General features: G+C 32.7%; 3 protein-coding genes and 1 pseudogene across 3 annotated transcripts; all 4 read right to left on the bottom strand.

The window, feature by feature from the left end:
* Positions 1-1179: 1179 nt before the first annotated feature.
* LOC149907696 (NADH dehydrogenase [ubiquinone] iron-sulfur protein 3, mitochondrial pseudogene) lies at positions 1180-1980 on the bottom strand (annotated as a pseudogene).
* Positions 1981-24967: 22987 nt separating this feature from the next.
* Positions 24968-32372, bottom strand: LOC149907695 (monocarboxylate transporter 12-B-like). The gene is made up of 8 exons (XM_090102740.1): positions 32204-32372; positions 31025-31151; positions 30147-30417; positions 29774-29976; positions 29212-29467; positions 26258-26424; positions 25930-26095; positions 24968-25589 (listed from the first exon to the last, which is right to left on the bottom strand). Exons 2-8 carry the CDS (start codon positions 31133-31135, stop codon positions 25240-25242), a joined length of 1524 nt encoding a protein of 507 aa, XP_089958866.1. The 5' UTR covers positions 31136-31151; positions 32204-32372; the 3' UTR covers positions 24968-25239.
* Positions 32373-38563: 6191 nt separating this feature from the next.
* Positions 38564-53597, bottom strand: LOC149907694 (monocarboxylate transporter 12-B-like). Its single transcript, XM_090102739.1, has 8 exons — positions 53387-53597; positions 50748-50874; positions 49780-50050; positions 49380-49582; positions 46502-46757; positions 39897-40066; positions 39565-39730; positions 38564-39196 (listed from the first exon to the last, which is right to left on the bottom strand). The coding sequence occupies exons 2-8, from the start codon at positions 50856-50858 to the stop codon at positions 38847-38849; spliced, it is 1527 nt and encodes a 508-aa protein (XP_089958865.1). The 5' UTR covers positions 50859-50874; positions 53387-53597; the 3' UTR covers positions 38564-38846.
* Positions 53598-54089: 492 nt separating this feature from the next.
* Positions 54090-55817, bottom strand: LOC149907693 (uncharacterized). Its single transcript, XM_090102738.1, has 2 exons — positions 55535-55817; positions 54090-55197 (listed from the first exon to the last, which is right to left on the bottom strand). The coding sequence occupies exons 1-2, from the start codon at positions 55554-55556 to the stop codon at positions 54704-54706; spliced, it is 516 nt and encodes a 171-aa protein (XP_089958864.1). The 5' UTR covers positions 55557-55817; the 3' UTR covers positions 54090-54703.
* Positions 55818-61914: the final 6097 nt, after the last annotated feature.

The following is a 61914-nucleotide window of genomic DNA, read 5'->3' as shown; positions in this document are numbered from 1 at the left end:
CCATTTGACAAGGATATTGGGTAAGATACCTATTGGAATAATTTTATTATTATGTATGTACTTATTAAATCCGCGAATAAAAAAAATTTTTAGTCGTGAATATAGAAATTGGGTCGCATTTTTTTAATCCGCGAATAGTGAAAACACGAATAAAGGAAGCGCGATTAAGGAACTTTTACTGTATTAGTTTCTGTGAATGTTGTGTTTATTTGTAATTGTTGTGCATAATAATTTATAAATCCTATTGGAACAACTATTGATTAGGCTTTTTTTAATAAATAAAAATAGGTAAATAAATAAATATTACTTAATATAACCTACCGTTTTACTTTGCGTAGTCGGGTAAAAGTATAAATATTTAGGTACTACACCACGGTAATCTTTCCTAGTAGATATTGTATATACATAGTTAAAAAAATCCAGTTACATTTTTTTAACAGACTCATCGATAGTGTCACGTCTGTGCTGTTAGTCTATGAAAAATGGCGCGAAACGCAGAACGCGTGGTGATTTTTCGCAAAATGATAACAATATTAGTAAAATGCATGACTTACTCATAATAAGGAAACTTACTGGTGAAAAGTCACTCCTCGGGCTTTGTTTGTATTATGGGAACTGTTAAAACAATATCTAAGCAAACACGAAGGCATTTTGAACAGAGCAATAACACGTGTTGACGCGGCAAGCGGGGGGCACAGTCCGACACAGACTAAAGAGACTTGTGATTCTTACCTCTAGCTCGTGTTAAAGAGAGTGTAGTAGCGATCGCCTCTCTAGTACGTAGTACATTCTATCTCGATGCTTAAAACAAACTTTATTTTTGTGTTCGACCGTTTCTCCAGCACATCAACTCATCATGGCTCAATAGTCAGTAGTTATTGTACTTATAGCGAAGAAACAGATATCCCTTGGTAGAGTAGACTATCGTCTGAGAGAAGCACTAGTTGATACACGCTCGGAATAAAAATATACGCTCTCGCGGCCGACTTCGCGGCATATGTTATTGGTTAAATAAGAATATAATATGTCTATAGCAATGTAACAATTCATGTTATTTATTAAACTTAGTAAAAGATTCAAATTCCCTCGTCCTTCTTAGGAGAATGAATTAAGCATTATGTAAATAAAACACATCAAGATGTAACAAATACATGTATTAAATAACTGTAAATATTGTAGTCACTTCTTAATTGGCTTTGGATTATTATACCCTTCGTGGAAATTCTTCATATAATTCCAAGGCGATTCCAATTGATACGATCGCATCTCTTGCGCAAACTCTACCGGTTCATAAACAAGCTTTTTCAATTCATCATCGTATCGTACTTCTATATAACCCGTGAGAGGAAAGTCCTTTCTCAGTGGATGTCCTTCAAAACCATAATCCGTCAGAATTCTTCGTAGATCGGGATGATTGCGGAAAATTATACCAAACATATCATAAATTTCCCTTTCGAACCAGTTGACGCCATGCCAAAGGTCATACGCAGACTCTACAGGGGTGAGCTCGTCAGTGTAAGACTTCACCCTGACTCGTTCTCCAAACCGTAAGCTCAAAATGCAATAAATGACCTCGAATCTGAATTCGCGACTAGGCACGTCCATGGCTGTAGCAGCGGAGCATGTTTCAAAGCATGCATGTTGATGAAGTCTTAAAAACGATAGTACTGGATGGAAACCTTCTGGAGAGCACAGAATCTCAAGTTCATCTGTGTGTTGCATTTGGATTTTTTGGACAAATTTTGGCATACAAGCCGCGACATATAAACCAAATTCGTACAACCTTTGTCGATGCTCATTGTTATGTTTCTTGAACGTGCGACTCTCGTACTCGATAGGTTCTAAACAAAATGGATTACCTATTTGAACGTCACCTTGGTCACTTTCCTTACATAATCTGGTAGAAGAACGAAATCCCCGTCTAAATAACGTTGAGTATAACCGAGGCAATACTGCAGAAATTCTGTTTATTCTGAACATGATTTTCGTACAAAGTAACGCCTGACGTTAGTTGATGATGTTACTTTATGTCATTCGTTATAGTACTTTATTTTTAAAAAGTGTCTTATTAAACCTTATTTTAAAATTCATAAATAGTCCAATAAATATTGTTTGAAAACAATTTCCTACTATAAAAAGGTTGCTGGAAGTTTATTTGCTACGATGACGCAAATTTGCTCTACATTTTTTCTTAAGCAAAATCAATAGCGTCCATACTACGTTTTCATCTCATAATTAAATGCTTAATTAGTAGATATAAAAGATTATATTATTTGTGGTTATAAGTTCTATTCGGAGCAAGTGGATATATAGCACAGTCGGAACGAGCAGGTTTCATGGAACAAGGCTTTTCTCTTCGTTGGATGGAGTTTTCAAGTGGAAGTTTCGACATGTGTCCCACAAGACTAGCGCTCCGCGTGTATCTCTGAGTATACATATATATTTTGGGAATATACGAATATTTTCATACAATACGAGAGTTTGTTTCAAGATGCTTTGGTATGAATTGAGGTTAGACGCACTTGAAAAGTATATTACGTTTAATATTTTTAAAGTGAAACTTTTATTACATCGTCTCAAACTTTTTGGTCTGTGTAGCGCATGTCGCGTGTATCGCGGCTGCCGTTTAGGTATACCTACTCGGCAGCCAACCGACACGCGACATGCGCTACACAAAGCAGTGTTCGAAACCGTTCGAACAGTTTCACTTTTACCGTGGTTTCATAAAACCACACAACATTTTTTTAACTCTATAATCATTAATTTTCAGAAAGTAAAATTGAAATATATTTATTGTTTTTTTCCTTTATGCGAGTATTGTATCTTGGATACTAAGCTTAGGTATTAAAAATGAATAAATCAAAATAACTTACACGTAATATTCAATGATAAAAATAGCTGCGAGACATAAGTAGGTAAGTGTAAACTATATACTAATTACATGAAGGCTCTATGTTAAGCTAGCTTAAAACCGAACTGTGTTAGCTATTAATGTAGAAATAATAAATATATAATCTAAATAATTTTACCCTCTCTTATGTTTTCATAAATTTGTTTCAAATTTTGTGTATTTAATTAGGTACCTACATAAATGTCTATTCAGAAAAATACTATTCATGCATGGTATATGTGTTCCAATATGGTTTGATTCTTGATACAAGTATTTTAACGACATAATAACAATTTTTAATATTACTTAATACAATTGAAGACAATACAAAGAAATCAGAATTATGTTGTTATAACATATCCATTGCAGTAGCAGTACGTGAACTGCAGATGGTGTAACGATGTTATGAGCTAATATGCGTCCGCTACGACGTTCTGAACCAAAAATATTTCATCCCAGTCGTTCTGAACATTTTATATGTAATAATTCATAGCAATGTGCATTTAGCAATTCCTATTTCATCTATATATTGTATTTAGGTTTGAAAGTAGGTCAGAGAATAAGAACTTTTTTTCAATTATAATTGGAATAAGCTGTTATCTTCAGTATGGTCGTAACTCGTAACCAAAGGTAAAATAAGGTTGCTTGTTTTTTTGTGATTCGGTTTACATTTTACTTATTGATTCTCGCCATTTGGAAAATGGTAACATAGTATTTTCTGATGTTTGATTTTACGCGAGTATTATACATTTAGAAATTAAAGACTTTTTAACGGATCTTAAACGCGATTTATTCAAAATCGCGTTTAAGATCCGTTAAAAAGTCTTTAATTTCTAAATGGTAACATATTGGAATTATATATTGGAATTATATAATGTATGTAAATGGATTTTAACGGCTAATAACATCTCATTCTTCTTATCGTAGGATAAGACAACTTACTGTTTCATAATATAAATATAAATACTGGAATTTCTCATAAGCAGTATAATAAAATTACACAACTGTTCATGTCTGCTGTATGGTGTTGAGCACTAGATCATAGCGATACTATTTTTAATTTACAAGTTAATATTACAAGGATAAAAATAAAAAAATATGTTCTACCTCGTGATAATTTAATTAAATCCACTTAGTATAGTTTCTTAGTATAGATATTATAGTGTTTTTTTCTATTAGTATTATATTATTAACTAGCGGTCCGCCCCGGCTTCGCCCGTGGTACATATTTACGTTTTCTCTACATACGAACCATCCTCGTACTTTAAGGAATATAATAAAAAAAGAATTATCGAAATCGGTCAGCCGTTCTCGAGTTATGCGCTTACCAACACATTTTGCGATTCATTTTTATATATAAGATTAATTAATTTTTTTTTTCTATTATATTACATAATTATTGCGTATATTTTTTACCCACCTCCTTTTTCTATAATGTTATCTCATCTTCAGTTGGTTGCCTGAAAGAAATCACTTGTAAGTGATAAGGCCGCCATCTGTGCTGTGTCTTCTTTTAGTATAAGTTTTCTTTTTGTAATTTTCTTTGTTGGCAGTACAATAAAGTATTTAAATAAATAAATAGTGTTTTTCGTTCTTTCATAATAAAATATAAATATACAAAACAATTACCTAAAACATTTTCAAATCGTTTTCCCTACTAAATATTTAAATAACCGCCCAAAAGAGAGCAAACATTACACTCACGCATTAAGCATTACTTAGCTCTGGCAACCGCAACTGCCGCCAAAGGTTAGTATCAAATGAAAACGCGGCCATTTATCTTTCACACTCATACATAAAACAAAAGCCAGGCTGCACTTGATTCAGTGCTCCCAGTGCCTCCAGATTGCGTGGCCACCACAGCTTCCTGCTTCCGGCACCGCTGCGCTTGCGTCCAGCGAATCTGACAGTAACTTTACTAACATTTAAACTAATTTCATTTAATTTATGTGATTTATTGTGTCTAAATTGGGTTGCTTCATATGCAAGTGATAGAACTTTCTGAGTAAGCTTTTAAAAGGGTTGGTTTCTTTATTATCTTTACGTTCGAAGTATGTAAGCAATGCAAGTTTATACACCTGACTTTTAATTTAAAATAGGTATCATCCACGGGGAAAAATATAAGCATCGTTTCGTCGTTATCGCTTACCTTATCAGCTAGCCCAAAAAATTATATCTATTCTCAGGGAAACTAAGTACTATAATACCTTTGGGTCGCACCTTTAAAAATTCACGATGATATTAAAATAAACGAGAGGTCGGTACTTCAAAACTTGGATAAATCTTTCGTTCCGGCCACAAAAAGCCGGCAGAAAACCTGGCACTTAAACAACGCTGGTATAATTTACAAGTATTAATATTGCACGCGAGCAAAGGATTTGGCACGAGTTTCTCTAACAACCAAAAGGAAAAGGGTATGAGAATCTCACGTCCGCTTGTCTAGAGGGTAATGAATTCCGTTAATTTTTTTTAACTGCTTTCTATTACTTATATTAGAATTTATTTGATAATTCCGCTCATGTTTCTAAATTAAAGTTTAATTTATTAGGTATAACGTTGCTTAAAATTTCTTTTCCCTAAAATAGAACCCTAAATACCTTTAAATTCATTGATATAAAATAGATTAAGATCCCAAAATAGGAGATTAGGTCCATTTCACAAATGTTTGAAATTTTGTTAAAATGTAAGCGTGTTTTTATTGTGGTGAGATTGTACAAAAAGGCACACGCGTTCCTCCAATGTAAATTGGCCCTTTGTCCGTTCAAATAATATGATTCTCACGGGATGCGTAAACAAGGAGGCGGATAAATAAACACACATTCAGAAAAAAGTTGTAATTTATATCCTACCTGAATAGCAACAAGCAGCTTTAAACGTAAAAATAACATTTATACGTTATCACCGAGTTTATGCGTGCTAAAGGTGAAATGTTTTAATTATTATTTTATTAACTGTTCAGTGTTCACATATTGAATTTTTCAGCACGTATAATTTCATGCGGTTTAAACATTCTTTACTTTAACAGACTAAAAAGTTTCTTAGGCTCTGAAATGTTACTACATCAGTTCTATTTGATGAGTACCAACATCATAACCAAAAGAAGTAACTGTTTCTACTGAAGTATTAAATGAAAATAAATCATTAAAATATATTTTCACACATACCAACATTCGTGTCAGGCAGTTTGTTTTACCATATTCATTTCACATGTAGAGCAAACATTAGTTAGATTTTTTTACACTTATAGAAATAAAATCCTACCAAATATTTAGTTTTTTTATAGCTTAAAAATAATGCCACGAAAGCTTTAATCGGATTTACCTTCAGATAGGATTGCCAATCACATTATTTAAAAATTTACACAAACGTAACAAGAATTTTACTCCAACATATTAGTGTAACTTGATCTATATCTATAGATATATCTCAGCTATAACGTCAATTGATAAAACCGTTGATCCATTGAAATGTTACATTTTTTAGGCCTGACCTTGAGTTTTTTAGAGGACGCAATTTTATTTTTTTTATGTGTAGGGGGGGTCAGTGTGAAGCTAAAACCAAGTTTGTGGGGTCGCCACCCTTGTCCCATGGCCGCCATCTTGAAAATAGCGGTTGAAATGGTTTTAACGATATATCTCTTAAACTATTTATCTGATAATAAAACAATTTTAACATTATTCGTTGCAAATTAAATTCTCTACAACTTTGATTCAGTAACTTTTTGTCGTAGAACTATAAATAAAAAAGTTATAAGCGAAAATGTTCAGAAATTAGAGCTATTTATATTTTTCAATAAAACTTTTTTTTATCATTTTACGAAGAAATGATATCAGACCATTTTTGTAGATTGTTTTTCGAGGAACAACTTTTATATATAACATTTTTTCATAACGTCAATAGCTAAGGTTTTACAGCGCTCAGAAGTGAGTACTATTTTTCAGTAGTAACTATACATAATAAATTGGCTATTGGCTCTTTTCCCAGACTCCACAACAACGGAAGCACACTGCAGAACATTTCAGCCCTGCTTTTCGACATAAAAAAAACGCACTTCCAGACTCTACCTCCTGGGTTGTGGGGAAAAGATTCAATAATTAATTATTAATAATATTGTAAAATTAATTATTAAAAATATTATTATAACAAAAATAAAATAATTACTGGTGACAAATTATTATTAGTACACACATAATATATCGTATTCTGTATAGTAAAGAGTACTTAAAATAGTACTCACTTCGGATGGCTGTAAAACCTTAGCTATTTACTTAATGAAAAAATGTTGTAAATAAAAGTTGTTCTACGAAAAACAATCTACAAAAATGGTCTGATATAATTTCTTCGTAAACTTATAAAAAAAAGTTTTATTGAAAAATATAAACATCTCTAATTTCTGAACAGTTTCGCTTATAACTTTTTTGTTTATAGTTCTACGACAAAAAGTTACTGAACCTAAGTTGTAGAGAATTTAATTTGCAACGAATAATGTTAACATTGTTTTATTATCAGATAAATAGTTTAAGAGATATATCGTAAAAACCATTTCAACCGCTATTTTCAAGATGGCGGCCGTGGGACAAGGGTGGCGACCCCACAAACTTGGTGATAGCTTCACATTGACCCCCCTACACATCAAAAAAATAAAATTGCGTCCTCTAAAAAATGCGACCCCAAATGTAACTTTTCAATGGACCACGTAGATATTTAATTATCTAACGTTGCAGATGGAAGGCAGACATTGCAGTTGAATTACAATTTCTATACATAAATATAGTTAGATACCATGACTAATGATGTTATAATTCTGATTTGATTAATACGCTTCGAAAACAACCGTTTTTTGTCAGAATGTACCATATGAATTAATTAAATCTCTACATTGATGGGAAAAGTAAACAAGTGCTATAAAGTTATTTTTACCACTTTTGTAAATTTTGGACAATATGTTAATATTATTGGAATTAAATTTATCTATTATTTTTACAACAAATAAAATTTTGAGGAATATTATTCAATTGCATGGTGGTTGTATGCAATATGTGGATGATAGAACCCATTGTACACAAATTACGGGTATGGGTGGTTCGTGAATGTGTAGTATTTATTACAAAATACAGTATCTCTGCTGAGTGCTATGACTGTCTTGAACTAATTATTATTACATGTGATATTTATAGTAGTTCATTTTTAAGATAATATTATAAAATTAGGGTGGGAGATCATTTCATTTCATAAATCAACTTCCCAAGTGTTTTTTAATACCCTTTATGAATCATAAATAATGGAAATCTAAATTCAATGGGTAAATAACACATTAAATATTGATAAATGTCAACGAAAAGGGTAAAGAACTAGTATTAAAGTTAAATTCGATTAATAATACTTCTGTAAAGTAAAATGTCGCCATCGAATTTTAAACACTTTTTTACAGAAGTAAAAAATAATACGTTTTTATAAATGAAGCATAAAAATATCTATTATATTATACGAAAAGATACAACCTACTTCAGCTGCCTACTTGAACCTTTTTCACGGAGAAGGCACCCGTTCCTCATCTTAATGCCACCTGTTTTTCATAGATGTCACTGTTCATGAAAATAAACAATACTTATTATTTATTAAAATAAAATTATTATTATTTTCGAATGATGTATTTCAGCCTACTTATTTACAACTTAAGTATGTTCAAATTTTAATACGCGTTTAGAATTATAATAATGAAGGATGTAATTTCAGCACAAAATGCGTATTATCGATATCATAATATCAGGCTCAGCTTTTATTTGATTGGTCCGTAATAATTATTAAACGGTATCCATTAATTATTTTTTTATTACTTTACGAAATAAATTATATTTTTAATCACAAGATAACAGAATAAAAACTTTACGTAGTTAAATATATGAGAATAAACTCTTCATCGGCAAAAAATAATAATGTATTTAAACATTTTATACCAAATTCTACGCTATTATTTTAGTAAGTAATTACGTAGGGAATGAAAATAAATTATGTTATAAAATATTACTGTTCGTCCCTTTTTATTTAAAGGGCTTATTAACGCCAACCCTGTTATGCTTCCATTGTACCCTATCGAGACATAATGTGATAAGCATAAAGACCATTATATACTTACGAGATTAACTCAAAGACGTAATTTGTTAATGGAGAGGTCGCAAATCGGGTGTTATCAGATGCCACAACGTCCCGCCTTTTCGAAAACAAATAAACTCAATGTGGTTTTCCTTTTTTTTTCTAAGTAATGTTCACGGCACCGTTTATTTAGTAGCCCCGTGGCGATAAGACCTCTTAAAAAGATTTTAGACGCTTTTAAAGAAATTATCGCTAAATTTGATTTTTGCATACTGAATAAGTGTTATTTGTATGATGAAAGGGTTAATGATCTGCGATGTCTTATGGTTGTGGTTATAGTGTGCAATAAACAAGTAAATGGCGTCAGGATCACTGTATAAAATGATATTCCCTAATATCACTTTACTACACGAGCAAACTACATATTTAATTATTAACAAGGCTGTATATTTTGTGCGAAAAATTAAATAATGTAAATAGTAAGGTATCATAGCCGACTATTTAAAAGTAAAAAAATCGTATTGTTATTTTTTTTAGTTATTATATTTTAACGACTAACAGCGATTACTACAACTTTTTTTATTATTTATTTATTTAATGTAACATTAAGGTAAAAGGTAGGTGCAATTACAAAAATAAAACTACCTACTTAAGAAAAGGTTTTTATTGTAATTAAAATATCAACATCTATCTGTAATTCCAACAATTTTTCATTAAAAATCTATTTATTTATATTCTTTTTCTATTCTTCCCCTTATATCTAATTTCATATTATTATTCAATATTATAACAGCATGTAACCCATTCGGGGTTAAATTATCACACGATACTCATATCTGTCATCACATGATACACAGCATGTTCGATTCCTTTGTTTATTTACAAATATCTTCGAAAAATCCAATAATACAAACAATGCTTCCCAAGATGCAGTTGTTTATTTTAACAGTTATGGTAACGGTACCGGCAAATAAACATCTTTACATGGGAAATAATACTGACTATTTTTGTGTTAATACTTTCACAACTAGTGTGGTTTTGCTTCTTTGTCTGTGTTATATTTGTTTTTTACTTGAACATAGATAGTTTTTCCATGGTAATGATACTTTTTGATATTTTTATGTAAATAATCTTTGTAATCAACTTGTTAATTTGCGGCTTTGCCCGTGTTATTAATTTCAGTATTTGTTAGTGTATTTTGTTAACATTCTCAAGAAATAAATAAAAAAAGGTTTTAAGGTGCAACGTTTAAAGCCAGTTGGTAATATAACTGTCTTCTACTTACTAAAATAAAATAATTATTAAATTTAATATTTAAGAAAACACGTCTTGTGAAAAATAAATTTGTGACCGCACATATGTTGCAAAACGTTTTTTACTGTAAAATTTCGGTTAGGTTTTACACCTAAATAACGTAGGTCTACGCCTCCATCTGTAAATCAAATCCGCACTGAAAGTTTGGTGCCCGATATGTTTGGACTGGTTGTTTACTTTTCATCAATCTCATGTACCTATGTGTAGACGGGCAGACCACATATAAAATACATTTCAATTATTTTGTTTATTTTTATATATATTTTTCAACTATACTCGTAGTTGAAAAATTTAATTTGTTTGTGTAAATAAACATATCTGGTGGAATTATTCCTGTTACAAAAATCTATTTGAACTTTTATTTTATACTTAGATCAAAATTTATCTCAAATGTAACTAAAAGACCATGCTCAGGAAATGGATACTCAAATCCACACTCAAATCATATAAGTTTTCATGAATTTATTTTTAAACCAAAACTTACGTCTAATTTATTTAAAATTCAATCCGAAGGAGGTGAGATAAGACGTTAAATAAAATTGCTATCTCCACTCTTTGCATTTTGTAAATTGACGTGAAATGTTATATAAGTGGCCAATTTTCACCGCGAACATAGGAAACAGCTTTTGTGGAACCTTTCACGTTTTCTGGGGTGAAATAAGTAGTACTCAAACATTACTTTTAATGTAATTTCTAATATTCCCGTAGAAGTACAATCCTTTGTATTTTCTTCGTTTAAATATGACGGGATATACCGTAAATACTGACTCATAGGTCTCTTATAAACTGTATTATAAAGATAAATAAGCTGTAAAGGTATCTTCTGAAAATTGTAAATCTTCAAAGAATTAAACGCAATCAATGATTTGCATAGTTTATATTAATTATTCTTGAACATCAATCGCAACCCGTTTCTATAAATTGATATTAATTAAATACCTACAAGACGAATGTCTATAGAGCAGAGAGCTATGTATAGCTCTATCCCTGTAAAAAGGCATTTCTTTTACTTCTAGTGGGCAAAATAATGGCTTGAGCGTGGCTTGGGTCCAATGAACTCACGACCGCAGATACGTTTATATGATTTTTCTATTTTATTTTAAAGTGTTATAAAAGAAAATTTATGGCATCAATAAAGGATAGACAAGATTAGGATTTGTATAAACTGTTTGATAATACATTCTTATTTTAGTTTATCTTAGTTTTGTAACTTAGCTTGATAGATAGTAGGCAAGAAACGCATCAAAATTGTCTCTATTTCAAACCAATACTGAAAAACATATATCTAATAATATTTTCCAGTTAAAATATTCTGTATTACATTTGAAAGCTTTAACTTTTCGATCGCACCGATTCATGTGCTTCAGAATATCGTAGCTCTATAAAAGCGACGGATTATGCATTTAATTTCTACTAACTGTAATGAGAGAGAGCTGCATATTTCATAGCCGACGGCCCTCGGAGGCGTTAAGTGGGGTATTTTATTGGCTTATTATACAATATTCTAAGCTAAAAATCGTGGAAAGAGTACGTTTTTAATTGGGCAGCGCGCTCGCGTGGTGATGACGGGAGGATTATTCATGGCTGCTTCAGAGCCAACACTTCGTCGCCCTTTTGTTTCTCGTATTTTTCCCGTTTTCATTTATATGCCTTTTAAGTTTACATTGGACGCAGATGTAGCGTGTTGACTTGGAACTGGTCTCTCGTTTTTGTTGTTTCATTAGTTTTTAGTAGTGCGAGACGTAATAAGTACTGTAGTAACGTTAATCGTTCAAATCTCTTGCAAAATTTGTATAAAATAGTATGGAAAATGGAATTTATGGGATATATTTACCAGCCAGGAAATCAAACTATTTTTATTATTTTAAAAATTTGCACTTTTTCGTATAATTAATATAGGTACTACATATAGGTCAACCTACTAATAGTTATAACTGTCAACCTTAACACTAGTAATCACACTTAAAATGATAATATTTAGAATTTTAGTTGCTCAAATTTTCATATCCTACCGTCTCAAAATATAAGTTTGGTGAGAATGAACGAAACGTGGATTTAGGAACTTAATTGTCGCCATGGTTTACCTATCTGGCATCCACGTTATGCTGAGCTCGGCTTATGTATTTATTTTAAAAATTAACAAACGTTCACAATGATATCATAATATATAAAGTAAGTATATATGTTATGGACCAAGTGATAAATTGGGCAGTATACATAATGCACGGGCATTATGAAAAATGCCCAATATGAGAGTGCAATTTGATAATAATTATTCAAATAATTAAATTGACCGGGCATTATACATATTGCCCATCACCTTTTGGGCAGAGTAATACAAACATATTTAATTACTATTTTTTTATTGTTATTGTCATTTAACTTAAAATAAACTAAATATTAAACCACTTAAACAATCAGGCTCATTATTTGGATTAATTACCAAGGACTTCTACCTTAAAAATCCACTAGTTTTTGCATTTAAAACTTAAGGAAAGTCATATTAAAAATATAACATAAAATATAATTAAATTTAAAACAAAAATTTCACAACGTACCTTTGTTTTATAGAAATGACTTATTATTATGAAACATAAAATAAACTAAAGTTTAAGCAATCAGACTCATTATTTGACATAATTAGCAATTACTCTTAATAAACGAAATGTGAAGAAGTAAAATAGAACATAACTAAAATTGAAAACAATAATTATACAATATGTAGCCTGTTACTTGCTACATTTTATTTATTTATAAATAAATAAAATGTAGCAAGTAACAGGTTTATTTATTAGAACAACTGCCACTGTGATGGCATTTTGAGGTACACAACTTTTTGGCTTTGCGACAACTACATTTATCCGACTTGCAACCACCTTTACAACCACATCTATTATAACCTTGCCCTCCGCATCTAGATGACATTCTACAACACTCTCTCAGCGAAATTTGTGTCTCTGGAACATCTTCAGGCGAAACAAATCTTTCCTTGCAGACAGTAAATTGGTTTTTTTTAATATAGTTGGTTTAAAACACCTTGTTTTGTTCCCAGTTTATAAAGGTTATTGGCTGTTAATTCAATAACTGTAGCAAGCATATTTCTTCCATCGCTACGAGCGCGATCAACATCGGGAACTCGGACTCTTACAGTGTCACCAATTGCAGCCATGGGATATTTAGCGCTTGATACATCCAACATTTTATTTGCTTGTTTCTGCAAATTTTGTAAAGCTAGTTTCCTAACTGCCATAACATTTTCTTTTTTGCGCTCTAGGTTTTCGTTTTCGTTTGTGGGTATTGGGTTTGAATCATTTTGAGTGGACTCCACTTGGTCAGTTTCGATGGGCTCGAGTTGATCATTTTCGGCGGACTCTACTTGATCGTTTTCGGCGGACTCTACTTGATCATTTTCGGCGGACTCTACTTGATCATTTTCGGCGGACTCTACTTGATCATTTTTGGCGGACTCTTCTTGATCATTTTCGTTGACAACCACTTGATTCCTTTCAGTAATAGTGCTCTCAGTAGATAATAGTTTCTCTAAGTCTTCTTCAGAATTAATATCAAGCAGAGCCTCATGTGGTATAGAAGAATTTTTAAGCCCTACTTTCAACTTCGTTCCAAACATGGCTTCATATGGAGTACAGTTAATACCTGTGTGATGGGCTCTATTTTTCATTAATTGTACAAAACGTAATCCTTCCGACCATTTCTTAGTGTTGTTATCCTCCAACCACGTACTCAGCATATTCTCTATGTCCTGGTTAAATATAACTTTATTATCAAATTGCCCAATTGTCATGTAGCATTATAATAATGACCATGCAATGTGATAAATAATGAAGTTAAGATAGTAATTAATCACTTAGCCCAATAAAGCTAGACATTATTCATAATGCTCGGGCAGTATAAATAATGCCCGCATTAATCACCTGGTCCATAACATATATTATAATGATATTATCGAATGCTTATAAATATTTTGAGTAAATTGTGAAAACATTGCGCCATCATTTATAAGAAATATAGGGTGTTTACACATAAATCCGTCATTATATTTCAAGTTCTGACAAAAATATGGTCGATTTTATTATCCGGCCACATCAGCCACGTTAATATGGCAAAGCCTGTATTTCATGTTGCATTTCATCAAAATGTGGCTGCAGAAATCCACAAATTATTTTAAGTGCTTCGTTAAATTTTGTCCAATTTATTTAATTGACTTAATGCTCTTTTCATTTAAACAAAAATCGTTTGTTGAAAACTGAGTATTATAATTAATATGGTAAACTCAAACGAATGAACACACGTTGATAATATTTATTCTTTTACGCAATTGTTATGAAATAAATACCTACTTTATTAGTAGGTATTACTAAGCACATATTGGAAATACAAACGAGAAATTGAATACAAGATAAAGCGACAAAATATGACGCCGTCAACCGTGAGTAAATAGAATAAAGGGATGAAATACGACAAAGCGGATATTCATATCATTTCAAATAATATCTCAAACAACGCGATCCAGCACGGGCGGGCTAATTTAACGTTCCAAGCCAGCGGTTCGCGGCAGCCTGAAGTCGGGAATTCTTCTAGAAGAGAGGAGCCCGCCTTGAATCTATTTCACGCACATTACGCGCCTGACTTATGAGTTATTACCGCTGTAAAATACTGTACATATCACTCCATTTACTCCATTTTTAACAATTCATCGCTACGTTTTTAAGCATTATGTAATGGTATACTTTTTATGAGTTTCTTCAATCTTGTTAAAGCGGTGTGCATAGGTACCTATCATATTTTATTGATCTTTTCTGATTCACTTTACATCGAATTAAGAAACACAGAATTACACCGATCTAAGCAAAAGTAGATTTTTGTAAACATTATGTGTTTATCGATGTAGGTAGATATTATCTATTTAAAATAATTTTCATCTAAAATATCTATTGATACTTAATCATTCCGTAAATAGTATCCTAACTGTACAAGGACTCAATAATACTATTAACCTCATTTATGTATTAAATACACTACTTCTACTACTACATTACTACAATAGAAACGACTTTAAAAAAATAACCAGTTGAACGTGGAAGCAAAAATAAAAACACAGAAACTGACTTTATCATCGTTTATATGTGAAAAAGTCGCAAACACCTCTGGGAACGACAAGCATTGTGTAAAAGGTGAATGGCTCGTCTTGGAAAATACGGAAAAAACTGCATATGATGAATGAAAGAGTTTTAGACTAGACTAGTCTAAAGCAAATAGAGACTGAATTAAAGCTAAGAACGCAAGGTGAGTGTAGTTTTTCTCTGTAGCAAGTTTGATTAACGTTTACGAGATTTTAAGTAAACAATGTTAAATATTCTGTTTGGAATTTTAAAGCTTCGAAAATTACAAGGAAAAATAACTTCCTATTATTACAATAATAACATAAATAATGTTGTAAAAGATATAATTATAATGTAAATTAGAAGAGAATATTAACTGTAAAAATTATACTAATTACATTCTGATACATCCATAGAATAATTACTATCTATTCTAAATTAAACTTCATAATCCAAAAAGAGATAAAGAGCGAAACGTTCACAGCAATGAAATTGTCTAGACATATCAATATTGCCACTACAGAGGTAAGTAGAAAGTTACAAGGAAAAGTATCAAATTGAGCATATTCCTGTTCACATGAATGAATTAATACAAGTTACGACTACATCGTTACACACCCCACCGTGAGGCGAGACATGGTGGCGCCGAAGGAGCAACAACTCTGTGATGTCAATACACTTGTAATGAATCAATGTAAAATGATATTATCTATACTAATATTATAAAAAGGAAAGGTTTGTATGTATGTATGTATGTATGAATGGTTTTCACGCATAAACTACTGGACCGATTTTGATGAAATTTGGCACAAATAATCTTTAGACCCTGAGAAATAACATAGGCTACCTTTTATTGCGAAATATGTACCACGGGCGAAGCCGGGGCGGACCGCTAGTATAAAATATTTTATATTTTACGTTATTTAAAATAGTATGATTGTAATAAATCGAAATATACCTTTTGATATATATATAGAATATTTTATATTTTACGTGATTAAAAATAGCAAGAGAGAAATATAATAAAATAAATCTTTATAGCATACCATATTGAAAACAATTTAAAAATTTAGCTACCTGTTATAGAGAAGGTGACCTTTTCGCTACCAGCAATCTCTACCAAGCAAACTCAATGACAAGGAAAGTTTATTACTGAGTCAGGTAGATAGACTATACAAAATACGAAACCAGAAAACTGATAATTATCGTTGTAATTATGTTGTTTTAATGAATTTAATTTCAGAACACGATAACTTAAGAAAAGGTTTATCTAGAAAATTATTGGGGAAGGTATAAGTTTGTTGGTTTCTTTATTTCATCGAATCTCGTAACATAATAAATATTATGTTGTGTTGCTGTTCAATTGTAATTGTGGTTTTTTGCATAATGTCTGTTTAGAATAAGAAACTTTTTGGACGAGTTTAAAATGCGTCTTAATAATTAATTCTGTGCTGTATTGAGTCTTTGAAAATCTTAATTGAAATCAATGTCAGAAAATGGCGTTATTAAACAAATAAATCGTGATTTACATGTATAGTGTATACAATATACATGCGTATTTAGTAAATCTTTAGAAGTGTTGTACTTATTGTCTTTTTGTCCCGAAGAAGTAGGTATTATCACAAAGTAGTTACTAATTTCCAAATGTCTGATAGGTACTGAAGTAAAATCAATCACTAGGAAACACAGATCTAATTGGGATATCAATTCATTCGTATTAAATTAAAAAGCTCATTCACAACAAATTATTACACGAAGTGATGTTATATGCACTGAATTGTAATTTGTATGCTTTACGCTATCGCATACAACATTTACAAGTTTTGTCAAACAGTGTTGAAATGAAATGTCGCGTTGTATTCAAAATTATTTTTGCATGTTTCAATTAGTGATTTTGTGTAATATTTTGTTTCAACATTAATATTTAATAGTGTTGACATTATTTTGTATAAATAACTATGCTTTCTTTCTTTTAAGCAGTAAGATCTTACAGTTAAGTGGATTTAATAAATTAATCAACTTAAGTCGTACGTATAAGTTTTACGGGAAAAATGCAGGAAAATATTTCGCTTCGAGATACTTGTCCGATTGATATTATTGATGTTAAAGTATACCTAATATTATAGTAATATTACAGCTCTAAATATCACAGCTAGAAATTTTTAAATATGGCATGACAAATTATACACCTGTAACATGTAGGTATTATTTTTCAAGTCTGAAGTAATTAAAAGTAATTAAACTCTAACACCCCCGATGAACTTGGCAAAGGGTAAAATTTTTAATTAACAAGTACGTGGCTACGCACATTATGGTGTAAAATATTATGTAGAGGTATGCCATTTCACTTTTGTAGTGCATAGAATAAATGCAAAGATAACATTTGTTTAAATGATGATTTTTACTGTCGTCAAAAGATTAATAGGTAATTATATTGGATCATGAGATCATCTCATACACTATTGGTATTAATTTGTATTATTGCTTTGAAAAGCTGCAAATTATGCAGCTTAGTAAATACTAATTCATGCTGATTTAATAAATTACTATTATTTTAACGAGAAGAATGAAAGGACCGATCTAGTAGGTATATTCAATACTTAGAAATATCATGTAGCTAATACGTTGGAACAATAATCCGGAATAAAGGGACACGCGATATTATGCCATTGTGGCGATCTTCAATGGATATTATTCTTTGCACAAGGTTTCTCATATAATAATACTACCTACATTATAACTAGTGCCTCATATAGATGTGAGTGTTTCTACTCGATGTTCCAATAAAGTTTTGTCAAGGGATCTTTGCCGGCACATAATAAAGTATTACAAAGCCAAGACCGTCATTGTTGCCGGTACTTCAATCGGGACCCTCTGGAGTGAGCGTTTAGTACGGCGAGTGTACTTGACTGTACGGTGTACCGAACGATTGTTTAACTGAAAGTGAAATATTCAAGTGAGTTTGTATTACAAGTTCACAATTCACAAAGCTTTAACGACTTCTTTGTGTTTGTTATATTTGTAACATTTAACTAGTTTTAAAAGTCTTTGCTTGCAGGAAACGGTGGTTTGAGTGTCTTTTTGGTGCAGTTGTTTTTATTAGTTTGACCACTATTTATTGAGAGAGAGAGAGAAAATTAAATCAGTTTTTATATTATAAAGTGTACGTAGGAAATATATAGAATTTATATATTATCGAAGAAATTTATGAAAATTTCTTTCTTCTTTTGTTGGTGAAAAGTTGCCCGTCTTCCTAAAAAGCAGCGATCTAGCTAAAAGAAAACAGAAACAATTTTATCGCATAACATTTTATGGAGAAGTAGTTCAATATGTGTTTTGAACAATTATTCTTGTTGTAAGTTACCTTGGGTCATAGTAATATCATTTTATTGAAGTGAAAACTTCTTTAGCGGCGTTGAGCACTTTTTCTGTAATGGGTATAAAATCTTAAACTCGCGTCAGAACACGTGACCTGATCGAAAAAGCGTAACGGATGGATATCAAACATGCTCAACGTAATAATCAAGTTTTCACTTCTGCCGGCACTCCCGGAGTGCAACCCGTCTTTTTTTTTTAGTTTCATTTCAGATCTTAAAAATAATTTTATACAAATTCTTACTAATCTGATGGCTTATTAAATTTAGACATACTTATAACAAAGAATTATGCAAAATTTCAACATAAAATTCTCAGCGGTTTTTTATACTTACATATTGTGATTAATAAGCAAATTTTAAATTTTAAAAATCTCCAATTCAGCTCGGTCAGAGAATAAGTATGAAGTTATAAGCAAGCGATAGTAAACACGTCATAAGAGGACAGAGATAAGGTTTTATGAGTTCACAACGTCGTATCTGTACGGCGAGCGGTAAATGTGCATAAAATATCTGTAGAACTATAGATAATCAATTTTGTAATTGATGAATAAAAACATGTTTTTTTTCTAATACGTTTTAATACTGTGTATAGTTAACGGATGCAGGAGATAGTTTAAAAGTAATACTGTGTTGAATTGCTTTATTTATTCGTAATTATTTTAGAAGATAATGAGTAATTTGACCTGTAGTGTAATTAACAAACAGTGTAGAATTAAAAATAATTTTGTATTTATATTTAATACTAAAATGTTTTACTTTATTCATTATTACGATACTTTGCCATATTATGATAATATATACGTACAGTTACTTACATATTTTGTAAAATTAAAATTGTAATACTGGTTAGGGAGCCAGGTGCAAATTTGGTTAACTATTTCCTCTCAAGAGATAATTCGTCAGACGCATGAGAGTATAGTATTATAAAGCCTCGTGAACGTCAGCTGGCGCTCGGTTGGGGGGGTGAGCGGTTGTAGCCTCCCACGCACATAGGAAAAAAAATACATTCATTCATTCATTTCCTCTCAGCTAAAAATTTGTCAAATTGTAGCTAACCCAATATCTCAACGAAAAAAAATAGTCAGCTGGTTACAACATGGTGTATTATACGTCAGCTGGTGTCTTGAACATGAAAGTTAAATTTAAAGAAAAATTTATTTTCCGTTATTTCCTCTCAAACAAAAATTTACCTGATGATAGCTTATATGTAACTGTGGATAAATATATATGTCAGCTGGCTGTACCTTGGTGGAAAAACCGTCAGCTGATACGGCAGGCTACAACCGCTCTTCCCCCCAACCGAGCTCCAGCTGACGTTCACGAGGCTTCATAATACTATACTTTGATGCATTTTACTAATTACCGCTTGAGAGGAACTTGGTCATAAAATCTGCTGCTGGCTCCCGGACCATACTGAAATGATTTAAAAGAGCAACTATGGAGTTTCTTGCCGATTCTTCTCCATAGATACTGCTTTCCGAATCGGGGGTAAATTTTAAAAATATGTATCTTGACGTTTCAAAAGTGCTTCTCGAAGAAGTCTAATTGAATAAATAAATGTTTGAGTTTTGAGTTTTGAATTATTTCGTCAAACATTGCGTAGCGTAAAGTAGAGCAGGTATCAGAACGAAATTGCACAGAAAAATACAACTTTTTCTATAACCTAAACTTACATTAATTATTGAAAATTAAAATATTAACATAAGATAATAATATTGAAATTATTTCAATAGTATGTTAGTTCAATAGTATTCCAAGTAGCAGACATTATGCCTACGCAATCTACTAGGTACTAGATTACATAACCTATAATTTATAATATTCATGCGCTAAATTAAAATTTCAGTTGTTAAATAAACAGTTTCAAAGATCTGCTTTCATTTAATTATGTAATTAATTGGAACGTAACTTAGCAATCACACTAGAAAAGTTCGCAAAAAGTAATCGTAATAATTTCTTTCACAAAATAGCTTAATACTGTTAAAAGTCCGATATAAAGAAATCTTAAAATATATCATACTTTTGGCGGATAAAAGTAAAACTCCTATCACAACAAGTCATTAAAAGAAGAAAGAAGAATTATATAAAGTGAAACAAGTCTCCGAAGTTTCGTTTCGTTTAGATAGGTCTTTCTTTTACCTGCTAGCCCTAATTAAATGTTTATTTTCTTGTTTATTATAAAACAAACGATCCGCTCTCACTTTATTTGGTTTTTAGGTATAGGGAAATGTTTTAAAAAATATTTTGTTCTGAATTTGACACGCCTTTTAGATATATTAGCGCCTATATATAAATATATTTGGGAATTTAAATCCATAAGTAGAGATTAATTACATATTATTATGTAGATCTTATATATGCGTGTATAAGAAAACTAAAGAAGTATCAGATATTCAAAACTCAATTTAAACTATGTATGTGCTAACATATTCTTCTATTAGGAAGAACATCAAAGTCTTAGAAGATCAATCTCATAAAACAGCTGCTTTGAATTATGTATTTGAACGTTACCAATGACAGGCTCATGTATTTCTTGAAATGAGATTCATTTAAATCCCTTTAAAACTTCGCGAAAGTTCTATTCGCTCGCGAGTGTAACCGGTACGGGTGCAAATTTAAAGTATGTATTAGCAACGCCGCAAACCGTCAACCTAGCGAGCACGAATATTCCATTACTGCTTTAAAGTGACATTCACGTTTTCACATAGCACCCGGAGGTGTTTTTTATTTAAATAAACTAATATGATTCGTCGATGCCATTCGTTCGGTGATGTTAATGAATGATGAAACACAAATGAATGTGATGGTCACTTGCGGAACACGTAAACGGATGACTTGTGTAAAAAATTGTGTGATAGAGAGTTTTAAAAAAGTATAAAAATACACCATCAACCCCCAATAAAACAAAGGATAGGGAATAAAAAGGTGGGTCACGGGTAGACAATAAATAACATCGATGATCATAACATGAATTGATTGAGACAACTGCAAAACAAGGAGCGTCCCGGAGAGCGGCGAGTGGCGAGTGGAAAGCAACGCACGAGCATTGTTGGGGCTCGGCTCATACAGATGGGCCGAGGATTATCATCAATCACCGGCTGCAATTGCGCAAGGCCTTTCAGAATGCACACCATGCTATTTGTGTGCACCGGTCAGGATTAGGCAGTATTAGTTGAATCGAATTCCGTGCTAAGCGCTCTGCGGCGCTATGTGTTACTGTGAAATGTGCCCGGCCTTCTCTAAATACCCCGCATGGCCCACGGCCCGTTCGACACGAATTCATTTCTAAATCACTGAAAACGTGTTGAAATCGCAACTTTGTTTCAATTAACACCAATTCCTGTTTCTTGTTAAAAATAAGTTAGAGCTAGAGACGATGAATATTGTGTATCATAATGACATGAAAATATATTTTAATACATAGAGCATTAACGTTTTTAGCATTTTTTCCTAATATTGAATACGTATACTAAAAAAGGTACTAGGTTGCCAAAGTTCAAAATTTAAGTTTTTCTTGAAAACCGTAATTTTAATTTAAAAAAAATCCAATGCCGTTATGTAGAGACATTTAAAAATGTTTAGAGGTAAGGCTTGTGTTAATGAGGTCTAATTATATGGCGTCATTAATTTTTTCATGTATTATGGCCCCCGTGGGCCACACTGAAAGTTTTGCGTAACTAATAAATAAAACAATTTATTTGTCTAATATTATATTTACTACTTTTTACAGTATTCTCCGTTACATTTAAAACACTTTTTCATCCGTTCAAACCATTTCTGGAAACATGAGGTCCATTGGTCCGAGGGTATGTTTTCTGCGTGCTGTTTGAAAGCAATCACGGTCTCTTCTGGTCACGTAAATGTCGAACCACTCATTGAATCATAGATTTTTAGGAAAAGGAAGAAATCGTAAAGTGCTAGGTTAGGACTGCGTGCGGCATGAGTCACGTGCTCTATGTTTTCAGAAGCCAAAAATGACTTTGTTTTGTTCGCGGTGTGCGCCGAAGCACTGCCATGGTGCAACAAGATGCGACTTCTAGGTCGCTTTTCCCTTATTTTTTCTAAGACATTGGGCAAACAAATAGTGGTGTACCACTCAGCATTAACAGTCTTTTGTTACTCAAGTGGGATAGTGCAGACAAGATTCGTCTTAGAGAAAAATAATGCAATCATTTGTTTGCGGACCCTTCTCGCCTGCCTCAATTTGGTTGGTTTGCTGTCACTTTCAAACACCCACAAAGAATAGTGGTTTTTTATTTCTGGAATATAACCATATATTAATATTTCATATCCTGTCACGATATTATACTCGGCATTAGAATGTCCGTAATTGTTAACTTTAATAGCATTTCTTAACACCAATCTACTCGAGGTCGTTTTTGTTCTGGAGTGAGTTTTGGAGCAATTCACCGGCAACCAAGCTTCCTAACTTTGAAATGTTCATGTAAAATTTTCTGAATTTGGCTCATACTAATCCCCAAATGTCCTCGAATCTCCTAATAAGTGATATGGCAATTTTCATAAATTAGTCGTCTGACGGTAGCCATATTTTCCTCCGTGATCGCAGTTGAAGGTCGACCTTCACGAATTTCATCATGGAGAGAAACACGGCCGCGATGAAATTCAGCATATCAATGCCTTACAGTGCTCAAATGAGGTGCTTCCCTCCCAAAAGTATTTTGAAGGCGAGCAGTGCAAACTTTCGGAGAAAGCGAACTTTTAAAATCATCAAAAATCATCGCCCTAAAATTGTTTCGTGTTAGTTCCGTTTTTGCTACGGACAACGAACTTCAACTTGAGATAAAAAAAAATTGACAAGCGCTACCCGCCAAATTTTTTTTACTCAACTAATGAGACTTCATATAACGTTTAAAAAATATAACATTCGAAATTCAAACATATGGGTGGCCAGAAACGCAAAACTTTTAGTGTGCACTAGGTAGAATATTAAAAAAATGTTTTGCTCTACTGATTTGTTGTTATTGTTATGTTAGCAGTTAGGTATAAATTATTTATCTACCTACTTATAAAAATTGTTGTGAAGTAAAATAAACGATTATAATAAATATTATAATATTGCAAATTTTGTATACAAATTAATTGCGTTATATTATTGCCAATACTTTCGTAGTTCAACGGAATTGTTTATATTTGAGTTTAATTGTAATTACACTCATCACCATTATTAACTACTGATTAATCAAAATGTACGAACATACATTTATTAATATCTTTACAGGAAGTACAACAGGATGGAATTTCAAATATATATTAAAAGGAAAGTAGTATTTAGGTAAATTAATTTCAAAAACAGTTGCAGAATTTCAGTGTTATTCTTAGCGTAATTTTAAAATGATTATGATTTCTAGACAAGTTAAACTTATTTACCTACGAATGATGGGTAACAGGCTTCATTTAAATAGCAACCTATATCAATAGAATATATCTAAAATACAGTATAATAATAAATAATCTTTTTAGCGTAGTGACTATAGATATACGCATTTACATTTAACAACTAATTAGTAATCTGTGACATAGATTTTTATAAAAAGCGGACTTTATTTGCATTGTGCAACCAAGTGATGCGGTTCTTCATAATTCAATATCACACAATCATTTATGTTACCATCGACTGATTTGAAAGTATTAAAGATTATCTTATTATGTGATGTATATATTATTTCAAAATTTTCGATCCACCTACAATTAATTCAAAATTGAAAAAGATATTTATTCACAATAACCATTTTGTAACAGTGTCCACATGCAGCATGCACTAACTTCCCTCATGACACTTCATATTAGAAAAATATTTTGTCATTTATGTAATGTTTATGGTAAAGCGCTTCCATCCGTATGCAGGTGAGCGGCGCGGCGCCGACCGACGGTCAGGCGCGCTACTCGCAGCGTCTCTTGCTGAATTATACATGAGATTTCCGAACTGATCGGTTGGTTTAACTTTTGTAAACTGTGACATACTACTCTCATTTTATAGGGCTGTATACGAAATATATAAGGCTTTGCATACTTACAATTTTATGCAATTAGATGCTGTTTTCCTAGATTAATGAAAATTTGTATATATAAAAATAATAATGAATGTTTTCAGAGTTTTGGTTATAACATAATTTACTTAACTGTGTGAGGGTTTTTAAATAACTTCATACAAATTAATTTCAATAATTTATTTAGTAGACAATAGACATATTAAGACTTAGTCAATCAGCTCATATTGTACCTACTACTCTTCACACATAAATCATAATATCAGTCTCTGATTTTTAAATGCTTAGCACTGTAGGTACGCGACATTTGGAACAACACAACAAGTAGCTTCTATTATAACATTCCCTAATATGAAAAACTACATAAATAACTATAATCTTCACTAGTCTTATTATTTGGTCTGAATGATCACAGTTTGTGTGAACTCTTCCCTCTCTTACGTCAATTGTGTTTCATCTGTTCTATTTTTCTGTTTCTTTTCTTTATAGTATTGATATAACATATCCGGTATCCACATAACCAGAAATAGAACAAGTAAGGCATTTTGCGCAGTTATACAAACGATATAGCTTCCTGTATAGTCTCTTATCCAGCCTAAGAAATAGCCTGCTGGAGGTACAATTAAACCCATGCTTAACATTCCTAGACCTACAGCAGAGGCCACTTGGTCCATCCTACATTCTTCAGCAATTGCAATATTTCTAGATACGATTACCATACTCCTTCCAATTCCATAGAATAGTGATAGAACTAGTAACACGTACATGTCCGTTTGGTATGCTAGAACTGTAAAATAATCACCAATAAGATAACAAGCTCATTTTTATGCAATTTAAATGAATAACACTAAACAATTGATATAATTGTCAAGAAATAAGGTCTATTACATTTGATATTGTCTGGTCACGGTTACTGGTCAAGAAGACCACGATTTATTCATGTTTTTCTAACGCTTTAATTTCTAACTTCTAAATATTATCATAGTAGAAAGTAAATCTTGACAGTAGGATATTAATTGTGACTCTCCCTACTTATTATCTTATTATGTATTTACCAAAATTGTGTCTAATTTATTTACAGGACCTATGACATTTCTTATTTCGGTATTTTTCCTTAAAATACTTACTTTGTCGTACTACAAGACAGCAGACACTGGACAATATCACAGTCATTTTAACAGAAACATTGAATTTCGCTTGCGCCTGCGGCAAGGCCAGTCTTCCAATTATATCAGCGATGGCCACAGCTGACATGCAATTGGCGGTTTCTTGCTTATCCATATTCGCAGCTCTCTATAACAAGAATGATTTAAAACATCATCATTTTCATCCTATTTTTAATCATTCAGTATTTCATTTTTTAGCACATCATCATTCATAAAATATAACAATTGAATAGGGATTATATATATTATATAATACCTAATATATATAATATAATAGAGTATTACATACCTGTAGGAAAAGTGGATACAACATGCTAAAGTTTTGTATAGAAACAAAGGTTAAAGATGTGCCAATAATAACATTTAAAAATCTAGGACTTGATAATAATGAGATATCGAGCAAATCGTATACATTTTTTAGCATACTCATAATTCTGTTTCCATTTGTTATAGGTTCTGAAAAAGGGATAGTTACGTACATGTAAATTGGATTGTATCATCACTACATAGTATAAAACAAAGTCGCTCTCCCTGTCCCTATGTCCCTATGTCCCTTTGTACGCTTAAATCTTTGAAACTACGCAACGGATTTTGATGCGGTTTTTTTTAATAGATAGAGTGATTCAAGAGGAAGGTTTATATGTATAATAACATCCATTAAATAGTGGAGAAGTACTGTTATTTTTGAGGTTTCTAATGTGATGTCGTAAAAAATTACATTTTTTCCGCTTACATTGCAAACGCAGGCTGAACCCTACGAGTTTTATCAAAATAATGTACTAAGTATTATACACATTGAAAAGGTCGACAGAAAAGTCCGCGATGGTATATGTCTATCTCTTATGGATAACCCACAATAACTTTTTTTTGTCATTTACTTTTTACGACAAATAATGGCTAATTTTCGAAGCGATTTTAACCAATACAGCATTAATCCTTAACCAATTAAATACCTTGAATACATTGTTCATTTAATATAGATCTATATGGCCCTTTACATCGTATGATTTAAGTGAATATTTTCGAAGATATTACAGATTTAAAAATTGCGGGACGTAGCGTTTGCGGCGGTACCGGCCGGCCGCCCGGCTATCTATTTTATACCCGTGCCAAGCGTTTAGCTACTATTATTATGTATTCTGTGCCCGTGCGAAGCCGGAGCGGGCCGCTATGTTTTTAATTTTTATATACAACGTTCACAGTTTTTCTGTAGTGTATTTAGTATCAGCATTGCACCCGTGCGAAGCCGGGGCGGGTCGCTAGTAGTAAATAACTCGAACTATAATGACAGAACGATAAATTATTATAATAATACAAAAAAACCTTAACTAGAGGTTCTTTAATTTAAGCTTTCATTATTATGGGTCCTCTTAAAAATACCCACGAATTTTACACCGGAAGGAAGTTAGCGCGGAAAGTTTATTTTTTTTAATTATTAATATCTCAAAAAATTGCTCCTTAAATGCTCCATCAGAATCAGTAATTGCTCCACTTCTATAATTATTAGTTTATTTATAATAAATTTAAAAAAAAATCCAAATACTGAAAACTTGATTTCCCTATAGAATGAAAAATATTCACTTTTCATAGAAAATTTTTTTGCAAAAAAATTGCTCCCGATTTGCTCTATCAATTACAAAAAAAACTATTTAATTTTGATAATTTTTACAATAATTAACTGAAAAACTATGTTTGCATAGTAAACTACTGCGCTGTGACGTCATCAATTATTGTCGTTGCGACGCATAAGGGTCATAGGTATTTACACGTATCAGCACTGCAGCGATATCTATTAAGACCTTAATGTTTATGTTTTCTTATTTATATTATTTATACTAGATTTCCGCCCGCGGCTTCGCCCGCGCAGTCAAAGAAAAGCCCTCATAGTTCCCGTTCCCGTGGGATTTCCGGGATTGCGTCGTTTTCTCGAGATAGCCTTTGTCCTTTCTCGGGTATCAAAATATCTCCATACCAAATTTCATGAAAATTGGTTCAGTAGTTTAGGCGTGATTGAGTAACAGACAGACAGACAGAGTAACTTTCGCATTTATAATATTAGTATGGATAGTGATTGAGTCAACAATTGAATAACAAGTGTAAGTACTATTTTATTCAATAATAATGAACAATTAATAAATATTTCTACTGTCAATCATCATCAAAGTATTGAATTGGTATTAATAATTGAATTTGAATTTCTGTTTACTATAAGAAAAATTAATATGCACTTTTTATTTCAGGGTGTGAAGGGATTCAGTCAAGGAGTTTTAAATTATTGAAGAGTGGTAATTATTTAGAAGTAGGGTTCGCGAAAAAAATTGAGCCCTACTTTTATATAATCACCTGAAAATTTTTCACTAGAGTATAATTAATAATTCTTTATAATTATATAAAGAATTATTTTTGACAATAGGTTTTACATAAAAATTTTACTTATTACATAAATTAATTATTGAGTTTCATCTAGCAAAAGTTGAAAGAAACAGATATTATTATGTATTTAAAATCATTCTTATCATAGGTATGTTTATAAACATTTCCCTACCCATCCCTAAACTCGCATATTACGTTTATTCGTATTAATAAAACTTCAAGTAATTTTTAATTAATTTGTGTTTCAGTCGCTTGTTTCATCTTTCGGTGTCAAGTTGCTATCGTTTAAGGGAACTATGCGGGTTTTCCTTTGAAAACGCGGGCGAAGCGGCGGGCAGAAATCTAGTAAATAATATAAATAAGAAAACATAAACATTAAGGTCTACAGATATCGCTGCAGTGCTGATACATGTAAATATGGCCCTTATGCGTCGCAACAGCAATAATTGATGACGTCACAGCGCAGTAGTTTACTATGTAAACATAGTTTTTCAGTCAACTATTGTAAAAATTATCGAAATTAAATAATTTTTTTTGTAATTGATAGAGCAAATCGGGAGCAATTTTTTTGCAAAAAAATTTTTTATGAAAAGTGAATATTTTTCATTCTATAGGGAAATCAAGTTTTCAGTTTTGGATTTTTTTAAAAATTAATTATAAATAAACTAATAATTATAGAAGTGGAGCAATTACAGATTCTGATGGAGCATTTAAGGAGCAATTTTTTGAGATATTAATAATTAAAAAAAATAAACTTTCCGCGCTAACTTCCTTCCGGTGAATTTTACCATTAAAATTTATTAGATATTATGTCTATGTAGATATAATATAGTTGCTAGTAATATTCATTTCTAATAAAAAGTAACGTACCATTCGTGGGAACATTTGATTTGTCATTTTGCTGCAATTGTGTAAAACTTTGAGATAATAATTTATGCGAGTCAACTTTTTGCTTTCCATTCTCTTGTAAAACTGACGGGATTGTCGCTCGTCTAGTTCTTTTGTAGACTTCATCATTAGTATTGCAATTATTTTCTAGTAACGACTTTTTTTCGTCAATTACGACCTCCTCTTCCACTCTCTTCATGTGCCATTCAACGGGCTGTATGAGCAGCGTTCCAGCTATCTGAAATACAGACCGTATTTTATTTGTAACATTTGTAAACTGGGAAAATCTAAAGTCTCCTTTTTAAAGTAAAACACTGCATTGTTTTCTAGGTATATTAATTATTCATCAATCTCATGTGTTTAAACGTATTATTTCACTTTAAAGAGTTCGATTACATCACCAATTATACTGAAGTGCTATCAAATATTGGCCAATTTTATTGAGGTTAAAAGGTAACGAGTTATTTTTATACAAAATACAGCTTTGATGTGGTTAATAAAAACATTATATGAACGTAATTTATATATTTTGTAGAATATTTACCCCATGTAAACTGAGAGCGGAAAGCAGTAAGCATGCTCCTAAAAATCCATAATTATCCAAGAGATATCGCACCACATGTGGCATTACTGTCTGCCCAATGCCGGTGCCCGCCATTGCTATTCCCACAGCAATACTCTTTTTCACTTTGAAGTAACTATTAATGGCCACAAACGATGCATTTTGAATGAAACCTAATCCGATACCTATAACGAAAATCTAAAATGTAATCCGTTGATTCCTGACTCTACATAATATTATTATGTACAAAAATGATTTCATTTAGCTGTAAGATTTTGCTTCTAAAACCATGGAGAACAGGGATGTTATACAATACGTATTTAATTAAACAAAAATATAATTGCTACAAGCTTACCTATTAGAACACCATAGCTTATTATCAGGTGAACGATATTAGTAGAAAAACCGCTAACAAAAATTCCCAAACTGGATAAAAATGCTCCTGCCACAGATACAAATCTGGCTGACGTCAGTTTAACTAGAGCACCGGCGATCGGGCCACTAAAATTGCATACAAAAAGCATAGCACTGAGAACTATGGACGCTCCTTGCGTCTTGTGTCCCATTGCTTCCAGAGCATCTCCGTATAGCAAGCTGAAGAGGGACAACATAGACTGATTGAATACCTAAAATAGAATTAGGAGTCATGTTATTAAACCTGATGGATACCATATTTTATACAATTAAATTAAAGTTAAATAAATGAGATGTATGCAGTCATTAATTATGAATAATACAACATATTTTATAATTAGCTTTCAGAAAGCAAATTACATTATATTTCTTAACCAAAATATGTTTCTAATATTATACCTTAATAAAATTCCTTAGTCTTTACATTTTATTAATTACGATGTTAAAAGGTATCTAACTTGCCGTTTAAATTAAGACTGAGTGGTAATAAATCCAATTATATTATTACAGGCATTCTGTGAACATTCCTAATAATTAAAGTTTTCTTATAGCTAAACATTTCTCAACAAAAAAAAGTTTATTTGGTGATGTACTGATGTACATCGTATTGCACATATTATGATTAATATTACAGTCAATTTAAGTTACTTGTGCAATACAATTTATATAATTATATCTAACATGCTAACCAACACTGTAAACTTATGAAAAAAAAAACTTGTGACCGCTGTTACTGATGATATACATAATATAAGTACCTTGATAACACCATGAAATAAGCCTGGTTTTTAAAAGATAAATATAATATTTGTAACTTACATTGGAAACTCCTGTTCCTATTAAAATTACCCATCCCCAGTCTCCATCAGGTGGGACCAATTTTATCCTTTTCACAGTTCTTGGCAAAACTAGAACTTGTTTCTCCGACATTTTCTTTAATTATCATCTAAAAATATAAAAAATCTTTATTATTAAGTCAAAATACAAACATAATTTAATAAAAAATGCTATTGTTATTCTACATTGTATAATAGAACCTGGTTTAAAGAATGTTATTAGTAGTCAGCCTTGAACTTGATATAAACAATTTGTGAGACACGTAAGTAATTAGATTAGGTACGTTTCGATTTACACAGTTTACATATTCTGTCATTCTTTTGGCTAAATTACTATTCTTCAAGTTTGCAATTTTAAAGAAAAAATATAGAGTTGATGGATGGATGTTTGTATAATTGATAGTAATCAACGGTTGGGGTAACCTTGTTTTGTTAAAGATTATAAGTATTGTATCTATAAATAAATCACCTACACTTCATTATCTAGTTTATTGGATGGTATCTAGAGTTTATTGGATGTTAAAAAGTCAAGTAGATTAGCATGAAACACACTGTAAAATAAGTGGAATTGACGGTCATATTACATTTTGTATGAACATTAAACGTGGACTTTGAAATCATAGATTTATTCGAATTTGTCCCCACATCAAAATCTCTTTTTAATGAACAGTACCATTATATTAAGTATTTATTACGATCAAATAATTTTATTTGTAGGAATATTATGGACCGAAACAGTTTGAATTTTTTTTTAATGTCTGTATGCATAACAATTGTAGTATGGGTAATTTAAATTTTAAATTATTCAATATACACATAGACATATACGTCCTCGAAACTCACTTCTAATGATTTTTCATTTAGATCAATGAATCTTTGACATAGTAATAAAATAATTTTTCATTTCGATCAATGAATCGGATGTCATAATGGTAACAAATTACAAGACAGAGTTACATTCCATATCACGAAACGAATTTTTATACTTTTAAAGCGGCAGATATTCAAGTAAATTATTTTATAAATGTCTTATACAACTAAAGTATCTATCATGTAATGCATACGTATAACGTATTCCACCGACCTTCATTAATGATAATATAATGATACTCATCTCAACTCTAATGAATGTACAAAATCACACAACTAATTCATTCCTTACCTATTTGAAACTATTTACAAATCACATTCATAACCCACAAAATCAGTTAACAAAACACATGTTCACACTTTAAAATTCAGTAATTTTATGCCATACATCCGTCCAACGTGAAACTACGCTTGTTAGTGAGATATTTCATCATTATTTGCGATTTATCAATGCTAGTCACATTATAAGACGAATTTGGCACCCGAGCTATTACAGTAATCTTTACAGACACTGGGATAAAGTGCGACGCTATCGGAAAATCCAATTAAATACATAGGTAGATTTGATCAAGGAAATGTGAAACGTTTTTGTGTGACATCTGCTGGTTTGTCTCACGTTATCAAAGCCTTCCAAATACATTTATTGTGGGGATATTCGTCCTAAAATAAATGTTTTACAATTATACATTTTCGACCAATATCTGAAAGCTGTGTATTGTTTATGTTTATGTTAATCTTTATTATGGTCTAAAAGTATAAGTAGTAATCGCGACCTATCAACGATGAAACCGATTAAAAAAGAGTATCAGGCGTTTAAATACTGATGAATGAAAAATATTAGAGTGTTGTTTCCCTTTTAGTACATATTATGAACTACATAAATCATAGTTTTTAATTACCCACATTAAAAACTATGATTTATGTAGTTCATAATAGATATTATGGATGGACGAGCAGAGGCTCGTCTTCTTCTCGTTTCTTCTATACAACAATTCCCACTACTTAAACATAATGAACTGAATTGAAAGAATTAAACAAGAAAAATGTGTAAAATTCGGTATTATCCGTGATTCACATTTACAAACATAATAAGTATAAAAAAGATTACAATACGCCCACTATAGATAACATCCAAAGTGATGTAAGTTAATCCTTTTCACCATATTTTCAATTTTCACACAAATATGACCAAATTAAAAATAATTCTAAATATTATATTTCAGTGAAATTTAATTAGTTGTGAATTAAATTATGTTATTATCGACATACACAATATTGCCGTTAAAATGCACCGATACCTACATAAATAATATTATTAACAAATAACCTCAAATTAATTCATATATTTTGCCGTGACTATCATGGGCGAACCACAATATTATTAATATTTGAAGCATGTTAGCCGTACTGAAAATATCAATAAAATTGTGGCTAATTGCTTGGTATTCACATCTCACTAATCAAACAAAGTTCGCCATACTTGTTTGCGTACTTTTACAAAACCAATTTAACCAAAATGTTCCTGTTCATTTGCTAGAAGAACCGTTTTGTAAAAAATGTTAGTATTTAAAAGCTATTCTTCCCTTTTCTAGGAAACGTTTGCGGCTGATTGGATTTGTTTGGTTCTTTGCTTAGTTCCGTTGATATTCGTTTTCAGTACCTACTTACGCTATACAGTCGAGCATGGACTGTGAAACTTGCACAATTTGCAGCTTATTTCTTTTATTCCCGATGTTATCCATTTACTTAATTGCATTTATTTTATGAATTTCTATTTTACAACAATCCGTGAGTCTAAATCTTGTTTCGCATAAGGATAGACTTTCAATGTTGCATAAACGTTTAAGGAAATTTATCGTACGCCTACTATAAAATGTATAGCAATAATGTACGTATGACATTATAGAGATGGGTAATTGCTATATTTAGTATACTTTTGCGTAATATTATTCAATTTCGAGGATTTCTCTCATGCATACCTATTAACAAGTCATGTGGCATTTTTAGATATTCGTAAATTTACATTAATTCAACGTTTTAACCTAGTTTAGAAAATATAAAGAAGGTTAAATATAATATGCATAATCATCATTAATAAGTTATTTGGGGAGCCTTGAAAATTTTATCAAAACTCAATTAAAACGTGAAAGGCTCTGCTCAAAGGAATCCCGCTAAAACAAAGAACTTACTAAGCCATTACTCGTTATTAATCGTAGTGAAATTCTTTCAGCAATGAAGCTCTCTAGCTTAGGATTCTAATGGTCCAAGAAATAAATTATTTCTTGTTCTTAAGAAATATTAATTACGTTAGAATTATAAAGAATTTGAACCGACGCGAGGGTTCGTTTGACTAATTGTCACATCTTTATGAGTAAGTTGGTTATAATTTTTTGCACAGTAGGTATTTTGTGAATTTGTGAGTGAAATAAATAAAAACACGAAAGAAAATAAATAACTGAAGCAATTTACGTTAAAACACCACTTATTATCATAACTGTACTCTAAATGTATATTAAGATCGTCGTTTTGTTTATTTAGATTAGTCACAACATCTTGTACTTCTCGTCTCATTATGACAAATTATGGTCATCAGGTTAACTATTAATTTTAATTGAGCCAACGTTAACTTAATTTTACTATTTAAAACGATCCATGTATATCTAAGAAATATATAAATATCAATATACTAGCGGTCCGCCCCGGCTTCGCCCGTGGTACATGTTTACGTTTTCTCTACATAAGAACCATCCTCGTACTTCAAGGAATATAATAAAAAAAGAATTATCGAAATCGGTTCAGCCGTTCTCGAGTTATGCGCTTACCAACACATTTTGCGATTCATTTTTATATATAAGACAAGAATAGTTCAGGATCCATCGCCCATTTTTGCAAGTGATTACTATCAAGCTAATTTTCCGTGAGTAGCTTTATTTTGATGAGACGCCCAATAATTTCCTGTACGAAACTCTCGATTGTGGTAGCTAACAGAGGTAACAAGGATAAAATGTTTTGATTTGATGATTCAAATATTTATTTCTAACTGAATTATTTGAAAATATTTGTCCTACAAAATCTATTGTTTGATCTAAGAGTCCCCTCTTTCCAATGTATATCGATAACGAGGTCATCATAAATGATTACTAACCAGCTGATTTTTTGTTTTCACTTAGTTAATATTTATTTAATTCAACAGACATATTGTCCTACAAATTGCGTCATAAATATTTGAGAACCATCAAATCAAAACATTTTATCCTTGTTACCTCTGTTAGCTACCACAATCGAGAGTTTCGTTCAGGAAATTATTGGGCGTCTCATCAAAATAAAGCTACTCACGGAAAATTAGCTTGATAGTAATCACTTGCAAAAATGGGCGAAGGATCCTGGACTAGAAGTGTTAATGATGTTCATACATTGTAACCGCGTGATTCTTTTTAAAAGTAGGTAGTAACTAGTATTTTAATCATATATTATTTATAATATTATAAAAACTGGAATATATAAAAAATTGTGTGATGTAATGTGATAAAAAACATTAGCTCGGGTATGAATTATTATTGCGGTTACAAGATGATGATGTGTAACTTGTTCAAGCAATACATATTTCACATACTACTATGGGAATACCCTTGTACATAATACATTTACGTTGTATATTTTAGTATGCTCAGATATGGGTGAATTGTAATATTCTATATGCATTGAATCGTTATATTAATATAATATTTTTTTTTAATATAAATTGAAAATAATAAGGTAGAGCATACAATACAATAAGTGTTCGATGGCCTACGTTTGGCTACCACTATATCATAGGAACTTTTTATATTTTTGCTTCTTAATTTTGATAATAAATAATTGCGGTCTAGGCGTCTAATCTTGTTTTCTGGTGATTACCAATATATATGGCCCATAATAATTATCTTATTTATCTTTCTAGTTTTATTATCTCTAAATGAATCTCACAGATTTAGAAACAAAATGAACGGTCATTGTCCAGTCTTAACCCTTAATCGGCCATGACTTCAAACAAGTTTATTTTAATACATCAGTACGGGATTATATCGAGATTAAACAGTACCGTGAAACCTGCTTACTTTGCCACTTTTTCATGTGTCAAAAAGTTTGATTCGCTTTAAAAAAATATAATTGTATGAAAACGTAATGAGTAACCTGCACCTAGACGTAGTAAATTTCATGAAAATTTACATTACTTATTACTAAATATCTATTTCATTTTTGTAAATTATAATATTTTAAGCATAAAAACAATTATGGCAAAGTTAGCTGTCACTTCTGGTAAATTTGCCATATGAAAGAAAAAATGAAATTTTTGGAGTTTATGAGGTTAAAAAGTAATATATTTGCACTCTTCCTATATCCCGTAAAATAAAGTAAAAACTTTATATTATTTAGCACTGGTAATTTAACTCTCTAAGAAGGTGGCAAATTCACCAACCTTTCCAAAATATTTCCTATATAAGAAGAAGTTAGGGTTAGGGTTGTCAAATAAAAATGTTTTCGTAGTAGGAACAATTTAGTAAAAGTAAAAAAAAAACATAATCAATTACTTCTAGTTAGTTTCTTAACTTTGAATTGTTTTACATAATAAAACAAAAAAAAATAGTATTCGTAAAACTAACTAACTTTTTTTTAATATCACACATTACACGACATTCCTAAAAGATTTAAACAATGACAAATTCTTATTTATATGATCTTGATTGAATATAAAAACTGTTGTTATTTTAAACTTGATAGGAACCAATCCAATCAAGTTTTAAAATCCGTTTGTACACATTATTTCCTATTAGCTGTACCTACTTTATGTGTCTCTATTTCTTTTGTGTGTGCAATAAATAATTAAATAAATAAATACCTTTTGTAAAACAACCTTCATTTAAGTACATGCACTGTGTATTTCATACCTGGCTACCTAACAATTTATATTTTTTTTTCACCGGTCAGTAGGTTCTTACAATGACAATTTAATTAAAATATTCATCAGAAATTTTGTGGCAGCCCTAACCTCCAACAAAACATGGCAAAGTCACCATCACAGACGTTGTGATTGGGGTTGTTGAATTTACCAATACCAATTGCGAAGTAAAGGTAGCTTGTAGCACAGTAAATCAGCTTTTATTTAGCTAAAGAACATTATTTTAACATAATATCAAAAAAATACTTACGTAGGCAAAGCTTTTCCCGTTTGTTTTTGTAAAAGTTCCGGAGCACTAAGTTTCATACCGCCAACATTCGAAAAAAGTAACCGCCGAAAATGACATCTCAAAAACAAGCTAGGCTGCCACATCTCATTCGGTGTTGCCATTTAACTCATAAATTTTACTATACAGGCATGCATAAATGACAAAAAACTGATATTAAGATGTGACTACACTTTTTCCCTCAGAAGTTGGCTATGGCAAAGTCTGCAAGCGTTGGCAAAGCTAGCAGGTTTTACCGGTAAAATATTAAAAAGTAAAATATTGGGTAGCTTATAGGTAGGCTTATATTATTTCCCTATAACCATTAAAAGTTATGTTTTGTGGGAAATTATTTCCCTATATCCATGAACATACATGTGGGAAATAATCTCCCACTTTTGCCGCTTTTGCCCGCGCCTTTACTCGTCGATTTTAACACAGGGACAAAAAATAAAAATGCTTCATTAAATTTATTATTTATTGAATATGTATGAATTTTTAAATTACTTTTTACTTTACTCAACTTTTTACTTTTTATACCTACTTGGTATCCTTACAGGATAAAGGGAAATATATTCCCACTTGAAGATTTCATGCACGGCTACATCCACAGGGTATTAATTTCCCACCATTTTTTAAATTAGAAAAAATAACCCAAAGTAACAGCTTTCGTACGTTATTTTGTTTATATTTGATAAATAACACGTTCTTCTTTACGAATTATAAACAATTGCATATTTACAGGAATTTTTCTGGGCGTAGATCCAAAAACTATCTTGAATTTCGGGAAAAAACGGTCGTTTTAATGAACTTTTTACTACGATTGTCTACTGACATTCACAGTTGACGTTTAGAAAGAAGTGTTGCTAGAAAAAAATTAAAAGAACTATCTATCTTGGTGCGTTCCTTAAATTTTACCGTATCTTTAAAAATACAAAAAATAATAATTAATTTGTGGGCAATGCCGAGGTGGGAAAATAATATCCCCATGGCTTATTAAGGGTTGCACCATGAAACTATAGCACGAGTCTATAATTAGAGAACAACCAATGTTCAACAATACAACAACGATGACAAATAACCTTTATTATCCAAATAAGAACAAGAAGAATGACCCATTACTAGCTCTATGAATAATGGAAGTGGAATATTTATTTCCTGGAAAGGATGAATAAACACAGGTAACTACATATGATCAGTGATTGTAATGTGGATTGTAACGATCAAGCGAAACATATTTTTTATAATATTACTAAAATTGAAGTGCGAGGATGGTTCTTATGGAGAGAAAACGTAAACATACATATACCAAGGGCGAGGCCGGGGCGGACCGCTTGTTTGTATATAAAAATAATTTACATGAAATAATAATAAATTGAATGTTGTCCAAGTTTTGGATATAACATAATTTACTAATTGTGTGAGGTTGTTAAATAACTATAAACAAATTAATTTCAATAATTTATTTAGTAGACGATAGACATATTAAGACTTAGTCAATCAGCTCATATTGTACCTACTACTCTTCACACATAAATCATAATATCAGTCTCAGACTTTTAAATGCTTAGCACTGTAGGTAGGCGACATTTGGAACAACACAACAACTAGCTTCTATTATAACATTCCATAATATGGAAAACTTTTAACAAAAATAAGAATATACTCTTTACTAGTCTTATTATTTGGTCTGAATGATCTCAGTTTGTGTGAATTCATCTCTTCCCTCTCTTACGTCAATTGTGTTTCGTCTGTTCTATTTTTCTGTTTCTTTTCTTTATAGTATTGATATAACATATCCGGTATCCACATAATGAGAAACAGTACAAGTAAGGCATTTTGAGCAGAAATACAAACGATATAGCTGCCTGTATAATCTCTTATCCAGCCTAAGAAATAGCCTGCTGCAGGTATAATCAAACCCATACTTAACATTCCTAGACCTACAGCAGAGGCCACTTGGTCCATCCTACATTCTTCGGTAATTGCAATATTTCTAGATACGATCACCATACTCCTTGAAATTCCATAGAATAGTGACAGAACTAAAAAGACGTACATGTCTGTTTGGTATGCAAAAACTGTAAAATAATCACCAATAAATTAACAAGTTCAAAGCAATTTGCAAATTTAACACTTGACAATTTTTGTATCACTATCAACTTATCAAGATATTATGTAGCTTTTAACGTTTAGTTTTAGCTTGTGCGAAACATCGCAAGACAATGAATAAATTGTTGTTAAGAAAGTTTTTTTTGGCAAATCTAAGAGACTAACGTAATATTAAATTTTGATGGTTTAATAAATCGTATATCTCCTATAAGAATGCTATTTTATTATTATTAATTTATGAATTATTAACAAAAAATCTATCAGTAGGTGTGATATTTATTTCATGGAACTAAGAAATTTCAAGTTCGAAATAACGAAGTTTTTCCCAATTACTTACTTTGTCGTACAACAAGACAGCAGATACTGGACAATATCACAGTCATTTTAACAGAAACATTGAATTTCGCTTGCGCTTGCGGCAAGGCCAGTCTTCCAATTATATCAGCGATGGCCACAGCTGACATGCAATTGGCGGTTTCTTGCTTATCCATATTCGCAGCTCTCTATAACAAAAATGATATAAAACATCATCATTTTCATCCTATTTTTTATCATTCAGTATTAAATTTTTTAGCACATTCATCATTCATAAAATATAACAATTGAATAGTGATTAAATATTATCTAATACCTAATATATATTAAATAATATAATAGAGTATTACATACCTGTAGGAAAAGTGGATACAACATGCTAAAGTTTTGTATCGAAGCAAAGTTTAAAGATGTGCCAATAATAACATTTAAAAATCTAGGACTTGATAATAATGAGATATCGAGCAAATCGTATACATTTTTTAGCATACTCATAATTTTGTTTCCATTTGTAGTTATATGTTCTGAAAAAGGGATTTTTATGTACATGTTAATTGTATGTCTACTTATTAACTCGAACTATAAGGACAGAACGATATATTATTACAATAATTCAAGAAAACCTTTTACTAAAGGTTCGTTAATTTAAGCTTTCATTTTTTATGGGTCCACTTAAAATCACCCACGAATTTTACCATTTAAGTTTATTGTCTACTAGGATTCCGCCTGCGGCTTCGTCCGCGCAGTCAAAGAAAAACCCGCATAGTTCCCGTTCCCGTTGGATTTCCGGGATTGCGTCATTTTCCCGGGATAAAAAGTAGCCTATGTCCTTTCTCGGGTATCAAAATATCTCCATACCAAATTTCATGCAAATTGGTTCAGTAGTTTAGGCGTGATTGAGTAACAGACAGACAGACAGAGTTACTTTCGCATTTATAATATTAGTATGGATTTATGTAGACATCCATTATCTATATACCTATATAATAAAACTAAGTCGATAAAATGTGCGTGCCGATAAAACTTAAAAAGGAGTCCCGACACGATAAAGGGACTTATGTGGTGTGATAGCCCTTTATCCCCCCTCGAACAAGAAAGTTCCCGTTTTAATCTAAAGGGCATGTTTTTAAAGATATAAGGGACTTTCCGACCCTTCAACTTGGAAATTAAGTGCAGTGGCGCCATCTGTTATCGAATATTTGAACTTCGGAGACTATATTACACTCCAATAGACATAGTGTGTAGTCTCCATAGTTGTGAGCCATTGCAGCATGTGTAGTAGTGGCGCGAAATTTAAAATTCCAATTTCAATAAAATCTTAAATTTAAATTTTGTGTATTTATACGTCATTATTTAACGTATATTTTGGAGTTAAAGCGACATAATTTTAGTTATCCAAATTAATTCTCAAAATATTAAAAAATTTAGGTTTTTAAATTTCGCGCCTTTACTACATACGCTACCGCTACAGAAGCTAGAAAGTTCCCGTTTTAATCTAAGGGCGTGTTTCTAAAGATATAAGGAACTTTCCAACCCTACATAGTGGCGCCATCTGTTATCGAATATTTGAACTTCATTCAGGACAACGATTGTTTGGGTTGCATTTCCAAAAGCGTTGCGAGCAAATTTCAATAAAGTCTTAAATTTAATTTGATGCTATAATAAAGTTATTAAATTTTGTGTATTTGTACGTCATTAGCTAACTTATATTTTGGAGTTAAAGCGACATAATTTTAGTTATCCAAATTAGTTCTCAAAACCTTAAAAATTTAGGTTTTAAAATTTCGCGCTTTTAGTACAAATGCTACCGCTATAGAACCTTTTATTATGGCGGACGATAGTGACCAGAATACTCTAGAAGGTGTGAGAGAGAAAATATTTTCAAATTTTCTCGAATATTCTAGAGCCTAGCTCTCTGAATATATAAGAGCCCGGTGTCGCTCACCAGAGTTAGTTTAATTTGAACAGCGAAACGAGCGATTTCAAAACGAAAATAAGAGAAGTTATCTGTGAGCCTTTATTTAGAAGTATCACGTGTGAGTATTTTTAATAGTGTGTCTAATTAACTCTCGATTTTGAAACGAAATAGAAATAAGTTATTTGTGGGTTTTTTTCGTGAAATTTCCCTATAATATTAACAACATGTAACCCATCAAACCCAAAACAGCTATGGGACTCTTTCAAAAGGAGTATGAGTGATGATATATTGTACCAAGTCCGACAAGCTAATCCTGAACTGACTATAGAATTCAATGACGAGATCTTCAATGAAACACTCATTCGCTTAGAAGATAAATGTTTAGCAATAAATAATCAAGCCTAAGTAGAACTTGGAATGCCAGCACCACAAAGAAATGCTTTTAGTGTGCTAAACTACGAAATTATGAAGGAAAAAAGTTACAACATCAATCAACTACTTGAATACAATGCTCACAACTCTCAATGACAATAAAAAAAAAGTTTACGACGTTATAATGAGCCGGATAAATAACGATATTGGTGGAATTATTTACTTGGACGCACCAGGAGGCACCGGTAAAACGTTTCTCATAAATCTAATACTGGCGGAAATACGTGCTAAAAAACTCATCGCACTGGCACTAGCATCATCTGGCATTGCAGCCACACTTATGGAAGGAGGACGATCTGCCCATTCTGCCTTACAACTACCATTGAATATAGCCGAACAACAATTCCCGGTATGTAAAATTTCAGGAAAATCTGGACGTGGTAAATTCTAAACCAAGCTAAAATTTTCATCTGGGATGAATGCACCATGGCCCATAAAAAATTTATAGAAGCCATGGACAGAACATTACAAGAATTGCGAAAAAACTCTGAAATAATGGGAGGAGCTCTACTCATACTCTCAGGAGATTTTCGACAAACACTTCCAGTTATTCCCAAGACAACATCAGAAGACGATATCAATGCATGCTTGAAAAAATCACATCTCTGGCTACAAGTCCAAATACTGCAATTAACAAAAAACATGAGAGTTGAATTATCAAGAGATGAAACAACAGCACAATTTGCTAAAATACTTTTACAAATCGGCGAAGGTACATATCCTACTGACCAAACGACCGGCCTCATTGAACTTAACAGTGATTTCTGTAATATAGCCACTACTGAAGACGAACTAATCGACAAAATTTATCCAAATATTATTCAGAACTATACTAATGCAGAGTGGTTATTTCAAAGAGCAATTTTGGCCACTAAAAATAATATTGTTGACGATATCAATTTTAATATTCTGAAGAAAATACCTGATGAAGAGAAAATATATAAATCGATCGACACGATGGTATCTATTGAAGAAAGTGTCAACTTCCTCACTGAATTTCTAAACTCTTTACAAGTACCAGGAATGCCATTACACTGCCTTCGTCTGAAAATTGGAACTCCAATCATACTACTCAGAAATCTCAACTCCCCAAAATTATGTAATGGAACTAGAATGATCGTAAAACAGCTATCGAATAATATCATTGAAGCTGAACTTATTTCTGGAAAGACCAAAGGACAGACAGTATTTATACCTAGAATACCACTGATCTCTTCGGAATTGCCATTTCAATTTAAAAGACTGTAGTTTCCAATAAAATTAACCTTTAGTTTTACAATTAACAAAGCGCAAGGACAATCTTTAAAATATTGTGGCATTAACCTCAAAGAATCCTGCTTCTCTCACGGTCAGCTATATGTAGCTTGCTTCAAGAGTAGGAAATCCGAAAAATTTATGTATATAATAATCTGCCCTGATAACAAAGAATGCAGTAATCGACATTTTTGGGATTTTTACTTTTTGCAAGAAATGGGATCCCAAGGGGTTTATTAACATGAAAAAAAATTAATTTCATAAAAAAGTTACCCGGAAGTATGTTTTTTAGCTAACGTTTTTTGCAGTACTTACATGAAAACTATATCAATGATAAGAAAAAGCGCCGTATTAAACATGTGCTAAAAAAGAATGCAGTTCTTGTTAAGATACCCTAAAATAAAGTGCAGTAATAGCCATTACTGTAACATTTTATTCCAATGTCTGTAGATCAATTGCTACGTCAAAACGCAGTTCTCCACATTACTGCATTTGTGTGTAGTAAAAGTTCGCGAGATCGTAACCGTACGATACAGTGCTGCGTTTTGTTGAAGCAAATCAGTGCGTCGTCGTCATATTAGTGGAGTGCCTGGAGCATTCAAAACCGTATAACCTCGGATTAGAGTAATTATAGTGAATGAATTAATATGATCGATGTGGGATATTGTTTTTTAAACTATAAATTACAATGTTTACCCAAATTTTTTTTGTGCACTCCATTGTTTCGTTGTTTAAAAAAAATATTATGAAAAATTAACGTTTGACCATATATTTTCACTTTAAACAGTAATTCTTTTTTTTTTATTCGAGTAGACATATAGGAATATTTTTCAAAGATATCTGTGTATAAAAATAGCAGTAGGGATCTCGAACAGATAGAAAAAACGTGGAGGGGAGTGAGCCACAACTGCTATGTACAATAGAATTTCTCGGCCGGTTTAATTATAAATTAAACGTACTCTATTGAGTACATTTAAAAAAATAAGGTAATGAATTACGACTAATGAAAAGAAAAAAAAAATTAGTACCAAATCTGTTTATTTAAATATATTACAATTACCAACATTGTTGCCTACATCAAATATTGAGTTGAAATGATAATATCATCGTGAAAGCGTTCTATTAGTCGTTTTTTAATAGTTTTGTAGTTATGTCGTTTTTCAACTTTTGTATGGTAAATTGGCAATCATCATTCTCTTCTATGTGGGTACTTGTATATTTGCTCCATTGCTGCATCTACTTAGATTAATTTTCTTTTCAACATTATTGAGGTGAATTGAATTTTTCAGCAAATTATAATAATCCGAATGATATTTTGCTGCAAGTGTCTCTAAGTTGGTTATACCAGAAATCCTTTTCTGGATATCTCGATAATAATCGGTTTTCTGGACGGCTATAAAATTCGTGATGGAATCATTCAAAGTTGAAGTGTTGATGTATGAAATCTGACTACGCCGGCATTTTTTTGTATGGAGATACTAAAAAGACCTCGTCTACTCGAGAGAATGCCACAATTTGGACGAATTAACCTGGAAATTGAGAGTAGCAGAAGAAACCATTAAAATAATAAAAGGGTATTCAGACGTTTAAAAGACAACTTTTTCCGGTGATGTTGCACTTGTAGTGAGCAACAGAGGGGGTCATTTTGAAAATTTATTGTAATTAAACACCTTGTAATTGGTTTTATTTTGTTTGCATTAAAATTTTGCACTTACCACTTTTAGATTTCAATTTTTCGATTGAAGTCTTATGAATAATAAAATGAAATTTTCAGGGTAGCTACCTCATAGATAGAGTAAGTTTTTAAAAAGCCAAACGGATATTTTTTATGTGATTTTATTTTTTACGGGCCCTTGAAGTTATGAACATACTGGGTAATTTTGTCTTTTTGGCATTAAATTCTTTTTTTTATTCCATTCGAAGATCTAACCATAGTAAATGTTACTATACTGAATTAGCCTATCTTTCAGCTTAGCACACAAAAAAAATCAAGCATTTACCACCATAATTCACGTCACCATAAATCAAAATCTCTACGTACTCGGCGATAGGTGAAAATTTGAAAAAACATCATAACTCCGAAAATACGAAAAATCGCATAATATACATGGGGATGATTCGGATAGCCCTTCATGTCCTCTACCTCCCAGCTTCAGTATATCACTACTTCTTGGGACACCCTCTATGGTCAAACATGAATTTTTCACAATAATTTGTTTAAACAATGAAACAATGGAGTGCACAAAAAAATTGGGTAAACATTGCAATTTATAGTTTAAAAAACAATATCCCACATCGATCATAATAATTCATTCACTATAACTCTAATCCGAGGTGAAGACCCCCAGGCACTATATTATTATTATATGTATAGTAATTTGGATATTTCTCGTTTTATTTTAAAAAATTTAAAATTTATTATGGCCATTTTACTCATTAGGTTAAGTACTTTCAATATCAGTTAATAGTTTTTTGATATCTGTAATAGTTACGGAATAATCGCCTGTGCACACTTAACGATTACACCCCTCAGAGTTACACCCTGTATATATGTCAGTTTAACTGACGTTAAAATAAATGTTTTCTTAATAAGACTTAATTTTCTTCTACAAATTGTTTAATTTTGATATCCCCGCAGTAGGTTTCAACCGTAGAGCATTTTTTTTTAAATCTGTGTAAAAGTGAGAAGATATTATGTGTACATCTACTTAGCCCCGGACATTAAAAACCTGTATTAAATACTAAACAATAACGCAGTAATCAACATGCGCTAGAACATAATGCAGTAATGAGCGCAAGTACTGTATTTAGACTTAGTATCATGTGATTTTCACATGGCCTGATGCTAAACCTAAACGCAATAATACGCATTATTAATGGATATACTAATTTATGAAATATAAGATAATTATCTTTGTAAAGCTTGTATTTTTTCCAATTTTATTGATAGATTTCAAGGGCTATAAAATATAAACATCCTCCTCAAATATGTAAAAATGTCTTTCCCGCGTTTATCTCAAAACCGCCATTTTGCGATTACTGCATTCTTAGTTATCACGGCAGATATACTCCGGACAATAAAATGAAAAATGTTGTTTATAAACAAGTATTGTAAATAATGAGAAAACGTTTTCAATAAATTTTTTTTTACTTTTTACGTCATAGTTTATTTTTTTATTTCGACTCTACCACGTCATCTCATATCAACTCCCGGGCGAAGCCGGGTTTTTTAGCTAGTTATATTATAAATGCGAAGATGATATTATAAATGTACCACGGGCGAAGCCGGGGCGGACCGCTAGTACCTATATAATATTATGCTAGCAATATTCACTTCTAATAAAAAGTAACGTACCATTCGTGGGAACATTTGATTTGTCATTTTGCTGCAATTGTGTAAAACTTTGAGATAATAATTTATGCGAGTCAACTTTTTGCTTTCCATTCTCTTGTAAAACTGACGGGATTGTCGCTCGTCTAGTTCTTTTGTAGACTTCATCATTAGTATTGCAATTATTTTCTAGTAACGTCTTTTTTTCGTCAATTACGACCTCCTCTTCCACTCTCTTCATGTGCCATTCAACGGGCTGTATGAGCAGCGTTCCAGCTATCTGAAATACAGACCGTATTTTATTTGTAACATTTGTAAACTGGGAAAATCTAAAGTCTCCTTTTTAAAGTAAAACACTGCATTGTTTTCTAGGTATATTAATTACTAGCTTCCGCCCGCGACTCCGTCCGCGCGGATGTCGGTCTTCGCGTGGATAGTTAATTTCTCCATTTTGAGTAACTCTGACAATGACATCTTATAAATATCTATTGGACCCAAATACGGCTAGGCCTATAATAATTAAGGAGATCCCTTCTTCTACAGAACAACGTCTATGGATAAAACTGAAAAATTAAGATTTATTTATTTTCTACGTATTTTTCTAGGATAAAAAGTATCCCATTTTATGCCCAGGTATAATATAAGGTATAATAATTATACCAAGTTTCATCGAAATCGAACCGTTAGTTTTCACGTGATGCCTGAACATACAGACAGACAGACAGACAGACAAAAATTTTTTTAATCACATATTTGGGTTTGGAATCGATTCAGTAACACCTCCTGCTATTTATTTTTTCAATATTTTCAATGTACAGAATAGTGTGATACCCATTTGTAGAAAAGTCTTCAAATGACGATTTTCGTGGGACTCACCTCCGCCATGTTCGGCATGTTTTTCTGAACACAAAAATTGCGGTAGTCACTTCCTAGGGGTATGGAGGTGGGAGCTATGACGTAGCAAAGGTGGCCGTCGGGCCATTCTATTGTGCGGTATATCTAAATAAATTACTGGATCGATTTACTTAAAAAGGGTGTCAATTGAAAGATAATTAAATAAACATTATTTGATGCCTAAGATTCATTAATGTAAAACTAGTACCAACTGAAATATTTTCAAAAAACAACATTTTATGAAATATAAATTTTTTTTTAATGTAAAAATCTCAGTTACCGTAAGAATTATGAGAATTCAGGTTATTATAAAACATATAGCTACTCTTATCACCTTTCTAATAAACCTTCAATAATGACAATCGAGCAATAAACAACGGAACTACAGCCTATTTGAGCGTCGGTAGTGCCAAATTAGCCCTTTGTTGGTATGAATTTATTATTATCTTGAAATTATTCTTAAGTATAATAAGATCGTAGGAAAGTTAAAACTGTACATTGAATATTTGTTTAAAAGAATACTTGGGGTGTGATCTACAATAGATACCGAACCTAAAATTATAGCTTTTAAAATTTTTGTCTGTTTGTCTTTATGTTTTTCTGAGCTGAACTCAAAAAATTACTATATGGATTTACTTCAAATTTGGAACAGAGATAGCTTGAGACACGAGGAAGGTCGTAGGGTAGGTTTTATCCCGGAAATCCCACGGAAACGGGAACTATGCGTGTGTTTCTATGACTATGCGGGCGAAGCCGCCGCGCTGGCGGAAAGCTGTTTAAAATAATATAATTCTGAATAAAAATTAAAAAGTAATTACGTCAATTTTTTTTTAATTTCCTGATATTTATGTGAGCAGAAACGTATTACTTACATAGATAGTATTATCAGTGTTTTTTTCTGATGTGATCAGCATAATAAATAGCATAGGACAGCGCAGTTTACTTGGATATTAATAAGAATGGTTTTTAGTAAACTCAATACAAGGCTAAAAATTAATAAAAGATGTTTTTAAAGTGAAACTTTTATTACATCGTCTCAAACTTTTTGGTCTGTGTAGCGCATGTCGCGGGACATGCGCTACACAAAGCAGTGTTCGGAACCGTTCGAACAGTTTCACTTTTACCGTGCTTTCATAAAACCACACAACATTTTTTTATCTGATTTTCATCGTCATTATTTTGATCAATATCTTCTACATAAAACGGGTAAAAAATTTGTATCGGACGTGGCATATCCCTTCCAAGCACTTTTGTTTCATGTCACTACATACACAACGGGATAAACGGCAACTAGCTTTACATTGACATGACAATATAACTTCGATAAATTGACTTTACTGATGAAGTAATTGGCAACATTTGGTTGTTGGTTGGTTGGATGGTGTGGTATATAGATAGATTCATCGATCTCATTTGTTTAAACCACAGGTTTAAACGTATTACAGTACTCCCAAACTGATAATGCGCATAGAAAAATTCGTCACTGTTCGGCAACTGTCATATTCCCCGAGCCTCCGAAGACGATATATATATAGAGTGGTTAAATGTATTTTATTCATGCATAGTTTATGGTAACCTATTAAAAATTCGAATTTCTATTACCCGAAACTTAAAACCCCGAAAACGGTTGTTAGAACTTTTAAAAGACAGATGTAATGAATGACAAATTTTTAAAATTCCTTTTTTAATTTCGCAGATGAATCAATTTCCAGATGCACCAAAACCAGATTTTTAAAAACTATTTTTTTGTTTCCCGTATTCTCATAATACATTATTTACGACATCACATTAGAAAACTCAAAAATAACAGTACTTTTCTACTATTTAATGGATGTTATTATACCTATAAACCTTCCTCTTGAATTACTCTATCTATTAAAAAAAACCGCATCAAAATCCGTTGCGTAGTTTCAAAGATTTAAGCGTACAAAGGGATATAGGGACATAGGGAAATAGGGACAGAGAAAGCGACTTTGTTTTATACTATGTAGTGATGAAGAACATTTACCCCATGTAAACTGAGAGCGGAAAGCAGTAAGCATGCTCCTAAAAATCCATAATTATCCAAGAGATATCGCACCACATGTGGCATTACTGTCTGCCCAATGCCGGTGCCCGCCATTGCTATTCCCACAGCAATACTCTTTTTCACTTTGAAGTAACTATTTATGGCCACAAACGATGCATTTTGAATAAAACCTAATCCTATACCTAAAATGAAAATATTAATTTTAAAGAAATTTAAATTCGAACAGTTCTAAATAAATTTATAGAAATCATGTCATTTCTTAAATTGATGATAGAAAAACTCTACTTTTAATAAAATATGTGTGAAAAATTTGAAAAAATCATGCCGTTTATAAACAACACAAATACCTAATCGACGTATTAATGTGATAGTAGCTTACCTATAAGAACACCATAGCTTATTATCAGGTGAATGATATTAGTAGAAAAACCGCTAACAAAAATTCCCAAACTAGATAAAAATGATCCTGCCACAACTACAAATCTGGCTGACGTCAGTTTAACTAGAGCACCGGCGATCGGGCCACTAAAACTGCATACAAAAAGCATAACACTGAGAACTATGGCCGCTCCTTGCGTCTTGTGTCCCATTGCTTCCAGAGCATCTCCGTATAACAAGCTGAAGAGGGATAACATTGACCGATTGAATACCTAAAATAGAATTAGGAGTCATGTTATTAAGATGGATACCATATTTTATACAATTAAATTAAAGTTAAATAAATGAGATGTATGCAGTTGACAACATTAAGAAATAAGGTAGGTAGTAGTAATTAATTATGAGGAATACAACATATTTTATAATTAGCTTTCAGAAAACAAATAACATTATATTTCTTAACCAAAATATGTTTCTAATAGTATACCTTAATAAAGTCTTTACAGTCAATTTAAGTTACTTGTGCAATACGATGTACATCAGTACATCACCAAACAAACTTTTTTTTGTTTAGAAATGTTTAGCTATAAGAAAACTTTATTTATTAGGAATGTTCACAGAATGCCTTTAATAATATCATTGGATTTATTACCACTCACTCTTAATTTAAACGGCAAGTTAGACCTTTTAACATCGTAATTAATAAATGTAAAGACTAAGGAATTTAATTAAGGTATACTTAAATTGACTGTAATATTAATCATAATACATATTATTGTGATTAATATTACAGTCAATTTAAGTTACTTGTGCAATACGATTTAGGTATATAATTATATCTAACGTGCTAACCAACACTGTAAACTTATGAAAAAAAATCTCGTGACCGCTATTACTGATGTGATATATAGATATAACACCATGAAATAATACTGCTTATTGAAAGATAAATATAATATTCTTACTTACATTGGTAACTCCTATTCCTATTAAAATTACCCATCCCCAGTCTCCGTCAGGTGGGACTAATTTTATCCTTTTTACAGTTCTTGGCAAAACTAGAACTTGTTTCTCCGACATTTTCTTTAATTATCAGCTAAAAATATAAATAAAATTCTTTATTATGGAATTAAAATATAAATGAATAAAATATGCTATTGTTACTCTACATTGTATAATAGAACTTGTTTAAAGAATGGTATTAGTAGTCAGCCTTGAATTTGAAATAAAACAATTTGTGAGACACGTAAGTAATTACGTTTCGATACAGTTTACATATTCTGTCATTCTTTTGGTAAAATTAGTATTCTTCAAGTTCACAATTTTAAAGAAAAATTATAAAGTTGATGGATGGATGTTTGTATAATTGATCCCACCAAAAACATAAATGTAAAAATTGGAGCCGAGTTCAATCGTTGTCTTAATTTGCCAAAAAAAGAAATGAGATCTAAATGTGTGCCAAGTTCTGAAGACAGTCCAGAAATTTATTTACAAAGATGTATTAAGTTCTTAGGTGAACTGAAAACTCAATTGTTTTATTTTTCCTTAGAGAACAACGTTTATTCTAAAATATGATTTTTTTTTTATTTAAATTATATAATTATTTTCACAAAGCAAACAACTATAACTAATGACCTATTGAACCCCATAATTTGATGAGACTAGTTTTACATATACTGTTTATATTTTGTGAGGTTTTAAAAACTAGCCTCATAAATCTCGTGTCACTGCAATGTTTGTCCTCAATGGACTCCTAAACCACTTAACCGATTATAATAAAATTCGCACATCATGTGCAGTTCACTCCAACTTGAGAGATAGGATAGGTTTTATCCCGGAAATCCCACGGGAAAGGGAACTATGCGGGGTTTTCTCTGAAAATTAATTATTGGTAGAGACGCTGCAAGCGCTGTATTTATGTGATAAGATGGCGGCCGCTGGCGAAAATTTAATTATTCGCAGTTAAAAGCTTCATAATTAGTTTAATTACAATATGAAAAAGTCATAGCAAAGAATTTACGACGAAGAGGTTCCAAGAGGAAACTGCGGATATCTTATATTGAAGAAAAAATGCGTCTAAAACATTGAGATAATATTACTACGTATGGAGGAGACACCACGAACAAAATCTGTGCGCCATTTTTTTGCTCTAACTAAGTTTTAAAAATTATTATCTAGTTAGGTACTTAACGATGAAAGTTATTCCTTTGCACTTTTCCGTATTATTTGTATTATTTGTGCAATATCGTAACACACACGAAGGCATGTTTGATGCGTTTCACTTTAAAACCATTAAAAAATACCGCTCAACATACGTCACATGACGTATGTTGAGTTGAACATAAGTGATGTAGGCGGTGTCGTCTCCTATTAATATTATCTCAATGGTCTAAAATCTAACCTATATCCTAACTACTATATTATTGCAATTGTTTCTTTTTTAAAAAGCAATTCGCTTCTGGCACTCGCCGGCCGCTGCCGCGGCACGCTCGCTTTGCTCGCTCGGCTCGTGCGTTGTTTATCAAAGCCTAACCTAACCTAACCCAACTGTTTTCTATTGCAAAAACCATTCGCTTCTGGCATACGCTGGCCGCTGCCACGGCACTAACTTAAATGACAATAAACAGTTACAAGAATTTCTTAAAATATTCTGATTTTTTAAAATATTTTATGGACTCTCTATATTTTATACGATCTGGCCAAATGTGGATGACCAAATCGTGAAACATTGACGATTTAACGATCTGATCAAACTATGTTGGCCATTTCATGAAATGCGACCATTTCGTGAAATGATCAATCAGTTCATGAAATGAGCAAATCTACGATATGGCCACGACATATCTATAAATAAATCACCTACACTTTCTACCATTATCTGGCATACGTTTACGAGTTTATTGGATGTTATTTTTAACAAGTCAAGTAGATTAGCATGAAACACATTGTAAAACATGTGGAATTGAAATTCATATATTTTGTATGAACATTAAACGTGGACTTTGAAATCATAGATTTATTCAAATTTGTCTCCACATCAAAATCTATATTATTTTTATTACGATCAAATAATTTGCGTTAGGTAGGTATATTATGGACCGAAACAGTTTGAATTTTCTTTTTTGAATGTCTGTATTCTTACAATTGTAATATGGGTTATTTAAATTGTAAATCCTTGCTAATATTATAAATGCGAAAGTAACTCTGTCTGTCTGTCTGTTACTCAATCACGCCTAAACTACTGAACCAATTTGCATGAAATTTGGTATGGAGATATTTTGATACCCGAGAAAGGACATAGGCTACCTTTTATTGCGAAATATGTACCACGGGCGAAGCCGGGGCGGACCACTAGTTATTCAATATACCTACACATAGAACATACACGTCCTCGAAACTCACTTCTCATGATTTTTCATTTCGATCAAAGAATCGGATGTCATAATTTAAATGGTAACAATTAATTACAAGACAGAGTAGGTAGGTAACATTTCATATAATCAAACGAATTCTTTTGGGTGCTTTTTATACTTTTAATGCGGCAAATATTTGAAAATTATTTAAAAATATGTCTCATAAAACTAAAATATATATCATATAATGCATACCTACGTATTCTACCGACCTTCATTAATGATACTCATCTCAACTCTAATGAATATACAAAATTACACAACTTATTCACTCCTTAGCTATTGAAAACTATTTACAAATCACATTCATAACCCACAAAATCAGTTAACAAAACACATGTTCACACTTTAAAATTGAGTAATTTTATGCCATACATCCGTCCAACGTGAAACTACGCTTGTTAGTGAGATATTTCATCATTATTTGCGATTTTTCAATGCTAGTCACATTATAAGACGAATTTGGCACCCGAGCTATTACAGTAATCTTTACAGACACTGGGATAAAGTGCGACGCTATCGGAAAATCAAATTAAATACATAGATTTGATCAAGGAAATGTGAAACGGTTATCAAAGCCTTCAAAATACATTTATTGTGGGGTTATTCGTCCCAAAATAAAGATTTTACAATTGCACATATTTGAACTACCTATATCTGTCAGCTGTGTATTGTTTATGTTTACATCTTGGTTTACGTTAATCTTTATTATGGTCGCGACCTATCAACGATGGAACCGATTAAAAAAGAGTATCAGGCGTTTTAAATAGGTACTGATGAATGATATTAGAGTGTTGTTTCCCTTTTCGTACAATATATTATTTTTTTTTTTTTTTTACCTAAAATAATGAACCTAAGGTATCATTATTGAAAATTACGATCTAGCCCTTTACTATAGCCTCGTAACGCCCAGGCTATTTTTACCAAACACGGGCTTGCAGCCCAAGTACCTTTTAAAAGGTTCACATGGTGCGGACCCGGAGGTGATGAAATCTAAAAAAAGTGCCTTATTATTTCCGTATGAGCGTGGGATTTTTTCTGCATGTAAATGTATGTCAGTGGAAGGTTTTGAGACACTAAATAACCCCAAATTCGTTATTCTTTATTTAGGCATATGGGCTTTAATGTATAACAAAACCCGATTTCGCAAAATTCGTATTTTTTAAATTATTGAATAGCGGTAGACAATACAGGGTTTATTTTATATTACAAAAAACAATGGACATAAATATTTGGATTAATACATGCCTTCCAAAATTTTAATGACCAAAAAGATATCTCACATTAACAATCTGAGACAAAAATATCAATTTTTGAACAATATGATCATTATTTTCTGTACTTATTATTTTTAAAGGCTAGTTTATCACGTGTTTTAGGATTTCTATCAGAAGGAATCCATTTCCAACAGTTGACAGAAGCAAAAATTAAGAAGTTTCTAAATTGGAGCCAAAAACACGATAGCAACCCATATACCTTTTAAAATCAGAATGATAGTAAATTGATATATTTTTATAGAAATTTTAAATAATTTTGCAAATAGGAGTTGGTTTTTAATAAAAAACTGAATGTACTAAAGCAATCAAATCGTTTATAATGTTCGTTTATAATATGTAAATAAGCTGGTTGTATAAATGGAACAGTTTCTGGATCAAAATCACAATCTTCCCATTCGGGATCTTCCGAATCGCCAACATTTTCGGATGCATTCAATTCATCAGCTGGACGCAAGACTGATCTCTCCTGAACCCGACCACGACTTCCACGAGATCTACGAGCATTTTGGACCTGTGGTCGCGATTTTGTTGGTCTACGGCACCTACCCCTATTCTTTTGAACTACTGGTATATCATTTTCATAATCTTCTGAACTAGAAGAGCTTTCTTGATTTTGCATAATGAAATCCAAATCATCAATATCATCATCTCCAAACGGATCCTCTTCTATATCTGACTCATGTAAAATTTGCAAGGCTTCTTCGATATCCTCATCTCTCATTAGGTTACCTGAAAAGGATACTGGATAGGTACTAAAATATTCTGTAACGGACTAAATAATTTACTTTATATTAAGAAGGAAAAAACGGTCTAAATCATAAGTTGCAAAGGCAAATTAAATAAATTAGTGGTATATGCCCTTATACCTTTTAAAATCCAACAATATGTTAATACTCTTATACCTTTTAAAAGGTATCCAGATTTTACGAGGTTATTTTACACGCATATTCTTTGTTTTCGCGTAAATCTAAATGTAATTATAATATTTACATAATTGTCAACAAGCAGAGTAAGATACCCTCGTTAAAAACCTAAGATTTCATCAATAATCATGGATTTAACTTACCACGTCCTCTACGTCTGGCCATCTTGACTGACGTTTCGCCCAAAATGACAGATATTTTATTTTTATATTGGCACTATTGCTTAACCATAGACAAGAACATACTTTCCAGTAGCCAGATAAAAAACAGTAATTGGATTTGGCGCGTAATTTCAAATGTTACAGCGTTTTCAAATCAGACACTGTCAGATACCTTTAAAAAGGTACCGTGGGCGTTTATGTCATAAAGTCGGATAACACCTTGGGCCGGTACCACTATCGAGCTGCATGCCTTTTAATAGGTATCTGGGCGTTACGAGGATAGGCTAATGAGTAATATAAATCTAACTTAATTTGCTAGGTATAGTATGTCTAAGAATGTGTCCATTAACACTTTTCTTAATGTCTCTATTTAAGGCGAAGACACTTTGTTCATGTGTTCTTTATGAATAGAACTCACTATATTACACTGACACTTCACTAAACTAACTCAAAAGGTTTTGTCCTTTTTAGTCTTCTCACTATGTCCGTGTTGTCAAGGAGCTGGATAGCCTCGACGTTCACATGATGGTGAAGTCTGCGTTCGTGAGCTTCGGCGTTTTTTTTAATTATGTCCGTGACGAGATCTACTTTAAGGTCCCGATGCAGGTCGTCATTTCTAATGTACCAGGGAGCATTCACGATCTCTCTCAGCACTTTATTTTGGAATCGTTGTATGATAGTGATATTACTTTGTTTGGTACAGCCCCAAAGCTGACTACCATAAGTCCACAAAGGCATAAGGACTTGTTTATACAAGAGTAATTTGTTTTGCTTTGAAAGTGTAGAATGCTTGCCAATTAGCCAGTACATAGCCTTATAGCGAAGCTCTAGCTCCTCGCGTTTCTTTTTGACATGAGCCTTCCAGCGAAGCTTTGCGTCTAGAGTCATACCCAGGTATTTCGCTGTATTTTGATAAGGTATTACATGATTATTTATGTATACTGGATGATAATTTGGCTTTTTGTTTGTGAAGTCTATGTGAATAGATTTAGACTCATTGAGTTTTACTCTCCATTTTTTCGTCCAGTCAAAGATCGTATTAACAGCTGTCTGAACTTTTTCTACTGCTTCTTCATGAGTGTCACCTGTAGCCATTATAGCTGTGTCATCCGCAAATGTTGCAATGGTGTTGTTCTCTAACTCAGGAATATCGCAAGTGTACAACAAGTACAGAATAGGACCCAGGACACTTCCTTGCGGTACTCCAGCTTTTATAGGCTTAAGCTCTGAATATGCATCATCTTGTCTTACTCTAAACATACGTTGTGATAAGTAAGACTCTAAGATGTCAGCAAACTGTTTTGGGAGCATATTTCTTAGTTTGTATATAAGCCCTTCGTGCCATACTTTATCAAATGCTTGCGCCACATCCAAAAATACCGTGGAGCAAACTTTTCTTTCTTCTAGAGCCTTTTCAATTATATTGGTTATCCTATGTACTTGATCTATTGTAGAATGGCGTTCTCTGAATCCAAATTGGTACTCAGGAATTAAGTTTCTTTCCTCGATTATGGGTTTTAACCGTTTCAAGAAAAGTTTTTCAAATAATTTTGACATGATCGGCAGCAGAGAGATCGGCCGGTATGAAGTAGTCTCATGTGGCGGTTTACCAGGTTTTGGTATCATTATAACTTCGGCTATTTTCCACACATCAGGCACACACTTAAGCCTAAAGGTAGCATTAATGATTGTAGTTAGTTTGACAATAGCCTTCCGCGGAAGGTTTCTAAGGATTTCTCCAGTAATGAGATCATAGCCAGGTGTTTTCTTTCGGCTAAGTCGTTTAATTTCACTGGATACTTCTCTTGGAGTGACTAGTCTTATTTCTAGCTCATCATTTGCTGTTTCTTCTACTAAAGTGAAGTGTTCATTCTCTTCATTGGGTTTGAAAATTTGCTCCAGATGTTGTGCAAATCTTGCTGCTTTTTGCTCGTTGCTGATTGCCCACCTCCCATTCACATCTTTGATTGGTGGGATATGCGTCATTGGTTTTTTTGAACTTTTTGTGGTTTTCCAAAGGGAGTAATCTGTTGTACGATCACTAGTTAGATGACTAAGGAAGATATCCATTGATTCATCTTGAAACTTTTGAATTGTTCTTTTCAGTCTTTTAGTAAGATTATTAAGTACTGTTTTATCATGTGGAAATCTCGTATGATGCCATATCTGTCTTTGTTGTCTTTTTTTGGCTATAAGATTTATTATTTCTGGCGGATAATTATTGGATCTTTTGCTTTTTCTAACAGTAGGTGTATTATTCCAAGCGCTTTTCTGTATATCAACAATAAATTTTCTGATTTCATGCTCCAGATCTTCCTCGCATTTTAGAGGAATTTTTAATTCTATCACAGATTCCAAGTCCTTTTTGAAGCTTTCCCAATTAGTATATTTATTTACTAAAGTAGGATGACTTTCCCTCATTATTATGCTCTCACTTATAGTTAGTATGATAGGCGAGTGGTCTGAGCTCATGTCATAACCTTCCTCAATGTGGAGAAAATTTTGTGATATATTTTTATAAATAAAAAAGTCAATTAAGTCTGGTTTTTTCTGTCGGTCGGTTGGCCAATAGGTTGGTTTACCCGTTGATAAAGTTTTACATTGCGTGTCTCTAATAGCACATAGTAACTCTCTTCCTTTGGTTGTGGTCAGTCTTGAACCCCAGTATACGTTTTTAGCATTAAAATCACCTCCTAATATAAATCTCAGGTCAGCCGATTGGGACGGGATGCGCACTTTTTTTGCATCCTACCCTTGGAAGCAAATTTGCTTTGCGTCTAGTGATCCTAACGTTTGTGCTGACTCAGTCGCTGATGTGGTTTTGCAAGGTATGGAACTCTATATTCCTAACCTTGTGATTCCTGTTGGTGGCAAGTCCAAGCCCTGGTTTGGGCGTTCATGTAAAACGGCATTTCGTTTGAAGCAAGAACGCTTCCAAGCCTGGGCAGAAGCTCAAGCAGTAAAGGATCCTAACGTTAGACGCCTGAAAAAAAGTTACAATGCTGCTTCCAGATCTTACAAGAACAGTATTATAAAGGCAAAGTCAAAGTTTATTGAAGGCATTGGTAAGAAGCTGACACAGTACCCATCAGGTACTCGCGCTTTTTGGTCCCTTGCCAAAGCTATTCAGGGCAACTTTTGTAAACCAACGTTTCCTCCACTGCGCAGGGATGACGATACTCTGGCCCACACTGCTAGAGACAAAGCCGAAACTTTGGCTAGTTTCTTTGCGTCAAATTCGACTCTGGATGACGAGGGAAAGATTCCGCCTATAATACCACATTGTAAAAGTACTATGACTGATGTGAAATTCACGCAATGTGCCGTGCGAAGAACCTTACTTTCTCTTGACATTCACAAGTCGAACGGACCTGACGGCATTCCAGCGATAGTGTTAAAAACATGTGCTCCTGAGTTGGCTCCGGTTCTAACGCGCCTGTTCCGGTACTCATACACCACTGGTACTGTCCCAAGCAGTTGGAAGACCGCCCTGATACACCCGATCCCTAAAAAAGGCACAAGCTCGGACCCGTCAAACTATAGGCCGATTGCGGTTACCTCCTTGCTCTCCAAGGTTATGGAAACCATAATCAACCGCCACTTGTTGCGTCACCTAGAAGATCACCAGTTGTTAAGCGACCATCAGTACGGTTTTCGTAGAAGTCGATCGACTGGTGATCTTTTGGTCTATTTAACGCACAGATGGGCGTCCGCCATTGAGAGTAAGGGGGAAGCTATGGCAGTTAGTTTAGATGTTGCTAAAGCCTTTGATCGGGTGTGGCACAAGGGGCTCCTCTCCAAACTGCCTTCGTACGGGCTCTCTGAGAAACTATGCAGTTGGATATCCAGTTTTCTCAAGGCACGCAGCATTAAGGTCGTAGTCGACGGATCGTGCTCAGAGCCACAGCCTGTGAATGCTGGTGTCCCGCAGGGGTGTGTGTTGTCGCCTACGCTATTCCTTCTTCATATCAATGACATGTTGCAAATACGTAATATTCATTGTTATGCTGATGATAGCACTGGCGATGCCACATACTCCGGGCACGCAGGAGTTTCTCAGAAGCAGGTTGATCAGTATCGGAACGAACTTGTGTACGAGATTGATAAAACCCTGGACGAAATCTCCATTTGGGGTCAGACTAATCTCGTTAAATTCAACCCGTCAAAGACACAAGTGTGCGCATTCACCGCCAAAAAGAAGCCGTTCTTGGTGACTCCTCGGTTTCAAAACACTCTCCTCAAAGCCACGCCAAATATCGGGATTCTCGGTGTTGACATTGCGAGCGACGTCCAGTTCAGGGGTCATTTGGAAGACAAGGTCAAGTTGGCCTCTAAGAAACTTGGGGTGCTCGCTAGGGCGAGACAGTATTTCACGCCAGCTCACCGCCTGCAACTCTATAAGGCACAAGTTCGGCCTCATATGGAATACTGTTCTCACCTTTGGGCTGGAGCGCCCCAATATCAACTACTTCCTTTTGACCGCCTGCAACGTCGAGCCACTCGAATCGTCGACAAACCCGAGCTAACCGATCGGCTCGATCCATTGGCACTGCGGCGAGATGTTGCGTCTCTGTGCGTATTCTACCGCCTGTACAATGGGGAGTGTTCCGAGGAACTTTTTGGCTTAATACCGGCTGCCAAATTCCACAATCGCACTGCACGGCATAAGCTCAAGTACCATCCGCACCACCTGGATGAGTGGCTCTCAACAACTGTGCGCTTCTCACGGCATTTCTTGCCCAGAACAACAAAACTGTGGAATAGCTTACCATCTTCGGTGTTTCCATCTGTTTACGATATGGATGCCTTCAAAAAAAGAGTCTATGCGTCTCTCAAGGGCCGGCAAAACAATCGCAAGGGTACCTAGGTAACGTTGCAATTGCTATGGGCGGCGGTGAACACCTTACATCAAGTGTACCGCCCGCTCCTTTGCCGGTTGTAGTAATAAAAAAAAAAAAAAAAAAAAAAAAAAAATCTGTTTCCAAGATCGTGTAGAAGGCTTTTGTAATGATCTGCTTTCAAGGAATACCTTGGTGGACAGTATATGGATGAAATGGTTATAGGACAATGCTTAGTTTTTACACTGACCGCCACTGCTTGTATTTCTTCTTTTTCGTATTTATTTACTTCATAATGGTAGATGTTCTCCTTTATAATGACAGCACTTCCTCCTCTTGATGTATTATGGGGATGTAGCGCGTGATAAACTTTGTAGCCTTTGATTTCTACGTGGGATTCTTTGTTGAAGTGTGTCTCTGAGATGAGGCATACATCAATGTTTTCTATGTCTAGGACTGCTGTTAGTTCATTCTGATGTTTTAGCAGTCCATTTGCATTCCATGCCATAATTTTTAATGTATTCGACATTTTTATTGTTTATGATTGGAAGCTCTTTTATTGCTTTCCTCAAGTTTTTTAAGCCTCTCATCAAACGAGGTTAAAAGCTTTAAGATGGTATTCATTTTTTCATCCATGAGTTGGTTTAGTGGCTTATTTTGTGACTGTGAGGATGTTTGTGGCTGCGCTCCTCGTGTCACTGATGCATACGAAAGTTCTTTTGTTGTTGTAAGTTTACTGAGTTTGGTCACTTTTTCTTTGTTTAGAATTTGAAGATTTGGCTGCACATTCCTTTTTATGCTTTTGTTTTTAATAATTTGAAGTTCTTTAGCCACTGTGCATCCCCTATAGTTAGCCGGATGAGGCTCTCCACAATGAACACATTTTGGTTTCATTGTAGTTGGTTTATTGCAATCCTTTGTTAAATGCTTGCCTGTACACTTAACACATCTGGGTTCTTTTGAACAGTATTTTTGTGTGTGGCCGTATGCTTGACACCTTTTGCATTGTGGTATCAGCTTAGATGTTTTCAGGGGCTGTATGTCCACCTTACAGCCTAATATGGATTTAATTCCATATATTTTTTTTATGTCCTCATCCTTATCGAAAGAGAGCATAAACATGTTTAAGGGTTCCTTGTTCTTCCAGCTCAATTTGTTGACCGCGTCCTGGATTTTGTATCCCTTAGATGTCAGGTCTTCAAGTATTCTAGCTGGCACGTATGAGGAGTGCAGGTTTTTTGCCATTACCCTAATCGGCCTTTCTTGTTTATTTTCATAAGAATACCAAAGGCAGTTGTTCTGTAACAAATGCTTACTAATAGCGCGATACGAGTCACCGTCGTTAGAATTTATTTTAACTTTTTCTCCATTCATCATTTTCATGATGAACGAGTCTTTCATTAGATTTTCCGAAAGAAGATCGTAAAACTGTTGATAGTTTTTTACGTTTTCGACAATTATGGGTGGTGGTGAAGGTTGTTTCTTAGGTTTCACATTTTCTTTGTTTGCAGTAGTTTCATCTGC

This window comes from Colias eurytheme, chromosome 6 (genome assembly GCF_061535395.1).
Source record: "Colias eurytheme isolate Ceu_HAF_F1 chromosome 6, ilColEury1 Martin Lab GWU primary, whole genome shotgun sequence".
NCBI classification, from domain to species: Eukaryota; Metazoa; Arthropoda; class Insecta; order Lepidoptera; family Pieridae; genus Colias; species Colias eurytheme.
The sequence above is the reverse complement of the archived record's forward strand: the minus strand, read 5'-3'. Positions and strand labels throughout refer to the sequence as shown.

Excerpts from the sequence above, each read along its gene's own strand:
- LOC149907693 (XM_090102738.1), bottom strand. The coding sequence starts at position 55,556 with ATGGCCAGACGTAGAGGACGTG. Across the intron at positions 55,198-55,534 it reads GGCCAGACGTAGAGGACGTG|GTAACCTAATGAGAGATGAG; the intron begins GTAAGTTAAATC and ends TATCCTTTTCAG.
- LOC149907695 (XM_090102740.1), bottom strand. The coding sequence starts at position 31,135 with ATGTCGGAGAAACAAGTTCTAGTTTTGCCAAGAACTGTGAAAAGGATA. Across the intron at positions 29,468-29,773 it reads CCGCTCTCAGTTTACATGGG|ATAGCTGGAACGCTGCTCAT; the intron begins GTAAATATTCTA and ends TCTGTATTTCAG. Across the intron at positions 25,590-25,929 it reads CTGTCTTGTAGTACGACAAA|TTCTAGCATACCAAACGGAC; the intron begins GTAAGTATTTTA and ends ATTATTTTACAG.
- LOC149907694 (XM_090102739.1), bottom strand. The coding sequence starts at position 50,858 with ATGTCGGAGAAACAAGTTCTAGTTTTGCCAAGAACTGTAAAAAGGATA. Across the intron at positions 40,067-46,501 it reads ATCAAATGTTCCCACGAATG|AACATATAACTACAAATGGA; the intron begins GTACGTTACTTT and ends TCCCTTTTTCAG. Across the intron at positions 39,197-39,564 it reads CTGTCTTGTTGTACGACAAA|TTTTTGCATACCAAACAGAC; the intron begins GTAAGTAATTGG and ends ATTATTTTACAG.